We start from the raw sequence: 72,089 nt of genomic DNA on the forward strand, positions 1-72,089 counted from the left end.
CATGTGGCTTGTGCTACCAAATAAACCTGTTGGACTTTAACCTGGTGTTGTGAGACTTCTTACTGTGCTTACCCAAGTCCAACGCTGGCATCTCCACATCATATTCTCTCTCTGCAGATGCTGTCAGGCCTGCTGAGATTTTCCAGCATTTTCTGTTTTTGTTTCAGATTGGATGGCACGGTGGCACAGTGGTTAGCACTGCTGCCTCACAGCGCCAGGGACCCGGGTTCAATTCCCGGCTTGGGTCACTGTCTCTGCAGAATTTGCACATTCTCTGCTTGTCTGCGTGGGTTTCCCCCGGGTGCTCCGGTTTCCTCCCAAAGTCTGAAAGACGGGCTGGTTAGATGCATTGGCCGTGCTAAATTCTCCCTCAGTGTACCCGAACAGGCCCCGGAGTGTGGGGATTAGCGTCACAAGTAGGTTTCATTAACACTGCAATGGAAGTAACTTCCATTGCAGTGTTAATGAAACCTACTTGTGACACTAATAAATAAACGTTTGCCTTTATCTACGTTTTCCTATCTGCCACTGCCCCTCTTGTTTCAATAATTTTTGGGGGGTTACTGGGGGAACTGCGATTGCTGGAATGGGAGGAGGCTGGTGTGAGAGCAGGAGCGCTAGTAGCCACCAGTTGGGCCGAATGGCCGAGAGGTTCTATCAATGAGTGAGTTGGTGCAGGCCCCGCCCCCCACGTGACTGCATTGGCAACATTCGAAGATTGTAACAACTAGGCAACCAATGGGCGAGCGCCCGGTCACTATGGCAACGCGCCACAACAATGAGGGAGCGAGCCGGGGCTGTGCTCTGATACAGGCTTTATAAATACAGAGAAACCCGCAGACAACAGCCAGCCCAGACTATTTACTATTTATTTCATTAACTGTTATTATGAATGGAAGTTTACTCCTTCAGCCTGTGAAGATGTCTCTGCCGCAATAACCCACCGCAGGAGCCCCTCCCTGGCTCCAGGGACAAGACCACAGCCCGGCCACACAATGAGTGAGGAAGCTGAGGGCCAACCGGAGAACCATGGCAGCCAGGACCGGGAGAGCCCTGCCTCTGAGGACCTGGACGACTCAGGTAACAGGGCTGGCGAATTCATGCTTGATGCGCACCTTTTAAAACGCTGAAGCCTCTTTCCAAAATGGTATTTGCCCAGCCAGAGAGCAACAAGAGGAGGCCATTCAGCCCTCCCCTGAACCTGTCCCAGAGCAGGTATAAAAGGAAATAAAATATGATGGCATTGAATTTACATCACAGAACCAGTCCATCCTCCCACACAGCTTTCCCTCCCCCCAAGAAGACAGGAACATAGGAATAAGGAGCGGGAGTAGGCAATTCTGCCCTTCGAGCCTGCATGATCATGGCTGATCTTATCGTGGTCGCAACTCCACTTTCCTGCCTGCTCCTCATAGACCTTTGTCCCCCTTTTCATCAGAAACATATCTATCTCTTTCTTGAACCTGTTGATTGATTCTGCCTCCACTGCACTCTGGGGCAGTGAGTCCCACAGATTCACAACCCTCTGAGCGATATAGTTTCTCCTCATCTCAGTTTTGAATCTACCTCCTCTCACGCTATATCCAAGACCTCTTGTTCTAGACTGGTCCCAGAAGGGGGAACATCTAATCTATGCCCACTTTCTCAATCCCCTTTAGCATTTTATATACCTCAATCAGATCATAGAATCATAGAAATCATAGAAACCCTACAGTGCAGAAGGAGGCCATTCGGCCCATCGAGTCTGCACCGACCACAATCCCACCCAGGCCCTATCCCCACATATTTACCCGCTAATCCCTCTAACCTACGCATCCCAGGACTCTAAGGGGCAATTTTTAACCTGGCCAATCAACCTAACCCGCACATCTTTGGACTGTGGGAGGAAACCGGAGCACCCGGAGGAAACCCACGCAGACACGAGGAGAATGTGCAAACTCCACTCAGACAGTGACCCGAGCCGGGAATCGAACCCGGGACCCTGGAGCTGTGAAGCAGCAGTGCTAACCACTGTGCTACCGTGCCGCCCTACGGTGCAGAGGGAGGCCCTTCAGCCCATTGAGTCTACACCGACAACAATCCCACCCAGGCCCTTTCCCCATGTTTACCCTGCTAATCCCCCTGAACACTAAGGGTTAATTTAACATGGCCAATCAACCTAACCTGCACATCTTTGGACTGTGGGAGGAAATTGGAGCACCCGGAAGAAACCCACGCAGACACGGGGCAAATGTGCAAACTCCACACGCAGTCACTCGAGGCTAGAATTGAACCCAGTTCCCTGGCACTGTGAGGCAGCACTGCTAACCACTGTGCCACCATGCCGCCCCCCCCCCCCCCTTCATTCTTCTGAACTCCAGTGACGACAAGCCCAAGCTATTGGACCGTTCCTCAAACGACAGCCCTTTCATCCCTACTTCATCTCAGAGAAGACAATAGGATGGTTCAGTTGCTAGCATTCTGGCCTCTGAGGGTTGTTTCACAACAACACCTAAGGATGTAATCCCAAGAGTTCATTCACATTGTAACCTCAAAACAGTTTTAAGACCATAAGACATAGGAGCAGAAGTAGGCCATTCGGCCCAGTAAGTCTGTTCTGCTACCATTCAATGAGAACATGACTGATTTGATATGATAATCCTCAACTCCACTTCCCTGCCTTATCCCCATAACCTTTGATACCCTTACTGAGTAAAAATCTGTCTATCTCAGCCTTGAACATACTTAACAACCCAGCCCCTACAACCTTCTGCGATAAAGAATTCCACAGATTCACTACCCTCAGAGAAAAAATTCCTTCTCATCTGTTTTAAACGGGCGAGATTATGCCCTCTGGTCCTAGACTCTAGGACCAACTTCTCAGCTTCTACCTGTTCTTTTAGAACAAAGAGAACAAAGAAAATTACAGCACAAGAACAGGCCCTTCAGCTCTTCAAGCCTGCACCGACCATGCTGCCCGACTTAACTAAATCCCCCTACCCTTCCAGGGACCATATCCCTCCATTCCCATCCTATTCATGTATTTGTCAAGACTCCCCTTAAAAGTCGCTATCATATCTGCTTCCACTACCTCCCCGGCAGCGAGTTCCAGGCACCCACCACCCTCTGTGTAAAAAACCCACCTTGTACATCTCCTTTAAACCTTGCCCCTCGCACCTTAAACCTGTGCCCCCTAGTAATTGACTCTTCCACCCTGGGAAAAAGCTTTTAAGTTTAAGTTGCTTTATTAGTCTCACAAGTAGGCTTACATTAACACTGCAGTGAAGTTACTGTGAAAATCCCCAAGTCGCCACACTCCAGCGCCTGTTCGGGTACACTGAGGGAGAATTCAGAATGGCCAGTGCACCTAACCAGCATGACTCCTGGACTGTGGGAGTAAACCAAAGCACCCGGAGGAAACCCATGCAGACACAGGGAGAATGTGCAGACTCCACACAGACAGTGACCCAAGCCGGGAATCGAACCTTGGTACCCGGTGCTGTGAGGCAGCAGTGCTAACCTCTGTGCCACTGAGATGCCTTCAAGCCCTCAGAGAATCCATTGTGTCTCAATAAGGTCATCTCTCATTCTTTTAAACTGCAATGAGCGCAGGCCTAATAAGAAAATCCTTCCATACCAGGGATTAAGCCAGTGAACTTCCTTTTGTCTGAGTCTGGAGCCAGTGATCAGCTTTCTGCTGAAGTCGGTTGCCAACCCTCTTGTGGTCTTGGGCAGAGCAGGAGCCATACCAAGCTGTGATACAACCAGAAAGGATGCTTTCTATGGTGCATCTGTAAAAATTAATGTTACACCTCTTCTGCAGAAAGTGTAACATCTCCCCCTTTACCTCCTCCATCCTCACTGCCCAAAGCCAAAGACGCTCCTTCCAGGTGAAGCAGGGATTTATTTGGACTTCTTTCAATTTAGTATACCGTATTCGCTGTTCACATTGCGGCCTTCTCTACACTGGGGAAATAAATGCGGGACTGGGTGACCGCTTGAATGAAGGATGGGTCACCTACATTCAGTCTGCAAGCCCGACCTCAGCCGTCCAGTCACTTGTCATTTCCATCCATCTTCAACAGCTTCAGTTCCGAGAAAGAATCATATTGGAATTTTTCTTTGATTCATTCGTGGGACATGGGCGTCTCTGGCTGGCCAGCATTTATTGCCCATCCCTAGTTGCCTGAGGGCAGTTGAGAATCAACCACATTGCTGTGGCTCTGGAGTCACATGTAGGCCAGACCAGGCAAGGATGGCAGATTTCCTTCTTAAATGACTTTAGTGAACCAGATGGGTTTTTCCGACAACCGACAATGGTTTCACGGTCATCAGTAGATTCTTAATTCCAGATTTTGTTTATTGAATTCAAATTCCACCATCTGCCGTGGCGGGATTCGATCCTGGGCCCCCAGAACATTAACTGAGTTTCTGGATTAATAGTCTAGTGATATTACCACTAGGCCATCATCTCCCCTGTTCTTCTCCCATTAGCTCTGTTTCTCTCTCCACAGATGCTGCCAGACTTGCTGAGTTTTCCCAGCACTTTCTGTTTTTATTTCAGATTTCCAGCATCTGCAGTATTTTGCTTTGATCTCCTGGACCCAGTTGTGAGTAACCTGGGAGTTAAATCTTCAAAATTAAATTGTGCGCTGGTTTGTATTTTAGATTATTTTCTTTTTGAAGTTATAAAAATACCAGATGGGGAAAAGTCCTTTTGGCTCTGGTTGGAGGTGGGAGGTTATGTGACTAAACATCCAGGAATTCACAAAAGTGTAGTTGGGAACATCAACCTGTAGTGGGACTCATCTGAAGATTGGGGTGTTGGTTCTATCAGTCTCTGGAGACTTCTGGTGTCTCAAAGCCTCAAGTGGTTTTGAAATATACAAACAGGAGGAGGCCATTCAGCCCTTCAAGCCTGGTCTGCCATTCATTTTGATCATGGCTGATCATCAATTTCAATATCCTGATCCCGCCTTCCCCCAACATTCCTTGATCCCTTTAGCCCCAAGAGTTATATCTAATTTCCTCTTGAAATCACACAATGTTTTGGTCTCAACTACTTTCTGTGGTTGTGAATTCCACACATTCACCACCCTCTGGGTGAAGAAATTTCTCCCCACCTCAGTCCTAAATCGTTTACACCTTATCCTCAAACTATGACCCCTAATTACGGACTCCCCCACCATCGGGAACATTCTTTCTGAATCTACACTGTCTAATCCTGTTAGAATTTTGTAAGTTTCAATGAGATCCCCTCTCACTCTTCTAAACTGCAATGAATACAATCCTAACTACCTTTGTCTCTCCTCATATAACAGACCTGCCATCCCGGGAATCAGCTGGTAAACCTCCACTGCACTCCCTCTGTATCAAAGACATCCTTGCTCAGATAAGGAGACCAAAACTGCACACAATACTCCAGGTGTGGCCTCACCAACGTCCTATACATTTGCAGCAAAACATCCCTATTCCTATACTCAAATCCTCTTGCTATGAAGGCCAACATACCGTTTGTCTTCTTTATTGCTGCACCTGCTGTGACGTCACTGAAGAATCAGTCTGGCTGTAGGTTCGAAGACAGTGGGGGTCATTTTTAGCTATGCACAATAATATAAGAGGATGTTAATGGATAAAGCACTCAGCCGATTTCCGTTGACTTCCAAGCTGCTATTTTATTTTTCACAGTAAAACTAATTGTAACTTTAAAGGTTGCTCGAAGATTAATGTCTTGATTCCCAGTTTGGGCTCATCATTGTCAAGCTTCCCTGTGGTGTTAACATTAGGTTTAAATTGGTGATAACACTGACATAGGGGAAACTTAGCATCCCAGTGATCACCTGTTTTATGATCATTAAGATCTACCATCAGTGACCATATCTGACCACTTTAATCATAACCTTTTCCTTTGGTTTTTTTCAGATATCTCAAGATCCCAGGCAGAATCGCCAACTGATTGGCAAGAATACATAAGCAGGTGATACTGATAGTCATATCTTAAATTTTCTTTTATTCATTCGTGGGACATGGGCGTCGCTGGCTGGCCAGCATTTATTGCCCATCCCTAGTTGCCCTTGGAGGCAGTTGAGAGTCAACGACATTGCTGTGGCTCTGGGGTCACCTGACGAAGGAGCAGCGCTCCGAAAGCTAGTGGCGTTTGCTACCAAATAAACCTGTTGGACTTTAACCTGGTGTTGTGAGACTTCTTACTGTGTTTACCCCAGTCCAACGCCGGCATCGCCACATCGTCACATGTAGGCCAGACCAAATAAGGGCGATTTCCTTCCATAAAGGGCTTTTCCGACAATCGGCAATGGTTTCATGGTCATCAGTACATTCTTATTTCCGGATATTTTGTATTAATTGAATTCAAATTCCACCATCTGCCATGGCGGTATTCGAACCCAAGTCCCCGGGACATTAGCTGAGTTTCTGGATTAATAGACTAGCGATAATACCACTAGGCTATCGCCTCCCCCAAATACTATGAAGAAAATTCTGGAAATTCACAAGAGAATTTGAAAGGTAGAATGCGGATTATTTCTTGATCAGTCTCCCTGAAGCATTAACTTCTTTACCCCATTCAGATGCTAACTAAGGGACTTTTGTCTCTCTGTTTTTTTTTGGTTACTAATTTCAGACTTTCAATATTAGCAATTTTTTTTTGCTTGACTGTGTAGTTGATGAACATGAGGTTGGGACTGGTAATTAATAGCACAGGAAAACTGAAACTGCTTGAAATACACATCATGTCAGTTAACATTGGTAATGAAAAGACAGTTTAAATTGTATTAGTTGTGTCTCCTGTGCAAATTGGTTTTGAGACTAGGTAAATGATGACAGCTATGATAAACTCAAAAATAACTTTCATTTATATAGCACCTTGGGGGAAAACTCACCAAAGAGTTTCACAGAAACATAGAATAGCCTCAGCACAGATTTAGGCTATTTGGCCCATCATGTCTGCCCTGGCTCTCTGCAATAGCAACTTAACTAGGCTCACTGCCCTGCCATTTCCACATTGCACATTTTCTCTTTTTAGATAACTATCCAATTCTCTTTTACATAAGAACATAAGAAATAGGAGCAGGAGTAGGCCATCCAGCCCCTCGAGCCTGCCCCGCCACTCAACAAGATCATGGCTGATTTGACGTGGATCAGTACCACTTACCCGCCTGATCCCCATAACCCTTAATTCCCTTACCGATCAGGAATCCATCCATCCGCGCTTTAAACATATTCAGCGAGGTAGCCTCCACCACCTCAGTGGGCAGAGAATTCCAGAGATTCACCACCCTCTGGGAGAAGAAGTTCTTCCTCAACTCTGTCTTAAACCAACCCCCCTTTATTTTGAGGCTGTGTCCTCTAGTTTTAACTTCCTTACTAAGTGGAAAGAATCTCTCCGCCTCCACCCTATCCAGCCCCCGCATTATCTTATAAGTCTCCATAAGATCCCCCCTCATCCTTCTAAACTCCAACGAGTACAAACCCAATCTCCTCAGCCTCTCCTCATAATCCAAACCCCTCATCTCCGGTATCAACCTGGTGAACCTTCTCTGCACTCCCTCCAATGCCAATATATCCCTCCTCATATAAGGGGACCAATACTGCACACAGTATTCCAGCTGCGGCCTCACCAATGCCCTGTACAGGTGCATCAAGACATCCCTGCTTTTATATTCTATCCCCCTCGCGATATAGGCCAACATCCCATTTGCCTTCTTGATCACCTGTTGTACCTGAGGGTTTTCAAACCCTCAGTGAAACCTACCTCCACCGCACTCTCAGGCAATGCATAACCACCTCGCTACGTGAGAACATTTTCCTCATGTCTCACTTGGTTCTTTTGCCAATCACGTTGTATCAGTGTCCTGTGGTTCTTGACCCTTCTGCCAGTGGGAAACACGGAAACAAATCGGCACCAATACCAATCGGCAGTAGCAACTAAAAGCTTCATGAAGTAGATTGGGTTTTAGGAACAATCTTAAAGGAGGTGGGAAGGTTAGCGAGAAAATTCCAGGGCTTAGAGCCTAAGCATAGAAATTTACAGTATGGAAGGAGGCCATTTGGCCCATCCTGTCTGCACTGTCCACCAAGTAGCCATTCAGTCTAATCCTATGGATGGAGCCTTCCTATCGCCTCTATCTAAACCCCTCATCATTTTATATACTTCAAGCAGGTCTCCCTTCAGCCTCCTCCCTGCCAAAGAAAACAAGTCTAGCCTATTCAATCTCTCCTCAAAACTAAAGTTCTCCAGTCTAGGAATCATCCTTGCAAATTTCCTCTGGACTCTCTCCAGTGCAAGGACATGATGGGGCAACCACTTTTGAACAGACCGACCTTATATTAAGTTGATCTTTCTCTACACCCTAGCTATGACTGTAACACTACATTCTGCACCCTCTCCTTTCCTTCTCTACTATGTACTCTATGAACGGTATGCTTTGTCTGTATGGCGCGCAAGAAACATTACTTTTCACTGTATCCCAATACATGTGACAATAATAAATCAAATCAAATCAAAAAGAATTGCGCACAATGCTCTAGTTGTGGCCCAACTAGTATCTTATGCAGTTCCAGCCTAACCTTCCAGCTCTGATATTCTATGCTTTGGGTTAATAAAGGCTGACACAGGTCTTTTTGACCAGCTCAACTATTTGTCAAGTCTTCTGCAGCATTGTGTGGACATGCATCACAAGTCCCCTTTCTGGTAAAAACACAGCAACCCAAAATCTATAGATGCTGACTGAGTCACAATGTATTTCCATGTTTTCCATGTTCCGGTTTTGTTTTGGATCTCACGCATTTGCGATTTTCGATCCTTGCGTTGAATTTTCTGCACAATTAGTCTGTGCTCCTCTCTCCGCTCCTTCATCATAGAATTCCCATCACTGTAATTCCATAAATTAGAGTAAGCGATCGGAATTAAAGGAGTTGAGTAAACATGGTATCTGATGGTCTCTTAAACATTTCCTGTTATCTTACTCTTCACTAAGGACTACAAGAATCAATTTTATCTTCACTTACTCCCCCATTTGCCTGCACATGCTGAATCTCGCTGGGGTATGATGGTATTTTACCCTTTTACCTCCTTCCTTCTCACCATCTCACCGGCATGGTGGCACAGTGGTTAGCACTGCTGCCTCACAGAGCTAGGGACCTGGGTTCAATTCCCTCGCTTGGGTCACCATGAGACATAGGAGCAGAATTAGGCCACTCGGCCCATCGAATCTGCTCCGCCATTCAATTATGGCTGATATTTTTCTCATCCCCATTCTCCTGCCTTTTCCCCATAACAGCTGACTTCCTTGTTAATCAAGAACCTATCGATCTCTGTCTTAAAGACACTCAGTGACCTGGCCTCCACAGCCTTCTGCAGCAAAGGGTTCCACAGATTCACCACTCTCTGGCTGAAGAAATTCCTCCTCATCTCTGTTTTAAAGGATCGTCCCTTTAGCCTGAGGTTGTGCCCTCTGGGTCTAGTTTTTCCTACAAGTGGAAACATCCTCTCCATGTCCACTCTATCCAGGCCTCGCAGTATCCTGTAAGTTTCAATAAGATCCCCCCTCATCCTTCTAAACTCCAATGAGTGCAGACCCAGAGTCCTCAACCGTTCCTCATACGACAAGCTCTTCATTCCAGGGATCATTCTTGTGAACCTCCTCTGGACCCTTTCCAAGGCCAGCACATCCTTCCTTAGATACGGGACCCAAATGGGGTCTGGCCAGAGCCTTATACAGCCTCAGAATTACATCCCTGCTCTTGTATTCTAGCCCTCTCAACATGAATGCTAACATTGCATTTGCCTTCCTAACTGCCGACTGAATCTGCACGTTTACCTCAAGAGAATTTTGAACAATGACTCCCAAGTCCCTTTGTGTTTCTGATTTCCTAAGCATTTCCCCATTTAGAAAATAGTCTATGCCTCCATTCCTCCTTCCAAAGTGCATAACCTCTCACTTTTCCACATTGTATTCCATCTGCCATTCTTTGCCCACTCTCCTAACCTGTCCAAGTCTTTCTGCAGCCCCCCTGCTTCCTCAATATTACCTGTCCCTCTACATATTTTGTAACTGTCTGTGTGGAGTTTGCACGTTCTCCCCATGTCTGTGTGGGTTTCCTCCGGGTGCTCCGGTTTCCTCCCACAGTTCAAAGATGTGCGGGTTAGGTGGATTAGCTAGGGTAAATGCATGGGGTTATGGGGATAGGGCCTGGGCGGGATTGTGGTTGGTGCAGACTTGATGGGCTGAATGGCCTCCTTCTGCACTGTAGGATTCTATGATCCAATGTCCCAAACACTCCTTCCAGATTAAACAGTGATTCCGTTGCATTTCTTTCAATTCAGTTTATTGTTTTTGCCGTCCGTCACAGAGTCTGCTCCACACCAGAGATGCTGACTGCAGACAGGACGATCGATTTGCCTTTGTTCAGTTTGCGAGCGTGAAGGTGGCTTTCCGGGCACTTGTCGTTTTAATTCTCTGCTGCACTCCCCCTCTGACCTTTCTGCCCTCGGTCCCCTACACTGTGCCAATGAAGCTCAACGCAAGCGTGAGAAACAGCATCCCATCTTCTGCGTTACAGCCTCCAGCTCAACGCTGAGTTCAACAATTTCAGGCCATAGCTTATTTTCTTTATTCATTCGTGGGACACGGCAATCGCTGGCTGGCCAGCATTTATTACCCATCCTTAGTTGCCCTTGGAGGCAGTTGAGTCGAACACATTGCTGTGGCCCTGGAGTCACATGTAGGCCAGACCAGGTAAGGATGGCAGATTTCCTTCCCTAAAAGCCATTAGTGACCCAGATGGGTTTTTCTGATCATCAACAATGGTTTCATGGTCATCAGTAGATTCTTAATTCCAGATTTTTTTTATTGAATTCAAATTCCACCATCTGCCGTGGCGGGATTCGAACCCAGGTCCCCAGAACATTAGCTGAGTTTCTGGACTAATGGTCAAGCTATAATATCGCTAGGCCACTGTCTCCCCCCTTGCTCCTTCCCCTCTGCTTCTTTTTTGGGTTGGTGATTATATTGCTATTCCCATTTACTCCTCCCATAGACACAGCTTTTCTTCATTTACTTGCCCCCATCATGATCACCTTCTTGCATTTCACTGTCCGACCACTTATCATTCGATCTCACCTGCACTCCACCCTATCACGGACTTCCCCTTTTTTTAACCCTCTCCAAGCCTCACCCCACCCTAGCCCCGCTACTCTCCCCACCCACAACCCCCTGCTCAGAGTAAAACCTGTCACTAACTGTTCCCATTCCTGATGACAGGTTGCAGACCTGAAACATTTGCCAGAATTTTACCACCTCCCGAGGTTCAGAAGATCATTGGCCCTAGGCCAATGGAGAATGCGTTCTGTGAGCCTCACCTGCCCCGATTCCCCGGGGGCATGCCGGTAAAATAACTCTGTTCCTCTCTCCACAGGTGCTGCCAAACCTGCTGAGTATTCCCAGCATCATTTCTTTTATTATGAGTTAAAATAGGCCATGTCTTAGACCAATGACACCAGGCAGGGTTTGAACTTGGCTTCCTCAGAAAAGCAGTCAGCATAATCAAGGACCCCACTCACCCCAGACATTCTCTCTGTCACCTTCTTCCATCGGGAAAGGGATACAAAAGTCTGAGGTCACATACCAACCGACTGAAGAACAGCTTCTTCCCTGCTGCTGTCAGATTTTTGAATGGATCTGCCTTATATTGAATTGATCTTTCTTGACACCCTAGCTATGACTGTAACACTACATTCTTAGAATCATAGAGTCCTACAGTGCAGAAAGAGGCCATTCGGCCCATTGAGTCTGCACTGACCACAATCCCACCCAGGCCCTATCTCCATAATGCCATCTATTTACCCTGCTCGTCCCCCTGACACTAAGGGGCAATGGCCAATCAACCTAACCAGCGCATCTTTGGACTGTGGGAGGAAACCGGAGCACCCGGGGGAAACCCACGCAGACATGGGGAGAACGTGCAAACTCCACACAGACAGTGACCCAAGTCGGGCATCGAACCCGGGTCCCTGGTGCTATGAGGCAGCAGTGCTAACCACTGTGCTGCCCATTCTGCACCCTCTCCTTTCCTTCTCCCCTATGTACTCTACGTACGGTATGCTTTGCTTGTATATCGCGCAAGAGACAATACTTTTCACTGTGCACCAATACATGTGACAATAATAAATCAAATCAACATCAAAACACCCTACCCCCACCCCTGTCTGAAACCCACCCCCAATTAAAATTCCTCATGTCTGGCCCGCCCCCGGTGTTTTTGGAAGTTCTAATGGGAATGGATCAGTATTTGCAGCGTATTCCCAGGATTGTGTCAATGACAGGATCATAGAATCCCTACAATGCAGAAGGAGGCCATTCAGTCCATCAAGTCTGTACCGACCACAATCCCACCCAGACCTTATCCCTATAACGCCATGCATTCACCCTAGCTAGTCCCCCTGACACTAAGGGGCAATTTAGCTTGGCCAATCCACCTAACCCGCACATCTTTGGAGTGTGGGAGGAAACCGGAGCACCCGGAGGAAACCCACGCAGACACGGGGAGAATGCGCAGGCTCCACACAGACAGTGACCTGAGGCTGGAATCGAACCTGTGTCTCTGGCACTGTGAGTCAGCATTGCTGATCCCTGTGCCACCGTGCCGCCAAGGGTCAAAGAAATGTGTCAAATGTTGCTGTGGGTTTTTGAAAGTGTTTGCAGTTTCTGGGTTATTAAAATCGAGGAATATTTGCAGTGAAGCTGTCTGGGATATTCTAATATTTGCTTCACATCTCCAGGAGTTCAGCAGTGTTTCACAGACTTCCCCATGCAGACAGGTTTTAACACCCCCAACAGCACAGGGGTACTCGTCCGTCGATGCCACACAACAGAAGATTTGCTCTGTAACTGTCGAGTTCGTTTGAACTACAAAAGTGTTAACTTGTGTCTTCATCATCCAGGGCCAATGAAACCACTCCAAACCATTCGGACTCTTCTTCTACCACGAGCGCTGGTTTTTATGAGCACCCGCCCACTTCGGTTCTCACACAGACAGACTCCAGCTGGCTTCTCGCTCACAAACCTGGTAAGCTACCACACAGCCCGAAAGCAAAAGCTGGAAGGCAGCAGAGAGAAATGAAAGTAAAATCACTCCTCACCCGGATTGCTACACTATACTGAATGTAACGAAGAGGCAACGTTTCTCCCAAAAAATACCGCAACTAATTGACATTGAGAAAGCTTGTGAAGTAAACAGATTTCCCTCCTCTGTAACATTTGAGACAATGTGGCACTTCGAGTGAATACAGTCTTTTTGTTCTTGCCTGTCATTTTCCCACACGTCCCCTCCTATGTACTTGTAATGTATGCTGTAATCTAGAATTTCATAGAACAGCGGTTTTTCATAGAATTCCTACAGTACGGAAAGAGGCCATTCGGCCCATCGAGTCTATACTGACCACAATCCCACCCAGGCCCTGTTCCTGTAACCCCACACATTTACCCTGTTAATTCCTCCAACACTAGGGTCAATGTGTCATGGCCAATCCGCCTAACCCACACATTTTTGGACTGTGGGAGGAAACCCACACAGACACGGGGAGAACGTGCAAACTCCACACAGACAGTGACCCGAGGCCAGAATTGAACCTGGGACCCTGGCGCTGGGAGGCATCTACAATAACATCTACAATGTTATGACACATTTTCCTGTAAGCATTTCGGCAAGACATGGGTTGAACCTGATCTGCAGGAAACAGGTCCTGTTATAATATCCCCAATTACCTCTTTGTGCATCTGTTATAAATGTTTCTTCAGAAGGAACTCTTCAAAATGCAGCTAATGAAAATACAACAAAACTTACTCCAACTGATAAATCAAAGAAAGGGTTTAATAAAGAAACATCATTACTCCAAACTTGGGGCCTCACCCTGGGCCATTCCAAGCTACCCACAATTCTACATAGTTCCTTCTTTATAGTGAATCAGCTGGTCAGCTGACGATGACATCACTCTGTGATTGGTTCCATGGTTTACTGGGTCAGCTGACCCTTGCATCTTGTTCCCATCGGTCACATTACATCCAATACAAAGTTGTCACCGGTTACATTCTAACAATAAACCTGACAACATTTCCAATTAAGTCCCAACTAACTGTGTTGCTTAAACAACCACAACAACTGGCATTTATGTCATGTCTTTATGGTGGTAAAACATCCCAAGGTGTTTCACAGGAGCAGTCAGGAAACATTGGTGATCAAAAGCTTGGTGTCGAGGAAGGTTTTAAGAAACAACTTGAAGGAGGAAAGAGAGAGAGAGAGTGGGATAGAGGAAAGGAGAAATTTCAGGGAGGGAATTCCAGAACTTTGGGCAGCTGAAGGCGGACAATGGGAGGCTCCAGTGACCTCGGGTGGGATGTTACAGTTTCGGGATGAGTGAGGCCATAAAATAAATACATATCAATGTCAACTGGGCTACTCTGTAGAAATTATCATTTTAATGCCAAAAATGGACGAGCCACGAGGAATACCAGAGGAAACCAGCAGAGCTGTTATCTTTTTTTTTAAAAAGGCACTAATACCCCTTCCGGGATATGTGCAAAGCTTCTTTGCATTTCTAAAGAAGAACTGCGGTCACCAGAAACACTCTCCGAGGACAAAGGCAACTGTTTATGATTCCTAGTATCCAATGTTGTGTTAATGGTCTGACCATTACCTGCTCCAAAACACAATGACTGAGACTTGGGGTGTCTGAATTCCTTTAATTAGTAAGCTTTTGGGTCTCATCTTCAGTCACTGTTTGACCTCCAGAGTGAACAGGACTGCAGGCAGCAGTTTGGGTCTGGTTACCACCTTACCATTGAACAGGTAGCAGCAGGAGGAGCTTTACCCAGGTATAATTGCATGGCTGTTATCCACACTGTGCATTATTGGAACATTGGAACTGGTGCCTTAAAGACTGATTCTACTCTGCTTTCCTTCTCCCCCTCATTGAAGTCTCACTTCTGGAAAGACGGATCACCCTGTAACAGTCAACCAACCTACGCTCTGAAGAAACCCTCCATTGGCTGGACAGAACCCAAGAGTCCGGATAACTGAAAACCATCTCACCTCCCAGGTCCCGTTCTCTCAACTCTCGAATGGCCAATGGTCCAGGGGAGGACAAAGAAAATGCTTCAAAGACATCCTGAAACTCTCCTTGAAGCACAGCAGCATTGACATTAATGACTGGGAGGAGCTTGTTACCAGTCCTTCAAAATGGTGACAACCTGTCCATCCAGCTGCATCAAAGCTCCTTAATGATGAGGCAGAACAGCAGCAGGGAAGGAAATAGAAGAAAGCAAATCCCGCACTCTGGACCCCATTGACTCAGTCCTATGAAAACCCATGGCAAAAACTTGGGACCCTGAGTAAACGTCGAGTGACAGCCAATGATAACAAACATGTAAAGATCTGGGAAAAATGAACACGTCATTTATTTGTCCCCTTACAAAGGGTCCAGTTTATTTTTATTCATTCGAGAGACATGGGCGGCACCGGCTGGCCAGCATTTAGTTGCCCTTTAGAAGGTGGTGGTGAGCTGCCTTCTTGAGTCGCTGCAGTTGCTGTGCTGTGGGTTGACCCACAAACCGTTACAGAGGGAATTCCAGGATTTTGACCCAGCGACTGCGAATGAACGGTGATATATTTCCGAATCAGGATGGTAAGTGGCTTGGAGGGGAATATGTAGGTGGTGATGTTCCCATGTATCTGCTGCCCTTGTCCTCCTAGATGGAAGTGGTTGTGGGTTTGGAAGGTGCTGTTTAATGATCTTTGGTGAATTATTGCAGTGCATCTTGTAGATAGTACACACTGCTGCTACTGAGCGTCGGTGATGTAGGGAGTGGATATTTGTAGATGTGGTGTTAATCAACTGGGGCTGCTTTGTTCTGGATAGTGTCAAGCTTCTTGAGTGTTATTGGAGCTGCACCCATCCAGGCAAGTGGGGAGTATTCCATCACACTCCTGACTTGGGCCTTGTAGATGGTGGACAGGGTTTGGGGAGTTAAGAGGTGAGTTACTCGCCACTGTATTCATACCCCTGACCTGCTCTTGTAGCCACTAAGTTTACGTGGTGAGTCCAGTTGAGTTTCTGGTCAATGGTAACCCCAAGGATATTGGCAGTGGGGGAATTCAGTGATGGTAATACTGAATGTCAAGGGGCGGTTGAAGTGAATCTTATTGGTGATGGTCATTGCCTGGCATTTGTGGCATTTGGCCTTTCCAAGACTGAGCACACCATTCCTGGACTGGACCACAAGTGAATCTAGGTCTCTGCCAGGCGCTCTTAAACCAGATGTTCTCCTCCTAACCCCTTTGACGTGTACAAGGGTCAGCAGTGGCATTCAGTGGTGGATGGATCCTGGTTTTTATACTGGATCTGATGATCCAGGATCTTTTCAATCCACGAGCAAATATTCAAGCAACGAGCAATTTTCTGGAAAGTTCTTTTCAAATGAGAAGTTTATTTTTCATACTAAACTTCGCCTTATAGTCTGCTTAAAATATAAAATATGTATATTTGTAAGTTGCACATAGGTGCCAGATCCTTCAACCGTGTACTAGTTCCCGAACGGAACACAGCAGTTTAATGGAAGCAGAGTTTGAGTTACATGGAGAATTTGATGTGAATATAATTCCTTTCTACAAAATCTGCCTTTTAACATTTTTCACTCCGATTTTATCCATATTTTGTGGTAGCGCTTCCAAAGAAATCGAAACCTGTGGAAAATGGCGAATCAGAATTTTTCAGCCAACTATCGACATATTTTAGCTCTGGGAACGAAGGTACGTCTATAGATATAAATTAATATTTGCCACCAGTTGACCAATTTTAAGGGGCTATATTTCAGCTCTCCACACTCAACCACCCCAATTGCCACCCACAATCCCCCCCAAATGGCAATATCTAACATCCTCATCAACCAAGGTAGTCACAACCTATATGAAATGCTTGTCAGGCAGAGTAAGTGGAAGATAGAAGTGGAGCAAAAGGGCTCTGCCGCTCACCCTCAGCACTCCCACCAAACCAACCCTAGCACGACCCAATAAGGGAACAGGCCCAGCAATATCCTGTGCTGACAAGGACCTGTTGCTGCTGTACACTTCATCCCAGCCAATGTCCTTGTCCCTCAATGGGATTCACCTCAGTCCTGCCATCTTACGCTCTTGTGTAAGGAAGTATTCAACTTCCCAAGATCACAGCCTGTAACTCTGGTGAAATGTGTGGCACGTGCAGTGCAGAAGACTGCCATTCAGCCCATCGCATCTGCACCAACTCTGACCCAGACTTACCCCATAACCTCGCGTATTTACCCCGCTAATCCCCCTAACCTATATATCTTGGGATACTAAGGGGCAATTTAGCATGGCCAATCCACCTAACCTACATGTCTTTCGGACTGTGGGAGGAAACCGGAGCACCCGGAGGAAACTCACGCAGACACGGGGAGAGCATGCAAACTACACACAGACAGTGACCCGAGGCCGGGAATTGAACCCAGGTCCCTGGCCGCTGTGAGGCAGCAGTGCTAACCACTGTGCCACCATGCCACCACATGGTAGCAAGTTCCACATTTTAAATACTCTCTCGGTAGAGGACTTTCTCCTGAATATTTATGACCCCTAGTTCTGGATTCTCCCACAAGTGGAAATTTGATCTCCATGTATATCCACCTTCATAATTTTAACAATTTCTGTCTGTCCTTCAATCTTCTTTTTTCTTGAGAAAAGAGCTCCAGCCGTTTAATCGCTTATGACAGGAATAACCTCTCAGTTCCCATCTCATCATAAGACCATAAGATCAAAAGATATAGGAGCAGAATTAGGCCATTCAGCCCATCGAGTCTGCTCCACCATTCAATCATGGCTTCTCAACCCCATGTTCCCATCTATTCCCCATGACCTTTGATCCCCTTACTAATCAAGAACCTATCTATCTCGGTCTTAAATACCCTCAATGACCTGGCCTCCACAGCCTTCTGTGGCAATGAATTCCATAGATTCACCACTCTCTGGCTGAAGAAATTCCTCCTCATCTCAGTTCTAAAGGGTCATCCCTTTACTCTGAGGTTGTGCCCTCGGGTCCTAGTCTGTCCTATTACTGGAAACATCTTCCCCACTTCGACTCTAACCAGGCCTTTCAGTATTCTGTAAGCTTCAATGAGATCCCCCCTCATCCTTCTAAACTCCATCAGGTACAGACCCAGATCCTTCAAAATCATTTTTGCCTGTGCCTCTATATTATTTTGATCTGGAGACCAGAACTGATATGAGTGAGTGAGTGGGCGAGGATCTGGCAGATGGAGTATAACGTTGACAAATGCGAGGCTATTCACTTTGGAGGAAATAATAGCAAATTGGATTATTATCTAAATGGAAAAAAATTACAACATGCTACTGTGCAAAGGGGCCTGGGGGTCCTTGTGCATGAGACGCAACAACCCAGTCTGCAGGTGCAACAGGTGATCAAGAAGGCAAATGGGATGTTGGCCTATATCGCAAGGGGGATAGAATATAAAAGCAGAGATGTCTTGCTGCATCTGTACAGGGCATTGGTGAGGCTGCAGCTGGAATACTGTGTGCAGTATTGGTCCCCTTATTTGCGGAAGGATATATTGGCCTTGGAGGGAGTGCAGAGAAGGTTCACCAGGTTGATACCAGAGATGAGGGGTGCTGATTATGAGGAGAGACTGAGCAGATTGGGTTTGTACTCGTTGGAATTTAGAAGGCTGAGGGGGGATCTTATAGAGACCTATAAGATAATGAAGGGGCTGGATAGGGTAGAGGTGGAGAGATTCTTTCCGCTTAGAAAGGAAGCTAGAACTAGTGAGCACAACCTCAAAATAAAGGGGGGTCAGTTTAGGACAGAGTTGAGGAGGAACTTCTTCTCTCAGAGGGTGGTGAATCTCTGGAATTCTCTGCCCACTGAAGTGGTGGAGGCTACCTCGTTGAATATGTTTAAATCACGGATAGATGGATTCCTGATCGGTAAGGGAATTAGGGGTTATAGGGATCAGGCGGGTAAGTGGTACTGATCCACTTCAGATCAGCCATGATCTTGTTGAATGGCAGGGCAGGCTCGAGGGGCTAGATGGCCTACTCCTGCTCCTATTTCTTATGTTCTTACAATATATGTGGTACACATTTGGTCATCTCCATTCTGTGACACCATTGTCACACCCGCAGCTGCACACATCCAACACCAGAGGGAGTTTCACTTGCTGACAGAAGCTGCAGACCCATAGCTGAAGCATTACTCGCCCACTCTGAAGGAAAATAGATTTTTATCCTGAATTTCCATAGTTACATCCAATTTTCCCAACTGGCTCATGCCACAGGCACTGCAACAGCTACATCTTTGCTAATGAGTGCCATGCAAAAGCACAGACACGTTTTTCCAATAGCAAAATAGCGTTAAAGATATCTTGTACAGGCAGTTCAAATGAACACATACAGGCAAAGAACAAAGAAAAGTACAGCACAGGAACAGACCCTTCGGCCCTCCAAGCCCATGCCAAACACGATGCCCTAACTAAACTAAACAAAAACCCCCCCCCCCCCCACATCTCCCTTAAACTTTCCCCCTCTCACCTTGAACCTGTGCCCCTTGTAATTGGCACTTCCACCCTGGGGAAAAAGCCTCTGACTGTCCACCCTGTCTCTGCCTCTCATAATTTTGTAGACCTCTATCAGGTCTCCCCTCAGCCTCCGTCTTTCCAGTGAAAACAATCCTAGTTTATTCAACCTCTCCTCATAGCCAACACCCTCCAGACCAGGCAACACCCTGGTGAACCTTCACTCCAAGGCTTCCATACCTAAGCGTGTTCCCTCATTTCCACATCCTTCAGTAATTTCCACAAAGACCGGGAGAACATTTCCTGTTTTCCTGCATGGTGATTGCTGTGGTCACAAACAGATTTTGAATTAGGTTTGTTAAAAGGTCAATAAGTAGATTCACTGATGATCAAAGTGCAGCGGCGCAGTCTTGTTGAATGACCCAACTCAAGCTGTTGAATGTAAGTGTGTGTTGCCAGGGGTTGGGCCGCTTATTGTTCTGTATTGGTTTCAGATAGAGACGCCGAGTCAATCCGGGAAGATGACGTCAGTGACGCAACTTCAAAAGGAAGCCTTGATGAACAGATTGTTCATTCCGAGGTACGCAGTGTGACTGACTGCTGCTCAGAATTCCAGACAGCTCACATTAAACGCGGAATAAAGGGATGATAGATCTTCCTACCCTCCGTGTAGTCCAGACTCCACATATTATGTATGGCTTCAGACTGACGCATCTAACTTTAATATACCCGCAATGCACACCCCCTACTGTGCACTCCTTCTGATGGACGCACCGATCCTCAGTACAGTGCAGGTCTGACATGTTGTCCCCCCCCTCCCGCCCCTCCACAACATAGTGCAGGCTGTCAGTATGCATTGTGCCCCTCAAATCAACCCACCTAACATCAGCACACGGCAGGTTTCTCATACTGTGCACTCCTTCAGATCATTACCTCAATTCCCCGACAGACTGCAGGCTGCAAAAACCATGAACTCCCTCAGATTGATCATTACAGCTTAGGCTTTATGCACTATCAGCTGATTCAGATGCACTCATTCCTCATCATCTGCCGGCTGCAGTTCTACAATCTTTCTTCAGAATAGCATATCTATCCTCCAGTATCTGCAGACAACATGCTGCACGGGTGGCACGATGGCACAGTGGTTAGCACTGCTGCCTCACAGCTCCAAAGACACAGGTTTGATTCCCATCTTGGGTGGCTATGTGGAGTTTGCACATTCACCTCGTGTCTGCGTGGGCTTCCTCCCACAATCCAAAATATGTGCCAGTTAGGTGCATTGGCCATGCTAAATTCTCTCTCAGTGTAGGGTGGCACCGTGGTTAGCACTGCTGCCTCACAGTGCCAGGGACCAGGGTTCAATTCCTGGCTTAGATCACTGTCTGTGCAGAGTCTGCACGTTCTCCCCGTGTCTGTGTGGGTTTCCTCCGGGTGCTCCGGTTTCCACCCACATTCTGAAAGACGTGCTGGTTAGGTGCATTGACCCGAACAGGCGCTGGAGTGTGGCAACTAGGGGAATTTCACAGTAACTTCATTGTAGTGATAATGTAAGCCTTACTTGGGACTAATAAATAAACTTTAAAAGTTTAAAAACTTTATCTTACCACTGTTCACACCGGTGGGATTTTCCCATCCCGCCGCAGTGAACGGAGATTTGGCTGGGTGCAAAATTCTCCGACCTCGCTGCACCGGGAGCGTGGCGTGAATGGCCGGTAAGATGGCCTTTGTCTTTAACATACTAAAACATTCCAAGGCAGCATGAAAAAGGTCAAAACTAAGCACTGAGCCACGTTAGGAAGTATTAGGGCAGATGACCAAATGTTTGGTCAATGAGGTAGGTTTTAAGGAGTTTTTAAAAATTTATTCATGGGACATGGACGTCACTGCCCAGCATTTATTGCCCATCCCTAGTTGTCCTTGAAGGGCAGTTGAGAGTCCACCACATTGCTGTGACTCTGGAGTCACATGTAGGACAGACTGGGTAAGGACAACAGATTTCCTTCCCTAAAAGACATTAGTGAACCGGATGGGTTTTTCCGACAATTGTTTCATGGTCATCAGTAGATTCTTAATCCAATTTTTTTTTAAATTGAATTCAAATTCCACCATCTGCCGTGGTGGGATTCGAACCCGGGTCCTCCAGAACATTAGCTGTGATTGCTGGATTAATAGTCTGACAATAGTACCACTAGGCCATCGCCTCCCCTAAAGTGCCTTGAAGGAGGAAAACGTGATGTGGTGATGGGGAGATTAAAGGAGGGAATGCGAGGGTTAGGCTGCTGAAGGTGCGGCCGCCAGCGATTAATATCAGGGATGCTCAAGAGGCCAGAATTAGAGGAGTGCAGAAATCTCCAGGGGTTGGAGTGGATTACATGGGTAGGGAGGGGCAAGGCCCGGGTGGAATTTGAAAATAAGGACGAGAATTTTAAAATCAATGTTTGACCGGGAGCTGATAAATGTCAGCGGGCATGGGGGCGACAGGGAAATGGATTTAGTGCAAGTAAGGCAACAGAGTTTTGGATGACCTCAAATTTACAGAGGGAAAACCAGTCAGGAGTGCATTGATACAGCCAAATCTCCAAAATTGTAGGGAATTACGTTCCTAATCACAATCTGTGCTTACCTGTTGGAAGTGAATAATCTCTCTGGGCATCGGGTGAGGACAAGGATGAGTGTGGCCACCATGTTCTTGTGATCAGAACTCACTATCAAATCTCGTACATGAATAATGGACTCTTTTATAAGATACCAGACACGGTGGCACAGTGGGTTAGCACTGCTGCCTCATGGCGCCAGGGACCTGGGTTCAATTCCCGGCTTGGGTCACTGTCTGTGTGGAGTCTGTACGTTCTCCCTGTGTCTGTGTGGGTTTCCTCCGGGTGCTCCGGTTTCCTCCCACAGTCCGAAAGATCTGCTGGTTAGGTGTATTGGCCGTGCTAAATTCTCCCTCAGTGTACCCGAACAGGTTTTTTTTTATACTTTTCCAATTCAATCAAATCAAATCCAATTCAGAGTCTCAACAAGTTGAGACATTTCCGATCCAGGCTGACAAGACAGGGCGGGCGACTAAACCACCCTGTCCTGGGCCTGATCTACATGAGTCAAGCTGATTGGAGAAGGGGGAGGATCCTCCTCCAAGACTTGAGCTCATTTGCATCTTAGCCAAAAGGCCGAGATGCCGCTTTTAAAAATTGCTTCATATGAAACATATGAAGCCTCAGCATAACCTGATGATCTCAACCAAGTGCAGATCCGATACTACACTTGATCTTAGCCAAGTGTAGCGACTCGGGGATTTTCACAGTAACTTCATTGCAGCGTTAATGTAAGCCTGCTTGTGACACTAATAAATAGACTTTGAACAGTGACTGGTAGATTTGTGGGTGTATGAATCAGAATCACAGAATACTACAGTGCAGAAGAGGCCCTTCGGCCCATCAAGTCTGCACCGACGCATGAAATGCCCTGACCTGCCCACCTAACTGTCACCTATGAGTGACAAAACTGCTGGATTAGATTGTTGATTTGAATTCCTTGTCCAAAGTTTTACATACAAAGTTTGGGTGCGCGCCCAGCCCAGAAGCGTATAAAATGGTGTGAGAAGATACTGGGCATGGATCTCAACATCATCGCGCCCCCACGCGATATTTTGTTCACCGGACACTCACACAAGTCAGAAGCGTGCCCGCCAGCAAGCAAGAACCCAATTTGAATTAATTAAATTTCCATTGACCGAGACTTTACGTTGCCCGTCTGCCTTTACACTTGTGCTTGTGCTGCCCTGACACTTCAGGCATAGTTTTGGTGTCAATGTTTATTTTGTAGAGCTCGACAATTCCCTGAGAAAGCTTTGGAGGAGCCTGACCCCCTGAGGGAGCACAATGGAAGCCCCAACCCGCTCCCTCCCTGTTCTCGGAGCCCGCCCTCCCCAGCAGCGTTCCACCTTTCACAGCGCACATTTTACACTGGATGGCCATTTATTGGCCAGTCAACCTTTTTAATTTGATTTGATTTGATTTATTATTGTCACATGTATTGGGATACAGTAAAAAGTATTGTTTCTTGCGCGCTATACAGACAAAGCATACCGTTCATAGAGAAGGAAAGGAGAGAGTGCAGAATGTAGTGTTACAGTCATAGCTAGGGTGTGGAGAAAGATCAACTTAATGTAAGCTAGGTCCATTCAAAAGTCTGACAGCAGCAGGGAAGAAGCTGTTCTTGACTCGGTTGGTACGTGACCTCAGACTTTTGCATCTTTTTCCCAACAGAAGAAGGTGGAAGAGAGAATGTCTGGGGTGCGTGGGGTCCTTAATTATGCTGGCTGCTTTGCTGAGGCAGCGGGAAGTGTAGACAGAGTCAATGGATGGGAGGCTGATTTGCGTAATGGCTTTGGCTGCATTTGCGACCTTTTGTCGTTTCTTGCGGTCTTGGGCAGGGCAGGAGCCATACCAAGCTGTGATACAACCAGAAAGAATGGCTGCCTCACAGCTCACAATCTGCAAATCTCGTCTCACTGTGGGAGGGGGTCTCACTTTGGGAAGCTCTGGTCTGAGTCTTTCCCAGTAAGAAGTCTCACAACACCAGGCTGAAGTCCAACAGGTATATTTGGTAGCACAAGCCACTCGCTTTCGGAGCGCTGCTCCTTTGTCAGGTAAGTGGGAGTTCTGTTCACAAACAGGGCATATAAAGACACAAACTCAATTTACAAAATAATGGTTGGAATGCGAGTCTTTACAGGTCATCAAGTCTTAAAGGTACAGACAATGTGAGTGGAGAGAGGGTTAAACACAGGTTAAAGAGATGTGTATTGTCTACCAAATAAACCTGTTGGACTTTCACCTGGTGTTGTGAGACTTCTTACTGTGTTTACCCCAGTCCAACGCCGGCATCTCCACATCTGAGTCTTTCTGCCATGGAGAGGTGATGGCAAAGTGGAATTGTCAGTGGACTGGTAATCCAGAGGTCTGGGGTAATGTTTTGGGCACCCAGGTGCAAATCCCGCCACGGCAAATGGTAAAATTTGAAATCAATAAAAATTTGGAATTAAGAATCAACTGATGACCATGAAACCATTGTCGTAAAAACCTATGTAGTTCACCAATGTCCTTCAGGGAAGGAAATCTGCCATCCTTACCCAGTCTGACCTACATGTGACTCCAGACCCACAGCAATGTGGTTGATTCTCATCTGCCCTCAGGGATAGGCAATAAATACTGGTCCAGCCAGCGATGTCCACAAACCATGAACAAATAAATATTTAAGGGGCTGAATACTGTGTAGAACCTCTTGGGATATATGGTTGACATGTAATGAATATTGTAAATATTAACTAATTGTAAATGTCGTGAGTAACATACTGTATTGAAAGAAATAGACCTGTTTTACACATGATGTAATGGAAATTTTGAACAGTAATTTTATGAATAAAGTATAATTTTTGGAAAAAATACTTAAATACATTGAGGAGGAGTGCAAAGTCTACAGATACATTTCCTGTTCACACTGAAGCCAAAACATATACCTGTTTTATCTGAAATAACATGTTTGATCATTTTTAGCCTGAGCTTTATTCTAGAATCATAGAATCCTACAGTGCAGAAGGAGGCCGTTCGGCCCATCGAGTCTGCACTGACCACAATCCCACCCAGGCCCTATCCCCATAACCCTATGCATTTACCCTTGCTAGCCCCCCTGACACTAAGGGGTAATTTAGCAGAGCCAACTCATCTAACCCGCATTTCTTTGGACTGTGGGAGGAAACCGGAGCACCCGGAGGAAATCCACGCAGACACGGGGAGAATGTGCAAACTCCACACAGACAGTGACTCAAGCAGGGAATCGAACCTTGGTCGCTGGCGCTGTGAGGCAGCAGTGCTAACCACTGTGCCACCATGTCGCCCTAAAGTGGTAAAGTGTATATTCAATATGTCATTTGAAGACGAGAGGAATCACATTTTGTTATGTATTGTATTCCTGAAAGGTGGTGTATCGCGGTAATGGATCTTTGATTGATCAGTGGGTATCATAAATTCATCAGTTCATAAGATGTAGAAGCAGAATTAGGCCATTCAGCCCATCGAGTCCACTCCGCCATTCGATCATGGCTGATATGCTCCTCATCCCCATTTTCCTGCCTTCTCCCCATAACCCTTCAACCCATTACCAATTAAAAATCTGTCTAGCTCCTCCTTAAATTTACTCACTGTCCCAGCATCCACCGCACTTTGGGGGAGCGAATTCCACAGATTCACAACCCTTTGTGAGAAGTAGTTTCTCCTCAACTCTGTTTTAAATTTGCTACCCCTTACCTCTCGTCCTAGAATGCCCCACCAGCGGAAGTATCCGCTCCACGTCTACTTGATCCATACCTTTCATCAGCTTGAATACCTCAATTTGATCTCCCCTCATTCTTCTAAATTTCAGAGAGTGTAGACCTAAACTGTTCAATCTCTCTTCATACGATAAACCCCTCATCTCTGGAATCAATCTAGTGAACCTCATTATCATTAGCCAGATATTGGGCTGTTAGAGATACTCCTAATGGTACATTTATTGAGATTGTCATTGATGGTCAATATCTTGCATAATTCCCTAAGATAGAGCAGTGTGTGTTACAGAGGTAGGATGGCAGGAGATCCACAAGAATTGGGGTGGGAGGTCACAGTGACATATAATCATGCCTACTTATCATTACATATTCACCAAATACACTAATTGTTAATTTTTTTCACAGCCACTTTGCGTATTATTTTCTTGATGGTAACTATTGTCTCTTTATTGAAGTTTATTGATAAAGAATCTGAGAAGTTGTTTCAGCCTGCTGCCTACACTCTGCCAAATGTTGGACTACCGACTATCCTGGCTTATAAACAGGAATCCAAAGAGAAACCAATTGACTACAATGCTATACGGCCCAAGGTACTTTCAGTTCCATGTTCTTCCTGCATTGAATTATACCTCAGGATTGTGGTATGCCCTGGAGGTTGAGGCTATGATGTGGCGATGCCGGCGTTGGACTGGGGTAAACACAGTAAGAAGTTTAACAACACCAGGTTAAAGTCCAACAGGTTTATTTGGTAGCAAAAGCCACAAGCTTTCGGAGCTTTAAGCCCCTTCTTCAGGTGAGTGATACCTGAAGAAGGGGCTTAAGGCTCCGAAAGCTTGTGGCTTTTGCTACCAAATAAACCTGTTGGACTTTAACCTGGTGTTGTTAAACTTCTTACTGGGTTGAGGCTATACCAGATTAATAAAATATGAGAAATTATTTTCTTATATGTAAAAGAAAGACAGAGTTGAACTTTACAGTTTTTTTTGGTTTCCTTTGAACATGTTCCAAGGCACCTTACATCCAATTTCTATTGTAGGAACTGCAGCAGCCAGTGTCCCAGAAACAGAAACCAGAACATTACAAGCTCATTTGTTTTATTCAATGGTGCTGTTGATGGGATAAATGTTAGCCCAGGAGAATTCTTCAGCCGTGCATCAATTGGTGGCACTCTCAGCTCTGGGCCCAAAGGTTGTGAATTCAATCTCACTCTGGGGACTTAAGTACAAAAATCTAGGCTGATACTCCAGCGCAGTGCTGAGGCAGTGCGGTATTACTGGACTGTCTTCCGAATGAGACATTAGAACAAACGCCTTTCTTTCAGGCAAGTGTAAAAGACAGTGGACTGTAACCTCCTGGTTCCCCAGAGTCGGATTGGGTGGGGTACCCCAAAGGTGTGCTGGCGAATCCCTCTCCGATGTTCCCAGGTAAGCATTTACCTGGCAACTTCCCCTGGACAAATCCGACAAAGTGATTTAAATAGCTCACTTTGGATGGTTTCACCAAGGTTATGCTAATAGTAACTAAAGCAATTTCTAAAGTAGCTTCTGCATAAATATTTTAAATGCCTAGACCGATATCCACACAGGACTCGCCCCCCCGCCCCCCCCCCCCACCAACCCATAACCCTCAAGAGGACAGCCACCCTGTCCACACACCCCTCCCTCCATCAACTAACCACTTCCCCACAGGAAGTGGTGTCCAATCAGCCATGATTAGATTGAACGGCAGAGCAGGTTCAATGGGCTGAATGGCCTACTCTTGGTCCGATGTTCTTATGTTTCTATTCTCTCTCCCCAACCCCCCTCCCCCCCATATGATTCCCCCGACACCTCAACTCCCTCCACCTCACTGACGCTAGGCCCGACTCTCATCCCCAACCTGACCTGTCTACCTGGCTGGACATGCCTGCCCATCTCACCTGCCTCACACTCACCAACTCAACACCCTCACCCAACCCAATGCCCAGCCTGGCTGGATCCCAACCCTGGATCCAACCCTCAGACCCGACATGACCCAGCCGGATCCCTCTCTCTCTGATATCTGATCCTCACCCCTCCCCAATGTCCAGATCCACCACCCACCCCCCCCCCCCCCCCACCCCCCCACTCCGATGTCCAAGCCCCCAGCCACCCACCTAACCGACCTCCGACTCCCCTGACCTTCGACTCCCTGACCTCTAATCCCTCTCCCAACCTCTGAATGGGAACTGGGGCAGCCCGGTGGCACAGTGGTTAGCACTGCTGCCTCACAGCACCAGGGAACCGGGTTCGATTCCCGGCTTGAGTCACTGTCTGTGTGGAGTTTGCACATTCTCCCCGTGGTCTGCGTGGTTTCCTCCGGGTGCTCTGGTTTCCTCCCACAGTCCGAAAGACGTGCTGGTTAGGTGCATTGGCCGTGCTAAATTCTCCTTCAGTGTACCCGAGCAGGTGCTGGATTGTGGCAACTAGGGGATTTTCACAGTAACTTCATTGCAGTGTTAATGTAAGCCTACTTGTGACTAATAAATAATAAATAAACTTGGGGCACCCACAACTTTCTTACTCAAGTACTACAACTGAGCCATAACTGCATGTTCTGTTATAAAGCATCCAAAAACAGCAGATCTGCTGATTTCAATGCCATTGCTGTATCCACTCTCCCAAACCTTGTTTCTTCACCGTCTTGGTTATTTGCCTCTGAGGTTGTTGCTTCTCTGGCAGGGTAACACCCAACACCATTTCCCTCTTGCAAAGAATGCAGAAGGTGACAAAGTGTTCACGGATCCTATCCTTGGGACATAATAGAGCGGCAAGGTGGCACAGTGGTTAGCACTGCTGCCTCACAGCGCCAGGGACACGGGTTCGATTCCAACCTTGGGTAACTGTCAGTACGGAGTTTGCGCGTTCTCCCCGTGTCTGCGTGGGTTTCCTCCAGGTGCTCCGGTCCCCTCCCACAGTCCGGGTTAGGTTGATTGGCCATGCTAAATTGCCCCATAGTGTCAGGGGGATTAGCAGGGTAAAGAGGTTGGGTTACGGGGATAGGGCCTGGGTGGGATTGTTGTCGGTGCAGACTCGATGGGCCGAATGGCCTCCTTCTGCACTGTAAGGGTTCTATGATTCTATAATTGATGTAAGCCTGACACTTCACAAATCTCTTAACTCTTTGTGCAGTTGAAATCAGCATCAAGCAACGTTTTAGAATTAATTTAGAATGAAAATGCTGTTTTTAAAAAAAGAAAATAATTGAGTGGTAACTGAGTATCGTTTAATTCATGTAACTAATTAACACAAAGAAAGCTTTTAATCAGAATGTTTAATTCACTATCTGAGAGTAACTAGATTACAAATAATTGAAACTGACTTGAAAAATACCCACACTGTTCAGTTGCTGGTTATATTTGTATAAGTTTCTTAGTAATTTTAAAACAACTATTTTTGAATGCTTTAAAATGTTTCCATGTAGGACAATGTACCTCTCAAAAAAATCTTAACTTTAAGCACGTTTGCATAGACATTTGGGCGGCACGGTGGCACAGTGGTTAGCACTGCCGCCTCTCAGTGCCAGGGACCTGGGTTCAATTCCGGCCTCGGATGACTGTGGAGTTTTGCATGTTCTCTCTGTGTCTGCGTGGGTTTCCTCCGGGTGCTCCGGTTTCCTCCCACAGTCCAAAGATGTGCGGGTTAGGTTGATTGGCCATGCTAAAATTGCCCCTTAGTGTTCTGGGATGCGTAGATTAGAGGGATTAGTGGGTAAAATATGTAGGGATATGGGGGTAGGGCCTGGGTGGGATTGTGGTCGGTGCAGACTCGATGGGCCGAATGGCCTCTTTCTGTACTGTAGGGTTTCTATGATAATCACATGGCTGAGCAGGAATTTCTCCCACTCTTACTGCCTGCCATTGGTTTGTGTTAGAAAGATTTTGGTGGTTGAAGCTCAACCTGTTTGGCTTTGTTATGAACACAACTTCCTTGGCCATCAAATCCCGGGGTGGGACTTGAACGTGCAGCTTCTGGCTTAGAGCCAGGGAGACGACTCACTGCACCACAGGATCTCCATTCAAAGACCTGTAAACCGGCATCATTAACAGGAATGTTGCTTTATTTGATCTCGACTTGGGGCCAGTTTAGTGGTGGGGCCTGATTTCGCTGCATTGACTATTGAACCAGCATAAAAGATTGCAATAAAGATGCACATTAGTAGATTTGGGATTCACGCATTTACATCCGGAATTCCCTAATCATTTGCCATTAGGATTGCCAAATGTGATTAAATGTATTCCAGGAGGCTTCGTCACATGACTGGTTCCCATGCTCCATGATGTGGAGATGCCGGCATTGGACTGGGGTCCATTCCAATCATTATCTTGTAAATTGAGTTTGTGTCTGTATATGCCCTGTTTGTGAACACAAGTCCTCACTCACCTGGTGAAGGAGCGAGACTCCGAAAGCTTGCGCTGCCAAATAAACCTGTTGGACTTTAACCTGGTGTTGTGAGACTTCTTACTGTCCCATGCTCCAGCCATTAGTCGGCCAACACATCCGCCCTTGTGACATATGGGCTTCCTACACCAATGGGAAAGCAAAAAGACTCATTACCCAACTGGATGATGTTTGTCTGTCAGACAAACATTTTCCCCCTCCAATTTTCAATGTTTTTATATCTGGTAAAGAGAACTGGTCAAAGAAAATGCCAGAAGAGCCCTATATTTTTTAACGTCCCGGTGATTTTTCTCCAGGTTTGCACACAGCGTTGTCCTGGAGATTGATCTTCACCTCTTGAAAACTCCAGGCCAATCCCCGAGGATTGGCAAGACTGTTTCATAGCATCAGAGAATCCCTACAGTGAAAAAGGAGGCCATTCAGCCCGTCAACTCTGCACCAACTCTCTGAAAGATTATCTTTCCCAGGCCCCCTTCACCCACCCTATCCCCTTAACCCCATGCATTTACCATGGTCAATCCACCTAACCTGTGCATCTTTGGACTAGTTGCCCTGGTTTGGCTGATTCTGCCTGGTTTGCATTGATGTAACTAATGGAAATTCTGCCCTGAGGTGTATTTTCCAATCAATACAGTTTTGGCACAAATTTGCTGATGTGACGTTTCCCTCTTCGCATTAACGATGTTTTGTTCTGAGTTTGTTAAGTGATCAAATAGAAACCGTGCCTGTAAATATACCGGTTATTTGCTGTCTTATTTTGTGCGGGATTTTCTTATTGGCCACAGCAGTGATGCTTATCGAAGCCCATCTAACGCTTTATGTCACAAGGTTTGTCTGGAAGTTCCCATCCACTCGACACCATTCGTTGGGAGTTTTTTGGGATCAGAGGTTTCTCCTGATTGTTTATAGAATCATAGAATCCCTACAGTGCAGAAGGAAGCCATTTGGCCCATCGAGTCTGCACCGACCCACTTTTATAAAAAATCTTGCCGAGGCCCTATCCCCATAACCCCACATATTTGCCGTGGCTAATCCCCCTAGCCTACACACCTTAGGACACTAAGGGGAACGGTGGCACAGTGGTTAGCACTGCTGCCTCACAGCGCCAGGGACCCAAGTTCGATTCCTAGCTTGGGTCACTGTCTGTGTGGAGTTTGCACATTCTGCCTGTGTCTGTGTGGGTTTCCTCCAGGTGCTCTGGTTTCCTCTCACAGTCCAAAGATGTGCGGGTTAGGTGGATTGGTCATGCTAAATTGTTCCTTAGTGTCAGGGGGATTAGCTGGGGTAAATGCATAAGGTTATGGGGATAGGGCCTGGGTGGGATTGTGGTCGGTGCAGGTGCGATGGACCAAATGGCCTCCTTCTGCACTGTCGAGATTCTTTGACTCAATTTAGAATGACCAATCCACCTAACCTGCACTTCTTGAGATACTAAGGGGCAATTTAGCATGGCCAATCAACCTAACCTGAACAACTTTGGACTGTGGGAGGAAACCGGAGCACCCGGAGGAAACCCACACAGACACGGGGAGAATGCAAACTCTACACAGACAGTGACCCAAGACCGGAATTGAACTTGGGTCCCTGACGTTGTGAGGCAGCAATGCTAACCACTATGCCACCCATCTTGAGCCTGTGACTTAGGATTAGCAGAAATCCTGTCTCCTCAGTAATTCCGCCAATCCTCAGTGTGAGTGAGACAAATCCCTCCTCCTGCAGGAAATTCCCAGTGAAAATGTGTCTTTTTTAAAACATAATGGTGTAGTGTTTCAAATTGCATCATACTAAATAAGGTAATTGGCTAGATTCTCTATTAGAGCAAGACAATTGGTTATATGTGGCTCGAGGGCCACTACTCTGCAAGTGTGGGGTAAGGCAAGGAGGCAGGCCTCCATGAGAAGGTTCACTAGATGGATGTTATGGTTCAGGTTAGAAACTCCAAAGTGTTTTATGAAGCCCCCCCTGAATCATAAGTTTTGCATTTTGAATTTGGCTAGAATAAGCATGAGATGTTTCACTTCAGGTATGATCCAAGTGACCCACTAGGGAGCTTGTATCAAACAAAGTTTATTTAAAAATATAGTTAACATGTATAGTAAGAAAATTAGCAAGACTTTTTATTAATTACAAACAAGGAACAAACAATCATGATAATGTATAACCCTTAATGGATATATATTTTATATATATATATATATATAAGCTGTCCCAATCACAACCAACCTCCGTAGACAAAAGAACCTTTTGACAGGTTTAACACAGCACAGACTAATGCTCACGTGATACTGGGATTGAGGCCATTCATTGAATTCTGCTGTCAAATGCTCTTGAGACTCAGAACAGTTTGAAGACAAGACAGCTTCCCCAAAACACCGGACAGACTCTGGTCCAACCCTCAACAACAGCAGGTTTTCACCCTTCAGGAAAACAAGATCTTGTTTCCAGCTAACCAACAGAATTTTCAAAACAACAGGGAGAGAGAGGAAAAACACTTCTTTTTAGCTTGTTGACCCTTCTAAAACTCAAAATCCAACCTGCAGCTCCAAACTGAAACCAAAAATAAAATCCCTGTCACCTGAGCTTCACAAATTTTTTTTCTCCGCCCAACAACGTCATCACCTAAGGCTGTGAGCATGAATTTTTAAAAAACTCTTAAAGGTACATTAGCATCACAAGGGGTTGATGAGTGAGTTGAGATTAAACAGTTTTGGCTTATACTCGCTGGAGTTTAGAAGGATGAGAAGGGATCTGATCGAGGTATATAAAATTTTAAAAGAGATTGATAGAGTAAACATTGACCAAATGTTTCCTCTTATGGGGCAACCTAGAACAAGAGATCACAGGTATAGGTTGAGAGGCGGTAGATTTAAATCTGAGATGAGGAGGAACTACTTCTCGCAGAGGGTGGTGAATTTGTGGAACTCGCTGCCCCATAGCGCGGTGGAGTCTAAATCACTGAATGGTTTCAAGACATATTTCTAAGAAAAAAAGGGATAAGAGGATATGGGGAACAAGTGGGGAGGTGGATTTGAGACCAGGGAGAGATCAGCCATGATCTGATTGAGTGGAGGAGCTGGCTCAAAGGGTTGAATATGCCTCCTTCTGCTCCTAATTCCTATGTTCCTTTGTTCCTATGATCTACCACAGCCATCACAGGCATTGGACCCCTGATTTTGGTGTAATTCTGTATCACACTGTAGCCATCTGACCAACAGAGCTAAATGATCCCCATGCCATGAGGCAATTCCATGACCCCACATTCCCAGTGGGGGAAGGGAGCCATCCACACGTGGAGTGTGGGGCTGAAAGGAAGAACTACAGCAACACCCTGTTACCAATTTTCTCACCTGCATTCTATGCAAAGTTGGCTCCCTCCCGGGATTGTTGAACCGCCTCTGTGCAGTTATTCAACACTGGCTCATCTAAAATAAGCAAAATACTGCGGATGCTGGAATCTGAAACAAGAACAGAGGATGCTGGAAAAACTCAGGAGGTTTGGCAGCTTCTGTAGGGAGAGAAAGCAGAGTTAATGTTTCGAGTCTGTTTGGCTCTTCATTGGAACTAAAGAGAGGGAGAATTGTTTTGGATATTAAACTGTAGATCATATAGGTTTACAACATGGAAACAGGTCCTTCGGCCCAACTTGTCCATGCCGCTCAGGTTTTACCACTAAGCTAGTCTCAATTGTCCGCATTTGGCCCATATCTCCCTATGCCCATCTTACCCATGTAACTGTCTAAATGCTTTTTAAAAGACAAAATTACACCCGCCTCTAGTACTGCCTCTGGCAGCTCGTTCCAGACACTCAGCACCCTCAGTGTGAAAGAATTACCCCTCTGGACCCTTTGGTATCTCTCCCCTCTCACTTAAACCTGTGCCCTCTAGTTTTAGACTCCCCAACCTTTGTAGATGCGAGAGATTGCAACATTAAGAGCAAAAGACAAGTGGCTTGGTGTGGGAGGGGGAGGGGGGTTTGCATTGAGGTAATACATGAATGGGATATTTTAAAAAGGGGGGAGTTTAAGGTGGAGAAGAAAGTTCACAGTCTAATGTTGTTGGAGTCAATGTTGAGGCCTGAGGGCCATAAAGTGCTTCATCGGACGACTGGCTCATGGTTTCGCAGTCAAACAAGACCATAAGACCATAAGACATAGGAGCGGAAGTAAGGCCATTCGGCCCATCGAGTCCACTCCACCATTCAATCATGGTTGATTTCAACTCCATTTACCCGCTCTCTCCCCATAGCCCTTAATTCCTATAAGAGACCAACAAGGGACCAATCAAGGAGAGCATGTTGAAAAATAAGTTGCTGAGCCCACTTTACAATTCTGCGCCTCTTAGCAATGAGGGATAGAAGTCTAGGAAGGGCTAGTCCCCTCAATCCTGCAACAATGCCCTCATCCAAGCAGGAGGAGAAAGTAACACATACAGAAGTGGCATTTACACAAAAGCAATGTTTATTTAAATTCTTAATAATATAATTTTGCTGTCTTAAATTTAGGTCAAGAGTGATTGGTTGCACAAACAGAAGGAACTTCATGATGTGAAGGAGTATTGGCAATGGAAAAGGAACATGTTGGTAAGTATGATGGTCTCTGATGCTAACACTGAACGTAACTGTTTCACCAAAAGAGAAAATGCTGGAAAATCTCAGCAAGTCTGGCAGCATCTGTAAGGAGAGAAAAGAGCTGATGTTTCGAGTCCAGATGACACTTTGCCAAAGCTAAAAGACATAGAAAGTGGGAGATATTTATACTGCAGGGGGAGGGAATGAAAGATGAGTCATTGCCACAAAAACCAGGGAAAAGGCTGCTAATGGCAGCCCATAGAGAGAATAAAGGGTGTGAATGGCCAAACGGCAGAAAAGCTGAAATCAGAGGGTAAGCTGTGACAGATGAAGATTTGGGGGGAAGTGGGGGGGGGGGGCGGTGGGAGAGAGGTAAAATGGAGAAAAAGGGGGAAAGGGGAAGCAAAGGGGGAGAAAAGGTAAGGAAAGGGGGGATAAAATAAACTGTTTCATTATTAGTTGAGCTCTATACCAGCAAACCAATGCATTTAACAGCCAGGATGTGGAGATGCCGTGTTGGACTGGGGTAAGCACAGTAAGAAGTCTCACAACACCAGGTTAAAGTCCAACAGGTTTATTTGGTAGCACAAGTTGTGCTACCAAATAAACCTGTTGGACTTTAACCTGGTGTTGTGAGACTTCATACTTTAACAGCCAGTCCATTGTAATAATAATTCATTTCATTACCAACATACCTCAGCCCCACCGTATCACATTCCCAGCTTAAAACAGCACTGTCAAGAGTGGGTAGGAAAAACTATTATCCCACTGACTAAGGATGGGACTCTTAACGATTCCCACTTTTGACATTTTAACTCTGTGTTGGAGAAGGTATTGGAAAATGATAGCAGCCCTCACATTTCATGGCAGAGGACGCAGGGCGTTTGGTGTGAGAAATGGAAATATCACATTGTCTCCCAAAGGGTTTTCCTCTCCAATGAGGGTTGAGGAGGGGGTATTATGAAGAATGGATGTAAAAGCCTTGCGTTCTCCAGCAGTGATAATCTTCACAGTGAAATAAAATCCTCTGTCCCCCCTACCCCCCCAACTCCAGAATAAAGTGATTGAAATGGCACCGAGACTACTGTGCGTGGTTTTTTATTGTGTAACTGAGTTCATGCTCCTCATTTCCTTACATGGATCGATCCTCATCTTGGTCAAAGGGAGGTGTAAGCAGAGGCAGTCAGGGCAATTTTAACCTCACCCGCCCACCGGGGAATTGATGGGCAGATGGAAAACTGGCATTCCACCCAATCCTGTGGATATCTGATGGGAAGGGGGTTAAAGTTGTTTTCCTACGGTATGTTCTCATGTGCCTCCTACATAAGAACATAAGAAATAGGAGCAGGAGTAGGCCATCTAGCCCCTCAAGCCTGCTCCGCCATTCAATTAGATCATGGCTGATCTGATAGTGGGTTCAGTTCCACTTACCCGCCTGCTCACCATAATCCTCAATTCCCTTAATGGTTAAAAATCTATCTATCTGTGACTTAAACACATTTAACGAGGTAGCCTCTACTGCTTCATTGGGCAGAGAATTCCAAAGATTCACTACCCTCTGGGAGAAGAAGTTCCTCCTCAACTCTGTTCTAAATTGACTCCCTCGTATTTTGAGGCTATGCCCCCTAGTTCTTGTTTCCATTGTAAGTGGAAATAACCTTCTACCCTGTCTAGCCCCTTCATTATCTTATATGTCTCTATAAAATCTCCCCTCAACCTTCTAAACTCCAATGAGTACAGGCCCAGTCTACTCAATCTCTCCTCAGAAGCCAACCCCCTCATCTCTGGAATCAACCTGGTGAACCTTCTCTGTACCCCCTCCAAAGCTAATATATCCTTTCTTAAATAAGGGGACCAAAATTGTACAGTACTCTAGTTGCGGCCTCACCAGTACCCTGTACAGTTGCAGCATGACCTCCCTGCTTTTATACTCCATCCCTCTCGTGATAAAGGCCAACATTCCATTTGCCTTCTTGATTACCTGCTGCACCTGCAAACTGTGTTTTTGTGATTCATGCACAAGGACCCCCAGCCCCCTCTGCACAGTAGCATGTTGTAATTTTTCACCGTTTAAATAACAGTCCATTTTACTATTATTCCTTCCAAAGTGGATAACCTCACACTTACTAACGTTATACTCCATTTGCCAGATCCTTGCCCACTCACTTAGCCTATCCAAATCTCTCTGCAGACTCTCTGTGTCCTCCACGCAATTTGCTTTCCCACTCATCTTTGTGTCATCCGCAAACTTTGTTACCCTACACTCAGTCCCCTCCTCCAGATCGTCTATGTATATGGTAACTAGTTGAGGCCCCAGCACCGATCCCTGCGGCACGCCGCTAGTCACTGATTGCCAACCGGAAAAGCACCCATTTATTCCGACTCTCTGCTTCCTGTTAGATAGCCAATCCTCAATCCACGCTAACACTTTACCCCCAACTCCGTGTACCTTTATCTTTTGCAGCAACCTTTTGTGAGGCACCTTATCGAATGCCTTCTGGAAATCTAAATACCACCACATCCACCGGTTCCCCTCTGTCAACTGCCCTCCTTATATCCTCAAATAATTCCAGTAAATTAGTCAAATTAGTCCTGTGGGCTGCTTGCAGAAGTGGCAGACCACTCCGATGCCTTGATTAGACTGATGGGAGAATACTGGGGGCAATAGAATCATAGAGGTTTACAGCGTGGAAACAGGCCCTTCGGCCCAACTTGTCCATGCCGCCCTTTTTTTTAAACCACTAAGCTAGTCCCATATCCCTCTATACCCATCCTACCCATGTAACTGTCTAAATGCTTTTTAAAACAAAATTGTACCGGCCTCTGCTACTACCTCTGGCAGCTCGTTCCAGACACTCACCACCTTCTGTGTGAACAAATTGCCCCCTTTTGTATCTCTCCCCTCTCACCTTAAACCTATCCCCAATGGGGAGGAAATGATGACATTAAGGAAACTCTGGGAGGGGAGGGTAGGGGCTTGGTCAGAATGAAAGGCACACTGCCTGTTATGTTTCTGGGTTGATCAAGACCGTTATTATTCTGCATCGTTGATGTTGGGATTGAGTGAATGGTCGAGGCAGTTCAACGAAATCTTCCGGCAACCGTGGCTTCAACCCAAAAGGGGATGCATTCGGCTTATTGGACACTCAGTTTAGTCTTTGATATCAATGTCAACGTTCACACAGAGAAGTCGCAAATGTTAAGTTGATATATTGGTGGGGATTCTAATGCTGAGAGCGGTGTAGGAGGTTTTGTTTGTGGATGTAAGATGGAGAATGCGGAAAAATGTTGCACTTTCCAGCACTGCACAACAATGAGCACTGCCTAACTCAGCAGCCACCACTACCTAACTCCGCCCCAACCCCCAAGAGGAATGAGAAAATAAAAGTACGTGGATAACAGTTTTGTCATTCCAAGCTCCTGAGTCACGTGCCAAAGTGGATTCAATTCATGAGGGTGGCACAATGGTTAGCATGGCTGCCTCACAGCGCCAGGGACCTGGGTTCCATTCCAGGCTGGATCGCTGTCTGTGTGGAGTTCGCACCTTCTCCCCGTGTCTGCGTGGGTTTCCTCCGGGTGCTCCGGTTTCCTCCCACAGTCCAAAGATGTGCGAGTTAGGTGGATTGGCCATATTGAATTGCCCCTTAATGTCAGGGGGACTAGCAGGGTAAATGGGGATAGGGCCTGGGTGGAATTGTGGTTGGTGCTGACTCGATGGGCCAAATGGCCTCCTTCTGCACTGTAGGATTCTATGATCACACTTTTACCAGATTCTGGATTAGCTTCTCGCTAAATTGAGCCTTCTCTGTTTTGTAAACACGGAAGTGAGGAAGTTACTAAGTGTCCCCAGCTGATTGCTGTCTGTTCTCCATTAACTCACTGTTCTTTCCCCAATCAGTTAACTAACCTCAGGATACCTTATTGTTCTGTTCAATATTCACCTCAGTTTTGAAGATAGATTGGTGAAGTTCGGTCTGTTCTCCTGACAGAAAAGAAGGCTGAGAGGAGATTTGATTTGATGGAGTTATTCAAAATCATGAGGGCTCTGGACAGAGTAAATAGGAAGAAAGTTTTCACACCTGTGCAAGGACGGAGAACGAGAGGGCGCTGATTGAAAGTAAATAGTAAAAGAAGCAAACGTGATATGAGGAAGTTGTCTTGACACAGCGAGTGCTTCAGGTTTGGGATGCACTGCCCGAGAGAGTGGTGGAGGCAGATTCAATCAAAGCGTCACAAAGAGAATTAGACTATTACCTGAAAAGGGAGAATGTGCAGGGTTACGGGAGAAGGTGGTAGAATGGAACTCATTCGATGATCTGGTATAGACTAGATGGACCAAATGGCCTCCTTATGTGCCAGAACAATTCTGTGATACATTTTGACATTGCTCTTCATGCTCCTTTGATTCCCTTATCTCCGAATCTCCTTTCTTAGCTTGTTTGGTTCTCTTTCATTTTTTCTTTACAACCTATGGACCCCAAATGCTCTCCCTTTCAAATTTGGTTTGAAACAGAAGCAGGCCATTCAGCCTCTTGAGCCTGAAATCAGAACGTGACGGATCTTCACCTCAATGTTTTGTTTCATTCATTCATGGGACATGGGCATCGCTGGCTGGCCAGTATTCATTGCCCGTCCCTAGTTACCAGAAGGCTTTTGAGAGTCAACCACATTGCTGTGACTCTGGAGTCACATGTAGGCCAGACTGGGTAAGGATGGCAGATTTCCTTCATTAAAGGACATTAGTGAACCAGATGGGTTTTTCCAACAATCAGCAATCGTTTCATGGTCATCAGTAGATTCTTAGGTCCAGATATAATTTTTTTATTGAATTCAAATTCCACCATCTGCCATGGCGAGATTCGAACCCGGGTCCCCAGAACATTAGCTAAATTTCTCAATTAATAGCGGGGAGGCGATGGTTAGGTGGTATTATCTCTAGACTATCAATCCAGAAACTCAGCTAATGTTCTTGGGACCTGGGTTCGAATCCTGCCATGGCAGTTGGTAGAATTTGAATTCAATAAAAATATCTGGAATTAAAAATCTACTGATGACAATGAAACCATTGTTGGAAAAACTCATCTGGTTCACTAATGTCCTTGAGGGAAGGAAATTGGCCATCCTTACCTGGTCTGGCCTACATGTGACTCCAGTGCCACCGAAATGTGGTTGACTCTCAACTACCCTCCAAGGGTAAACTAGACATGGATAATAAATGCTGGCCAACCAGTGACACCCATGTTCCACAAATGAATTTTTTAAAAGTCTAGGTCATTGCCTCCCCACAACTCCATTGACCCCTTCTTTGCTCCCAATCCCTTGACACCCTTCCCTAATAAAAATCTATCCATCCCAGAGTTGAGCCTCACCATCCCCACAACTTTATGGGGGAAACTATTCTCTGTCCTTTGTGTGAAGAAGTGCCTCTTGATTGACCCTCAGCAGAATTAATTAGAGGAAAACTGGGCGCGGGGCTTTGTTCATGAGATACTTCCATCATTATTTATGAAAATATCTTGCTTCCCTAGGTTGAGGCAGTGAAACTTTCCACCAGGCAGCCTAAGTGGGACCAGTTTAGAAAGTCAGTGGTAAGTGCGATTTCTCACACCCAACAGGAACAGCACTGGTTAATAAAAATCTTGTTATGTAAATTCAGTGATTTCAAAACTGGGGTGGGAGCTAACTTCAGATATACCTCTCCGTCCAAGCTTTAGACTGAAGACAAGCATTTGTTTCAAACAAAGAACAAAGAAAATTACAACACAGGAACAGGCCCTTCGGCCCTCCAAAGCCTGCACCGACCATCTGAACTAAAACCCCCTACCCTTCCGGGGACCATATCCCTCTATTCCCATCCTATAAATGTATTTGTCAAGATGAAAGTCATTATCGTATCTGCTTCCACTACCCCCCCCCCCCCCCACCCCCCCCCCCCAACCCCCGCCCCGCCCGCCCCGGCAGCAAGTTCTAGGCACCCACCACCCTCTGTGTAAAAAAAACTTGCCTCGTACATCTCCTAATGTGTTAATCCTGGTGCATCAGCTCCCTCCCCATCAAGATATTCCTCATGGAAAAGCAAAATACTGCAGACACTGGAAATCTGAAATAAAATCAGCAAGTGTTGGAAATACTCAGCAGACTAGGCAGCGTCCGAGCAGTCCTGAGTGACGCTAAGACATTCCAAGAACCAGGTCCCTGCACTCAAATGACACAGAGCACTGCAGTATCCTAACACTGTGCTTCACTCTGTTACACACCTCAAAATGCTGTGAGAATTGCAACTGACCCATCTGATTTCTTCTGTAGGTATCAGTTGGATTTGACTTGTGCCAATTTTGTGGCAAAAACTTAAAGCCCTTACCTACCCCCAAACAACTGAGCACAGAGGTATATGAAAAGGTGAGTACATTAGTCTTATCTCCTTTTCCCATTTTTAGTTCGTTTCTCCATGTCTCTGTGACCTCTAGTCTGTGGAGGCTGTGGATTTTGAATGGTGTTTCTGAAGGAGCCTTTGCAAGTTGCTGCTGTGTATTGGACATTACACCCTGCTGCCAATGTGTGCGGGCCTTCAGGAGACTACTTCAATCTATCCCTGAAACCTAACCTTTCTCACAACCATAACTTCCAGCTCATCTGAAACTCTGATCAGTCCTATATTCCCAGAATTGAGAAGAATGAGGGATAATCTCACTGAAGTGTATACAATTCTGACGGAGCTTGACAGGGTAGATGGAAGGAGGATGTTTCCCTGGCTGGGGGACCTAGAACCAAGGTAATGTCACTAGACTTGTAATCCAGAGGCCCTGGGGGATACAGGTTCAAATCCCACTTATGGAAATTGGTTCAATTTAAATTCAGTTAATAAATCTTGAAATAAAAGTCTGGTCTTGGTAATGACCACGAAACTGTCATGAAAAGTTAACATTGATTAGTCGCAAGCAGTCTTACATTAACACTGCAATGAAGTTACTGTGAAAATCCCCTAGTTGCCACAGTCCAGCGTCTGTTCGAGTCAATGCACCCTAACCAGCACGTCTTTCAGAATAAGAATTCATGAAGGAAAATATATATTTCTGGATCAACCTGGCTACTTTATAAAGTTATCATTTATCTTAAAATGGACAATGGCTTTACTGTGACATACCTGACTCGGCATGACTCATGTCAGGGGGAGGAATTTTTAGCCTTTAGACAACAGGAGGGAGTTGTTGCATGGGATTTTCCAGCCGCGCTCCTCCCAAGACCGGAGAATCCGGTCCAAGGTCAATGGACCTTTGCATGGTCCGTGTCATAAGAACACGCTACTGTCCCGCCCGCTACTATTCCCGTGGTAGGCGGGATGGGAAAATTCCACCCATTATCTCTAAAAAGGTGCTAATGCCTGTTTCTAATGTTCTTTTCTCCTATCCCGACCTGTGAGGACCATTCTTGCTGTCCTACATCAGTTCCTGGTCTCTCAGTAAGTCGCATTTAAAAATCCCCACTTTTGCATTTAAATCCCTTTCAGGGTCCTTCCTTTCCCTATCTCTATAGCATTCCTGCCACTCTCTTAAACCCTCCATACCTCTTGTGCGTCCCTCTTCCAGCTTTAGCCCCACCACTAGTTCCCATTCTCCAGAATTCCCTCCCTAAACCCCTCCGCTTACCTCTCCACCTTGTGGACCCTTCTTAAATTCCACCTCTTTAAAGATTTTAAGTCGTTATTCGCTGCCATCCCTAGTCTCACATCCTTTCTCCTTCTACCTGTGTTAGATACTTAATCCATTCGTGCAGTTCTGGTCCCCACATTACAGGAAGGATGTGGAGGCTTTGGAGAGGGTGCAGAGGAGGTTTACCAGGATGTTGCCTGGTATGGAGGGGAGATCCTATGAGGAGAGGCTGAGGGATTTGGGATTGTTTTCGCTGGAAAGGCGGCGGCTAAGAGGGGATCTTATTGAAACATATAAGATGATTAGAGGTTTAGATAGGGTGGATAGTGATAGCCTTTTTCCTCTGATGGAGAAATCCAGCACGAGGGGGCATGGCTTTAAATTGAGGGGGGGTAGTTATAGAACCGATGTCAGGGGTAGGTTCTTTACCCAGAGGGTGGTGAGGGATTGGAATGCCCTGCCAGCATCAGTAGTAAATGCGCCTAGTTTGGGGGCGTTTAAGAGATCCGTAGATAGGTTCATGGACGAAAAGAAATTGGTTTAGGTTGGAGGGTCACAGTTTTTTTTTTTTTTAACTGGTCGGTGCAACATCGTGGGCCGAAGGGCCTGTTCTGCGCTGTAATGTTCTATGTTCTATGTTCTATTCAACTCAGCTTCAGAACAGACTGCATCCAGGCATCTCCCGACATCAATCCCAACCTAGCTCTCAGGAGAGATATAGAAGTTTCTCACTCCTGCGAGGTTTATTTTCCCCGTTGATGAAATATTTGCTGTTGCTTAGTGTCTCCCTGAATGAGACTCAGATCAAGAAAAAAAAACATGCGGAAACCCATGCATATGAATCCACGGTCCCTCCACTCCAACCTCACAATGCGTCGCAGAATAATGTGATGTTTTGGGTGGCACAGTGGTTAGCACTGCTGTCTCACAGCGCCAGGGACTCGGGTTCGATTCCCAGCTTGGATCAGTCTGTGTGGAGTTTGCACATTCTCCCCGTGTCTGCATGGGTTTCCTCCGGGTGCTCCAGTTTCCTCCCACAGTCTGAAAGACATGCTGGTTAGAGGTGCATTGACCCGAACAGGCACCAGAATGTGGTGACAAGGGGAATTTCACAGTAAGTTCATTGCAGTGTTAATGTAAGCCTTACTTTTGACTAATAAATAAACTTTAAGTAGCTAATCCTATCTGCCTGTGTCTGTGTGGGTTTCCTCCGGGTGCTCCGATTTCCTCCCAGTCCGAAAGACGAGCTGGTTAGGTGCATTGGCCGTGCTAAATTCTTCCTCAGTGTACCCAAACAGGCGCCGGAGTGTGGCGACCATGGGATTTTCACAGTAACTTCATTGCAGTGTTAATGTAAGCCTATTTGTGACACCAATAAATAAACTTTAAAACTGAAAAGGCTTTTCTGTTGGATATAAATAAATCACAGCAGCTAATGCTGTCTATGGTGAAACTTACAAACCTTTAACGAGTGTGCGATTTCTTTTGATTCCTTTGCAGCTCTTCTGCTGTAAACAATATCAGGACTTGTTTGAGTTCCTCATGAGGGAAGAAGAACTAACGAGATTGAAAACCAGTTTGGAAATGATTGATATCTCGCCTCACCTCCCGTTTAGCAGCCTAATCGAGAGGGAACAAGCCAAGGAGAAAGCAGCAATGAGGTCATTTACTCCCTCTCGTATCTGTTTATGTTTCGTTTCGAAACTCAACTTGGAGCAATATTCCTTATTGTCAATAAAACACAAAATAATCAGGCTGATCACATGATTCGCTGCAGCCAATTCAATTGTTGGAAAATGACACAACTAGATGACTACTGTTAGTGTTTTATTAATTTGTGGGTCACGTGCGTCGCTGACTGGCCAGCATTTATTGCCCATCCCTAGTTGTCCTTGCTCAGAGGGCAGTTGAGAGTCAACCACATTGCTGTGGCTCTAGAGTCACATGTAGACCAGGTAAGGGTGGAAGATTTCCTTCCCTAAAGGGCATTATTGAACCAGATGGATTTTTCCGACAATCGACAATGGTTTCATGGTCATCAATAGATTCTTAATTCCAGATATTTTTTGCGGAATTCAAATTCCACCATCTGCCATGGTGGGATTCGAACTCGGGTCTCCAGAACATTAGCTGAGTTTCTGGATTAATAATCTAGCAATAATACCTCTAGGCCATCATCTCTCCCATAGTGTCCTGGACAAAATCCTCAAGTACATTATGAAGCCAGACTAGACCCCAACAATTTTTCTATTTTGGTATAAATGTGAGGAAAGGATACTTCCTCCAGGAGTAATTCCACTGCCAAATTATGGATCTTTTATCAAAACAAGCTTTATTCATAACACAGCTTATATATAACTCTCGCAAAATGAAGCAGCTTAACTCTTAACAGTTGAACAATCTTTAACTATGAAAAGAAACAACTCTAATTTCTATCTTTCAGTTCCAAATAAGCAACATTCTTCTTACAGATTTAAAACCCACTTTGAATATAGTTAGCAATCACAAATATACTTACTATAATGAGCGTAGACAGCTGTTGCGTTTTCAGAGAGATATAAAGCGGAGTTTTACGGCCTCACTCATCCCGAAACTATAAAATCCTGCCCGAGGTCAATGGACCGTTCCATGGTCCACCCCTCATCCATTCCAATTCCCGTGGTGGGCAGGACCGTAAAATTCTGGTAATAGAGCTTTAAGAAGCCTGCAAAACTCTCTCCTAACTTCAACCCGAACAGCCAAACTCCAAAGCCTTTCTGCAAAAGCCTGTTTCTTTCCATTACAAATGCATGTTTGCACATTAACCAGAACATCACATGACCCTGTCAATCATTCTAATCTGAAATCCCAAGGAATTTAAGTAAACAAAAGTCCATTAACTCTACTTAAGGTTGCAGGATTGAAATGAGCAATTATTCTGCTCTCCCAGCATCTGAGCTGTATTCCTACCAGACATACTGACTACCTGTAGAAAAAAGCTGAACTTTGAAACATACTCCTAAAACATAAAAAAGACACACAATATACATACATATCATTTGCACACTTTCATAACACTGTGTGATCAATATTAGCTGATTAATTTGTTCACAAGTCTTTTAAAAGCATTATTTCTGTTTTGTTTGGAGGTAGATTAGTCCATTCCCCCATGGGTTTTTTATTCATATTAAGATTCGGGACCACGCGTAGTCCTAATGGTAGAGAGCAGGATAATACCTGGACTAGTGAATTAATTCAGTTCCCATTTTAACCTCACACACACTGATATTTGTACAATACTCTGATTTATTATTACTGATAACTAAATAGCAAAGCTGGCAGCAGCTGCGAAAGCCAATTTATTGGGAGCATTGAACTTTCTCTGGAGTGAAGCCAAGGAAATGTTGTGGTGGCCTCATTGGTGGTGATAATTACTGTGAAAATGGAGAAAAGTTGACACAACTGTATGACCAAAACTGGAAGTTAGATTTATACCGGGGTGGGATTTTCTGGCCATTCCCTGCGGTGAAGAGCGCGAACAGTAGGAACCCCGCTGACAGCAATGGAACTGAATATTCCCATTGTTGGCCAATGGTGGGCTGCTTCCACAGGGTGGTAGGAGGGGTGGGAATCCTGCCCCAGATGTATGTGGAGACTAGATTTTTAATTTTAAGATAATACCTCCTCAGGTACAAAAATGCTTTGCTTACAGATAACTTTCATCAATTTTACTGCTACCCTAAAGGCTTTGAGATCAGATCAGGAATATTGTGTATCTTTTTTTATTCATTCGTGGGACATGGGAGTCGCTGGCTGGGCCAGCATTTATTGCCCATCCCTAGGTCCCCTTGAGAAGGTGGTGGTGAGCTGCCTTCTTGAATCGCTGCAGTCCATGTGCTGTGGGTTGACCCACAATGCCGTTAGGGAGGGAATTCCAGGATTTTAACCCAGCGACTGTGAAGAAATGGCGATATATTTGCAAAATGGCCTCCCAACCATTGACTCTGTCTACACTTCCCGCTGCCTCGGCAAAACAACTCGCATAATTAAGGACCCCGGACATGCTCTCTTCCACCTTCTTCCGTCGGGATAAAGATACAAAAGTCTGAGGTCACGTACCAACCGACATAAGAACAGCTTCTTCCCTGCTGCTGTCAGACTTTTGAATGGACCTACCTTGCATTAAGTTGATCTTTCTCTACATCCTAGCTATGACTGTAACACTACATTCTCTCGTTTCCTTCTCTATGAACGGTATGCTTTGCCTGTACAGCGTGCAAGAAACAATACTTTTCACTGTATGTTAATACATGTGACAATAATAAATCAAATCAAATCAAAAAGTCAGGATGGTGAGTGGCTTGGAAGGGAACCTCCAGGTGGTGGTGTTCCCATGTATCTGCTGCCCTTGTCCTTCTAGATGGAAGTGGTCATGGGTTTGGAAGATGCTGTCTTAGGATCTTTGGTGAATTGCAGTACCGTATTGGCAGTTCAGAGAATACTAGACTAACACCAGGAATGGGCGGATTGTCTTCTGAGGAAAGGTTGGAGAGGTTAGGTCTGTATCCACTCGAGTTTAGAAGAGTAAGAGGCAACTTGATCGAGACCTTTAAGATCCTGAAGGGTATTGACAGGGTGGATGTGGAGAGGACGTTTCCCCTTGTCGGAGAGTCTAGAACTCGAGGGTCACGACTTAAAAATAAGGGGTTGCTCATTTAAGACGGAGATGAGGAGAAATGTTTTCTCTCAGAGGACGGTGAGTCTCTGGAACTCTCTTCCTCAAAAGGCAGTGGAAGCAGAGTCTTTGAATATGTTTAAAGCAGAGCAAGAGAGATTCTTGATGAACAAGGGGGTGAAAGGTTATCGGGGGTTGGCAGGAAGGTGGAGTTGTGGTTACAATCAGATCAGCCATGATTTTACTGAATGGCGGAGCAGGCTCAAAGAACCGAATAAGAACATAAGACCATTCAATATAGGAGCAGAATTAGGCCATTCATCTAGTCTGCTCCGTCATTCAATCATGGCTGATAAATTTCACACCCTATTCTCACGTTTTTTCTCCATAATCCTTGATCTCCTTAACAATCCAGAACCTATCGATCTCTGTCTTAAATATACTCAATGACTTGACCTCCACAGCCTTCTGTGACAATGAATTCCACAGATTCACCACCCTCTAGCTGAAGAAATTCCTCCTCATCTCAGTTCTAAAGGGTCATCCCTTTGCTCTGAGGCTGTGCCCTTGGGTCCTGGTCTCTCCGACTAGTGGAAACTCCTTCCCCTTGTCCTCTCTATCCAGGCCTTTCAGTATTCTGTAAGCTTCAATGAGATTCCCCCCTCCATCGATTATAGACCCAGAGTCCTCAAACACTCCTCAGATGCTCCTCATACCAATGGCCGACGCCTGCTCCTAATTCTTGTGTTCGTATGTTTGTATGTATCTTTTATGTTAGTTGGTCAAACTTCAATGTTTCTGTTTTGCTTTGCCAGGTTACGTGACAGAGAAATGGAAAAAATGATGAAAAAGACAAAAGAAAATCAACACCGACTTTCTGCTGGTAGGTTTCTCCTCACACGGTTCAGATTTTACTTTCCTTGTGGGTTTAAATGCTTCATTTTATTTGTATATTTTATATTTGTGACTCTGGTAAAGGTTCATAAAGTTGGGGATGATAGATTGAATTGGGGATTGGTTAATGGTTAGGAAGCACAGTTTAGAGGTAAACAGGACATTTTCAAGTTGCCAGGCTGTGACAAGTGAGGTGCCAAGGATCAGTGCTGAGGCCCCAGCTATTAACAATTTATATTAATGAGTTTGTTGAGAGTTCTAAGTTAGCTGAAAATACAAAGTTATGTGGAAGTTATGGGGTGACAAGGTGGCACAGCACCTCACAGCTCCAGGGACCCGGATTCAATTCCAGCCTTAGGTGACTGCGTGGAGTTTGCACGTTCTCCCCTTGCCTGTGTCGGTTTCCTCCAGGTGCTCAGGTTTCCTCCCATAGTCCAAAGATGTGCAAGTTAGGGGGATTGGCCATGCTGAATTGCCCCTTAGTGTCTCAAAATGTGTAAGTTAGATGCATTAACCGGGGTAAATGTGTGGGATTACGGGGATAGGGTGGGGGAGAGGGTCTGGGTAAGATACTCTGTCAGAGGATCAGTTCAGGCTCAATGGCCCAAATGGGCTCCCTCTGCACTGTAGGGATTCTATGATTCTATGAACATTAAACTATGAGCAGGACACAAAGAGGCTGTAATGGGATAGAGTGGGCAATCAGGTGGCAGATGGAGTATAACATGGTGAAATGTTTTTCTTGGCAGGAAGGATAGAAAAGCAGAACATTTTTTAGATGGTGATAAACCTTTAAATGTAGATTTTCAGAGAAACTTGGGTGTCTGCCTGTAAGCGACACAGTCAGTTAGCATGCAGTGCAGCAGTCAATTATCCAGTTGTCACATGCTTTATAATCGTTTGCAACAATTTCCCTACTGCTGGTGTCGGGTTAACAGGTCTGTGGTCCTCCTCTCTCCTCTCCTTTCTTCAATAATGTGGTTACATCTGCTACCTTCCAACAGGGGCACGGTGGCACAGTGGTTAGCACTGCTGCCTCACAATGCCAGCCAGCCGGGTTCGATTCCCAGCTCGGATCACTGTCTGTGCAGAGTCTGCGTGCCCTCCCCGTGTCTGCGTGGGTTTCCTCCGGGTGCTCCGGTTTCTTCCCGCAGTCTGAAAGACGTACTGGTTAGATGCATTGGCCATGCTAAATTCTCCCTCAGTGTATCCGAACAGACACCAGAGTATGGCAACTTGGGGATTTTCACAGTAACTTCATTGCAGTGTTAATGTAAGCCTACTCATGACACTCATGAATAAATAAACGGAGGTATACAGCATAGAAAAAGGTTTTTTTGGTCCATTGTGTCTACAATGGTCAAAGACAAACCACCCAACTATTCTAATCCCATTTTCCAGCACGTGGTCCATCTTCAGGAACTGTTTTGATTTGATTTGATTTATTATTGTCACATGTATTGGGATACAGTGAAAAGTATTGTTTCTTGCGCGCTATACAGACAGAGCATACTGTTCATAGAGTACATAGGGAAGTAGGAAAAGGAGAGGGTGCAGAATGTAGTGTTACAGTTACCGATAGGATGTGGAGAAAGATCGACTTAATATGTGATAGGACCATTCAAAAGTCTGAAGGCAGCAGGGAAGAAGCTGTTCCTGAGTAGGTTGGTACATGATCTCAGACTTGTATCTTTTTCCTGACAGAAGAAGGTGGAAGAGAGAATGTGCGTTGTGTTCTTAATTATGCTGGCTGCTTTTCCGAGGCAGTGGGAAGTGTGAACAGAGTCAATGGATGGGAAGCTGGTTTGCGTGATGGATTGGGCTACGTTCACAATCCTTTGTAGTTTTTTGCAGTCTTGGGCAGAGCAGGAGGCATACCAAGCTGTGGTACAACCAGAAAGAATGCTTTCTATGGTGCATCTGTAGAAATTGGTGAGAGTCGTAGCTGACATGCCAAATTTCCTTGGCCTCCTGGGAAAGTAGAGGCGTTGGTGTTTCAGAATCTACAGAAATTTGGAAGATAACCACCACTGCGTCACTATCCTTACAGTCATCTTGTTCAACATTCTGGGATGTAGATAATAAGGTCCAGGGGATTTATCAGTTTCCAGTCCCATTAATTTCTTGAGTGTCACACTTTACTAAAATTAATTTGTTCAGTTTCTCATTCTTGCCAGTCCTTTGATTCTTTAGTATTTCTGGGAGTTCTTTTTTGTATCTTCCTCCATAAAGACCAACACTCAGATTTGTTTGAGGCTTGACAGGATAGATGCCAAGAGATTGAATCCTCTGGTTGGAGTGTCTAGAACTAGGGACACAGTGTCAGGATAAAGAGTTGGGCCTTGATTGAGATGAGGATTTTTTTCACTCAAAAAGTTCCCAAACCCAAATGGCTCTGCTTTTCAGCTTCCAAGACTGAGGTCTTTGGACTTCAAGGGAGTCGTGGGATAGGGCAGGAAAGTAGAATTGATGACGGACAGCCATGATGTTATTGAATAATGGAATAGGCTCGAAGAATCTTCTGGTCTGCTCTGGCTCCTAGTCCTTCTGATCTTATGTGTCAAAAGGCAGGATCATTTATAGCTTGTGACTGAAATCACTCTGCGGTGTAAATGGGGTGGATTCCAGAGAACAGGTGGTTCCAAGACTCCGAGACCCAATTTCAATACAACCTTCAACCTAAAAGCACATGCCAAGAGACTGCAACTGAGACTTGCTACTTGGAAATGTGGACTGTAGACAGGAATGTCACGCTCCAGAGGCTCAGTCTGGCTGAATTTAACTTTCACCTTGCAAAAGGTGATTTGGCAGAAGAGAATCTCGAGGGAATCACAAACTTGCAGTTTTCCATCTAAGGTGATCAGGAGCTGTGTATCATGTTATGCTCTCTGCTGGACTAATAATCCCTGACCAGAAATGGGAGTCGGGATGGAGGTTTATGAAATCATGAGGGGTATGGAAAAGGTAAGTAGCCATGGTCTTTTCCCCACGGTACGGGAGTCCAAAACTAAAGGGGAAAGATCGGTTTAAGGTGAGGGGGGAAAGATTTGAAAGGGACCACTTTTTCACACAGAGGGTGGTGCGTGAATGGAATGAGCTGCCAGAGGAGGTGGTAGAGGTGGTTACAATTACTACATTTTAAAGGCATTCATAGAATTCCTACAGTGCAGAAGGCGGCCATGCGGCCCATCGAGCCTGCATTGACAACAATCCCACCCAAGCCCTATCCTTGTAACCCCGTGTAATCCCCCTGACACTAAGGGGCAATCCCACCCAGACCTGTTCCCCATAACCACAAGTATTTACCCCGCTAATCCCCCTAATTTACACATCTTGGGACACTAAGAGGCAATTTAACATGGCCAATCCACCTAACCTGCACATCTTTGGACTGTGGGAGGAAACTGGAGCACCCGGAGGAAACCGACACAGGCAAGGGGAGAATGTGCAGACTCCACACAGACAGTGACCCGAGGCCAGAATTGAACCTGGTCCCTGGCACTGTGAGACAGCAGTGCTAACCACTGTGCCACCATGCTGCCCTGGGCATTTGGACAGTTACCTGGATGGGAAAGGTTTAGAGGGATATGGGCAAAATGCAGGCAAATGGGACTAGTTCAGTTTAAGAAACCTGGTTGGCATGGACAAGTTGGGCCGAAGGAAGGGCCTGTTTCCGGGCTGTATATCTCTATGACTCAATGATAAGTTCCAGGTTGTAAGGAACGTTGGAACAGAGGAGCAGGAGTAGGCCAGGGGTATGCTGGGTATGTTGGCTGTTTTGAATTATCTCCAGTTTCTTTCCTCTGTTGCCTCACTCTCCACCATCTTGAATCAAGGACCAAAAAAGCTGACTACAATTACCTTTCACTTATCGACTTCATTGGATTTCGTGACCTTAAAAGAAACCCATGTGGACGATGGAGATTGGGATAATATTTTAACAGAAGCAGGGGATGATATATTCAGTTGGAACAAGGTATGCGTAGAGATGTTTAGTCACATATGAGTGTTTATTGAGAGAATTTTACATAATAGCACACATAATGTACCTTGCAGAAAGAGACCATTTGAACCAACTGTTCCATTCCAGTGTTCATGCTCCATTCAAGTCTCCTCTCCCCCCATTCTTCCTTTATCCTTCTCAGCGTATATTTATTATTTATTAGTCACAAGTAACACTTACATTAACACTGCAATGAGGTTACTGTGAAATTCTCCTAGTCGCCACACTCCGGCGCCTGTTTGGGTCAATGCACCCTAACCAGCACGTCTTTCAGACTGTGGGAGGAAACTGGAGCACCCGGAGGAAGCCCACGCAGACACGGGGAGAATGTGCAAACTCCACACAGACTGTGACCCAAGCCGGGAATCGAACCCAGGTCCCTAGCGCTGTGAGGCAGCAGTGCTAACCACTGTGCCACCGTGTCGCCCCCCCCCCATAAACCTTCAAAACCATTCTATGCTAAGAGCACTCCTTAGGAGGAACTCCTCTATATGATGCAACATGTGTAACTTAAGGAACTCCAGTCCCACAGCAAAGCAGTTGACTCCTTGGGTGGAATTTTATCGGCATGTCCGCCCGAGGTTCGTACGATCCCGCCCGAGGCCACTGGAGAATGCCGTTCTCCGAGCCTCGCCCGTCCCCAGAATCGGGGCAGACGTGCCGGTAAAATTCCGGCTTCTGTTGTCCTTGCCAGTGACGCCCACATTCCATGAAATAATTCTGAAAAATGCGAGTTTTCAGGGTGATAAATAAATCTATATTTCCATCACCTACAAATCTCCAAAATCAGAAAGCGTAGATAGAAGACAAAACTCCATAAATACACAAGTCAATACAGAATTTGTTTCACAAAGAGTGTGAGTGATCCCATGTGCAGAAACTCTCAGGGAGAACTCCAAGATTGAAATAGACAACCTCCTAAATCTCAAGAGATTTCCAATTATTAAATGTTGCAAGTTCTTTTGAAATGTCTCAGTAATGGTGGGAGATACTTATATTGGCAGGATGGTCTGAGGTGCCTCACTATATCAGTATTCACTAACTCCCGCTGCTGAGTTAAAGTGCGGCAGCAACAATTGTGTGTGTGCACTCCACTCACAATGTGGCCTCTGACGTCCTGATACTGGCGCAGGATTGAATTTTTCTACATCAGAGCTGAATCCATAGAGGGATCAATCCCCCAACTCCCCAGTCCACACACAGCACCAATTAGTTTACCACAATCTATTAAAAAATCAGACCACGAGAACAAACAAAATAAATAAGCTTATTTCCCCCAGCCTCTTAAGACCCTGTGTCCAGGTAGCTCAGTTGGATGAATATCAGACCCTTAATCCTAGGTTATTCATGAAAGCCCATTTTATCAACTTTGCCCCTTGCCTAAGGTGTGGTGATCCTCAGGTTAAATTACCACCAGTCAGCTATCCCCCTTAAAGGGGAGAGCAGCCTATGGTCATCTAAGACTATGGCGACTTTACCTTACCTTTAAACCTAGGGACATCGTTTTGAACCCTACAAGTGATAAGAAGTTTCATCTTGATTGTTTTGTTCAAAATAATCTTTGTTGATTTTTATTGAGAAGCATTACAATCAATTTTCCAAAGTCTATAAGGCATTGGAAGTTGGGAATCTAATTTACTAAAAATTTCCTGATTTATATCTTCATCTTTCACTTACTTGTTAGAGAAGCATCTTTTATAGTGGGAGCTGTTGGCAAATGATAGATAAAGTGGATACCAGAAGGTGCAATTGGTTCAGGACCACTCAGTGTTGTTAGTCTGTGTCGAGCCAACTTGTTAGTTTGAATGCAGCAGCTGACACTGAGATCAACACTGTGCACATGCAGGAAGTGCTCCCTCTGGTGTTGTGAGCCAGAAAGTATGCAACTGAACCAATTGAGCTCTCCCTCATTGATATGCCTCTGTGAAGCTTTGGGGTAAACGTAGATTAAAACTTTCACCTTTGTTGAATCTTTACCCTTTTGTAAAGGATCTTCCATCCTCGTTCATGGTGAAGTACTACAAGAACGGGAATAAGTTTCTTACGGCGTTTCCAGATGGAATGGCTCAGATATTGTATCCTTTGTGAAAGGTGCAGAGACTGAAGAGTATTTGGTGCTGGCTGTAATTCATTGAGAAAAATAGGATGTGCAATAGTCCCCTCAATCCAAAAGCTCTGGGTCTGTATTCGATGGAGTTTAGAAGGATGAAGGGGGATCTAATTGAAACTTACAGAATACTGAGAGGCCTGGATAGAGTGGACATGGACAGGATGTTCCCACTAGTGGGAGGGACTAGAACCAGAGGGCACATCCTCAGAGTGAAGGGACGCTCCTTTAAAACTGAGATGAGGAGAAATTTCTTCAGCCAGAGGGTGGTGAATCTGTGAAACTCATTGCCACAGAGGGCTGTGGAGGTCAGGTTATTGAGTGTATTTAATTCAGAGATAGATAGGTTCTTGATCAATAAGGGGATCAAGGGTTACGGGAAGAAGACAGGAGAATGGGAATGAGAATCATATCAGCCATGATTGAATGGCGGAGCAGACTCGATGGGCCGAGTGGCCTCATTCCGCTCCTATATCTTACGGTCTTATAAACACTTCAATCAAATCCTTTGTGTGCTATATTAACGCAATTGTTAATAAAAAATGAAAATGCTGGAAATACGCAGCCGGTTCAGCAGCATCTGTGGAGAGAGAAACAGAGTTAACAGCTCAATAATCTTTCATCAGAATGTGTGGAATTCACTATCACAGAATGTAGTTGGGGCCAAAACGTTGCCTGATTTCGAGGAGAAATTAGATAGAGCTCTTGGGGCTAAAGGGATCAAGGAATATGGGGGGAAGGGGGGGATCGGGATATTGAATTTGATGATCAGCCATGATCATAATGAATGGCTGAGCAGGCTCGGAGGGCCGAATGGCCTCCTCCTGCTTCTAGTTTCTATGTATCATAGAAATCATAGAAACCCTACAGTACAGAAAGAGGCCATTCGGCCCATCGAGTCTGCACCGACCACAATCCCACCCAGGCCCTACCTCCATATCCCTACATATTTTACCCACTAATCCCTCTAATCTACGCATCCCAGGACACTAAGGGGCAATTTTAGCATGGCCAGTCAACCTAACCCGCACATCTTTGGACTGTGGGAGGAAACCGGAGCACCCGGAGGAAACCCACGCAGACGCGGGGAGAATGTGCAAACTCCACACAGACAGTGACCCAAGCCGGGAATCGAACCCAGGTCCCTGGAGCTGTGAAGCAGCAGTGCTAACCACTGTGCTACCGTGCCACCCTGTATGCCGCTAATGTAGAACTGTAAAAAAACGGAAATGCAATTTGCGCACGTGGCAGTGTGGAAAGAAGAACAAGAGGGAAGACCTGTGATAGGAGGGACAGGAGGGGATTAATGACAAAATGTTTCATGATGCAAGAGCAAAGGGAATAGTATTAAAAGTAAAAGATGTATTTAGAGGAGGTGTGAATGGCAGGATCCAGTTGCCGTTGTCAAGCTGGTTATTTTAAATAGATATTTCTCCGCACCTCACTAAGGCCAAAGAGGGTGAAATTGGTCTACAGCTGTAGCACGAAACAGGCTCAACACAAACCTGCCTTTACACTATGTCCCATTTCTCTTAGCCAATGACATTGGTGGCAAGGAAATTTGGGCACAGTGTAATACTGGCTGACAATCCTCTGCTTCCCACTGCTGCCAATGACCAATTTCAACCCCAGTGACTCATGCAGGGGTTTGGGAGGGCAGAGGGGAGCAAGGTACTTTTCACAAGGATCTGCCCAAGTGCTATTTCCCACTGGGGGTGTGTGGATGCACAGAGCAGGCTGCTTGGGTATTCAAGGTGCACAGCAGGAATCTGCACTCAACCATCGCCCGCTGATTGTCCATTTCCCAGCGAGACTCACCAGACAGCAGGCAGAAAGAGCAAAGTAGTGCGGATGCTGGAAATCTGAAATTAAAGCAGAAATACTGGGAACACTCAGCATCTCTGGAGAGTGAAACAAGTTGTCAGGACGGGCGAAGGGTCATGACTCAGAGATAGTTGTTCCTTCCTGATGCTGGGTGTAGCAGTGCTATTGCTGCCCTGGCTCCGAGTAGCTAGCATACCCCAGGCTGAGGTCCAAACCGGGCCCAGGGAATGTATTTACGTTGTTAACCCTATCCCAGATCTTGTTTCAGGTCAAAAACCTCTAAGGTTTGATTGCCTTGTTTTCCTTAACAACAATAAGCTACCCCTCTGGAAATTTGGCCGTTCAGATTTTTACCGACCAACAGAAAAAGATTTGCTGTATCGTGCAGGAAGACAGAGCAGATGAACCAGCAATTCGAGCGGTCTTTACCTCCTATGGGAGGTGCACCTGCTATCACCCAAATGGGGTGGTCTGGTAGGTCATTTAAACTTCATGATTAAAACTCACTCAAACTCTTATCCACTTCAAAGATGAACAGAGTCTTTGATTAGTTGTTTATTCCATGAGCTGACAATCTGCTGAACCTACTCATAGAATCATAGAATCCCTACAGTGCAGAAGGAGGCCATTCAGCCCATCGAGTCTGTACCGACAACCATCCCACCCAGGCCCTATCCCCAAAAATCCCACATATTTCCCCTGCTAGTCCCGCCGACACTAGGGTCAATTTAGCATAGCCAATCAACCCAACACGCACATCTTTGGACTGTGGGAGGAAACCGGAGCATCCAGAGGAAACCCACACAGACATGGGGAGAACATGCAGACTCCACACAGACAGTGACCCGTGGCCGGAATTAAACCCGGGTCTCTGGCGCTGTGAGGCAGCAATGCTAACCGCTGTACCAGGGTGCTGTAAGTTGGGTGCCTACTCTGCTACAATCGTCAGTTCAACTGATTGTTGAGATATCAAACCATTTATGATTTATAATTCCAATTGTGGTTCTTTTTTGAAGAAAATACACTGGGAGGACTTTCCGGCCTCGCTCATCCCGAAACCGTAAAATCCCGCCCGAGGTCAACGGACCTTCCCATGGTCCGCCCCTCACCCGCTCCGATTCCCGCGGCAGGCAGGGCAGTAAGATACCGGCCATTATGTTTCCAAAGCAATTGATGGTCATGTGGATCCAGGTGCTTTTTCTCACAGTGAATATTCTTTCCTGTCCAAAGGGATTTTTCTTCCCTCTCGAGAGCTTGTTTTTAACCATTTCTGAGATGGTTGGTTTACATGTGGTTCACATGAAATCCCACAAGAAACTACACAGGGTTGTGAACGAAGCCCAGTCCATCACCCAAACCAGCCTCCCACCCATTGACTCTGTCTACACTTCCTGCTGCCTCGGAAAAGCAGCCAGCATAATCAAGGACCCCACGCAACCCGGACATTCTCTCTTTCACCTTCTTCCGTCGGGAAAAAGGTACAATGGTCTGAGGTCACGTACCAACTGACTCAAGAACAGCTTCTTCCCTGTTGCCATCAGGCTTTTGAATGGACCTACCTCGCACTAAGTTGATCTTTCTCTACACCCTAGCTATGACTATAACACTACATTCTGCACTCTCTCCTTTCCTTCTCTATGAACAGTATGCTTGTCTGTATAGCGCGCAAGAAACAATACTTTTCACTGTATACTAATACGTGTGACAATAATAAATCAAATCAAATCAAAATGTCTGAGGTCACGTACCAACCAACTCAAGAATAGCTTCTTCCCTGCTGCCATCAGACTTTTGAATGATCCTATTATATATTAAGCTGAACTTTCTCTTCACCCTAGCTGTAACTGCAACACTATAGTCTGCACCCTATCCTTGTCCTTTTTCTCCATGCACTTTATGAACGGTATGTATTGCCTGTATAGCGCGCAAGAAACGATACTTAGCTGTGTGCTTCTGACAGGTTCTCTTTGCCTGCTTCACATTTATTAAAAAGCAGTTGTAAAACTCGCCGACAAATGAGCGGGGTGAAAATGCCTGCTAATTACATTTAAATTTATTGAAACGAGGTTCCTGATCTTCCTGGGTGGGGGAGGGTGGCGATGGCCTAGTGGTGTTATTGCTAGACTATTAATTCAGAAACTCAGCTAATGCTCTGGGGACCCGGGTTCGAATGGCCACCATGGCAGCTGGTGGAATTTGAATTCAATGAAAAAAAAATCTGGAATTAAGAATCTACTGATGATCATGAAACCATTGCCGATTGTCGGAAAAAGCCATCTGGTTCACCAACATCCTTTAGGGAAGGAAATCTGCCATCCTTACCTGGTCTGGCCTACTCCAGAGCCACAGCAATTTGGTTGACTCTCAACTGCCCTCCAAGGGCAACCAGGGATGGGCAATAAATGCTGGCCAGCCAGTGACACCCATGTCCCACGAATGAATAAAATAAAACCTTGTTACATCACCTGCGGAGCACAGGGAGAATGAGAAAATGAGATCTTGCCGGTGAGATTCTCGTTTTCCGAATCTCACAATATTTTGTGCCCACATTGCCGTCTGCGCGAGGTTAGGTACAAGATTGGGGCCTTTGCTTTTAATAATGCTTCTTTGGGACATTTCCTGATGTTAACGCTGCCACATAAATATACACCATTCTTGCTCAAGCTTTAACACGTGACTGGTGAACATATTGTTAGGCAATGACTCCTATCCCTCTTGTTTCGTCCACAGGATAAACATGAATGCCATTGGCGGCCAGTATTTGAATAAGCAAGGCTCCCGAGTAAAGCGCTGGTGTTGGAGAGACCACCTAACCCCCCTTCTCTTTGCACCGTTTAAACCAATCTTCATATCGTTAAATGAAAACATTGGTGTCAGAATTCTACAGCAGGATCGGATTTTTATCAGTTTTCTCGCTATGGGGAAGCAAGCAAAATTCAAAGTGGGAACAAAACTGAAGGTAAACATAGGAATTGGGAATAAAGTCGTCAGCATGTTTAATTCTCCTGTATGATTTTCTCTGCCATGTTCATTCCTCCCAATTCTGATCCCTCCCATTCATTTGAAAATCACAGCAACAGTCCAGTGACTTGAAGATAAAGGTCAGAAAGAAAGAACTTTGCAATTTATTTAATTAACTCAAAGAGGTGATACTGCAAGCCATTGCTTCCCACTGGGGATAATCCGCTGGAGGCACATCATCAGGAAATCCTAGGTGCTCTCCACACGATTTTCCACGTGTTAAAATCTTGACAGTGGCACAGAGGTTAGCACTGCTGTCTCACAGCACCCAGACCCCAAGTTCAATTCTGGCCTTAGGTGACTGTCTGTGCATGTTTGCAGATTCTCTCTGTGGCCGTGTTGGTTTCCTCCGGGTGGTCCGGTTTCCTGCCACAGTCCAAAGATCTTCATAGAATTCCTACAGTGCAGAAGGAGACTATTCGGCCCATTGAGTCTGCACCGACCACAATCCCACCCAGCCCCTATTCCTGTAACCCCACATATGTACCCTGCTCATCCCCTGACACTTGGGTCAATTTAGCATGGCCAATTAACCTAACCCGCACATCTTTGGAATGTGGGAGGAAACCGGAGCACCCGGAGGAAACCCACGCAGATTTGGGAAGAATGTGCAATCTCCACATAGACAGTGACCCGAGGCCAGAATTGAACTTGGGTCCCTGGCGCTGTGAGGCAGCAGTGCTAACCACTGTGCCACCGTGCCACCCAAAGATGTGCACGTTAGGTGGATTGGCTATGCTAAATTGTCCATTAGTGTCCCAAGACGTATTGATTTGGGGAATTAGTGGGGTAAATATGGGGGAGAGGGCCTGGGTGAGATGCTCTGTCGAAGAGTCGGTGCAGCTTTGATGGGCCAAATGGACTCCTTCTGCACTGTAGGAATTCTATGATTCTATGGATTCTTGAACAGAAGAAAAATGACAGGTTTCCACTGTAATTTGCACTCCTTCTGTCTCAACACGGGTGTCGGATTATGGAATCATCCTATATCACTCCATCCCATGCTGCAATGTAGGTTTTTTTTTTGTAGGTCTAAGATGTCCAGTCTCAGGATGGAGGAGCTGAGAATCGCCACTGAACCAATTGGAAGACTTGTCACTCAGGGCTGCAACTTTGCACCTCCCTAACAAGTGCTTGGGTTCAATTTAAAATAGTTGGCAAAAAAAAATCCAGAGCTGGGATGAGGAGGGAGGTTTTCATGCAGCAAGTTGTTACGACCTGGGAATCATGATCTAACTGGGCACTGGAAGCAGATTCAACAGGAGCTTTGCAAAGGATGCAGGGTATACTATACGCAATATTTTTGAAAATAAAATATTTGTAGGGCTATGGGAAGGAAGTCGATGATTGAGGCTTATTGCATAGTTCTTCCAAAGAACCTGTGCAGATATGATGGGCTGAATGGCCTTCTGTGGATGAGGGGTTCCCACTATCCAGCCAAAAGGCTTATGGAATGTGAGCTGGTGGTTGAGGGGCAGCAGGATCAGTTTTGGTTGTGAACAAAACCTCCTGTACCTCCCCTCTACCACCACCACCTCCTGGGTTAAGGGCACAGTAAGAAGTCTCACAACAACAGGTTAAAGTGCAACAGGTTTATTTAGAATCACGAGCTTTTGGAGCGCAGCTCCCTCACTCACCTGATGAAGGAGCAGCACTCCGAAAGCTTGTGATTCCAAATAAATCTGTTGGACTTTAACCTGGTGTTGTGAGACTTCTTACTGTACCCACCCCAGTCCAACGCCGGCATCTCCACCTCCTGAGTTAAGGGTGCAACAGGAGTAGAACTCTGTATGCCATTCAGCCCTTCCAACCTGCACTGTCAATACAATCACAGCTAATAATCCACCTTAATTCCACCTTCCCATGCTACCTCCATATCCATCTATTCCCTTCGTGTGATGATGGATCTGGTTGTTTCCACTGGCGGGTGAAACTAGAACTAGGAGGCATGGCCTCAAAATAAGGAGGAGCATCTCAGTGAGAAACAGGTCCCATCTTGCATCCTGCTGAAGACATGGGAAAAAATAATCACAACAGGAGGAGAATACAGAAGCCAATAATTTTGCAGGTGGGGAGCCCACAAAATTCCACAGGTGGCCTTCCTGTCCCACCTCCAAGCTGTCTGAAATTTTACATTGGAGGGGCTGAAGGTGAGGCGGGTCATTAATTAATGGCCATCCAAGGGCCACTTTCTGCATGGCCACAATTTTGAGGGCCAGCGGGAAGGATACAAAAGTTTGAGGTCACGTATCAACCGACTCAAGAACAACTTCTTCCCTGCTGCTGTCAGACTTTTGAATGAACTACCTTGCATTAAGTTGATCTTTCTCTACACCCTAGCTATGACTGTAACACTACATTCTGCACTCTCTCCTTTCCTTCTCTATGAACGCTTTGCTTTGTCTGTATAACACGCGAGAAACAATACTTTTCACTGTATGTTAATACATGTAATAATAAATCAAATCAAAATTTTTTAAAAAGATCAAGGGCGGAAGGGAAGCCCAGTAAGTTATCCATCTCATGCCTTGGGTGAGAAACTCGGTGGGGCGGGGGGGGTGGTTCCTTCATCACTGGCCCCTTCTCCAATGGGGCCAGCCCCCAATGTCTTCCATTTGCCTGGGTTCTCTCTCCCACCCACCCCCAGTCTCTCCATCAAGATCCCCAACCCCTTCTACTCCCCACCCTGGAGCCTCTCCTTTGTTCCCTGCCGCAAGACCCCCGCACCTACCTCATCCTGAGCTCCCAGCACTTAGAATCTGAGCACTGCAGAGTGTTGACTGGCTACAGGGTAACCGATATTGGTGGGAATGCGTGGCCCATCATCCAGAAAATCCTACCCATGGTAGATTTCTCTTAGTAAGAAGTTTAACAACACCAGGTTAAAGTCCAACAGGTTTATTTGGTAGCAAAAGCCACACAAGCTTTCGGAGCTCTAAGCCCCTTCTTCAGGTGAGTGGGAATTCTGTCTCTTATGCAGCCCAGGTGTAAATCTAGTGGAGTGGATTGGCTGCCCATCATTTCAATGGATAGAAATATTGGGCAGTTTTTCTAACAGGTTGGCCAATCCACCTCTTCATTATAGACTGGATAAAAGCAAATTACTGCGGATGCTGGAATCTGAAACCAAAAGAGAAAATGCTGGAAAATTTCAGCAGGTCTGGCAGCATCTGTAAGGAGAGAAAAGAGCTGACGTTTTGAGTCCAGGTGACCCTCTGTCAAAGCTAAAAGGCACAGAAAGTGGGAGATATTTATACTGTAGGGGGAGGGAATGAAAGATGAGTCATAGCCACAAAACAAGGGGAAAGGCTGCTAATGGCAGCCCAATGAGAGAATAGAAGGTGTGAATGGCCAAACGGCAGAGAAGATGAAATCAGAGGGTAAGCTGTGACAGATGAAGATGTGGGGGCAGGTGGGAGATGGGTGGAAGAGAGGTAAAATTGAGAAAAAAGGGAAGCAAAGGGGGAGAAAAGGTATGGAAAAGGGGGATAAAATAGGGGGAAGAGTGGGAGGGGGAAAGAAAAATAAAGAAAGACAATAAAGAAATAAAAGGTTGGGAACAGTTAAAATCCACCTCTTGAGTTATAAATCCTGGCAACAAATTGAAAATCTATTCCTTACTTCAAGCAAAATGCAACGTCATCAACATTTCACAATCATCCGAGTCTACCCGTTCCATTAAGTTTAATCTCGCTGCTTTCTTTTGTTCGCCCAGTTTAAAAAACTCTCAAAGGAATTCCTCTCAAAATCTTGGATAACCGAAGATGAGCTTCTCCTGCAGGCCAGCCAGCTAAAGGTCCGAACAGCAATCAACAAATTGTGCATTGCCCTGAACTTTCCCAACAACCCAAAGGAAATTCCACTTCCACTTCACCTTGTGTCCCAAAAGCAGAAGCTCTCCCAACTCTATGCAAATATTAAAATGGAAAAAAGCACCAAGGAGGAAAAAGTCACGTGAGGAGTACAGATGAAAAGATGCTACAGCTGGCTGAGTATAATTTGTGTGTGGGGTTGGGGGGGATTTATTTATGTGTGAAATAAGCTCTTGAATTTTGACTTGAACTAAAGAATTATTAAAATGAAAATATCTCCAACCAGTATTACACCTTTGGGAGTAATGTTGGCTCAAGCAAGTAGGCTGGCTTTGAGGATCCTAAACCGCCTTTCCCAATTAGATCCACAAAAGTTTTGGTTTTACCAAAGTGGATCGATAATTGTGTGAATGTATAGAGTGAAAGGATGGGACTGTATTGTCCTCCTTTCCAACTTTTAGATATTGTCTTATAACATATCGTCCCAATGTGTGTGCCGTTAATCTTTAGTCTATTAAGTGAAAATCTTTCTCATTACAATAATGCCAATTTATTTTTCAAAAGATTTTTGGATGTGTTAATCTAACGCTAATGTCTGTTCATTGGTTTAAAACAAAATTTAATAAAACTCAGCATCTTTCTAAAGTTGATTATGGAAGAAAATTCTATTTCTTTCTGAGTTTTAGGGTATCAGGGGAAGGCACTGAGAGAAGGGAAGAGTTTCCTAAAGTGCAGGAGAAAAGTGCAAGAGGAAAATTGCAGTTGCATTTCATTCTGGCCATTTACTGGATTAATACTAACACCAGTAGAAGAGGGTGGGTCAGTTACAATGGGGAAATACACATTTCTAATGAAATGAAAATGAAAAGGGAGCTGAATTAGAATGCATAAAGTGCCAAGCTCATAATAACCATTATTTCAATTTCAGTAAGTTAAGTATTTCAATTATTTATACATTTTCCATTGTAAATGCTATCAGAGTGCTGCATCAGTGTGTCTTGGAACTTACATTAAATATTGGTTGCTCCTGACTTCCATCTCAAATGTTCAAGTATTGATACAAACTAGGATATAGGCATGTGTCAAATTTCATCAGTTTAATCAAGGCAATGGATGTCACTGGAGATCATGGCTAACCAACCTCAGTGTCCAGACTCCATCCTCATTGAGAGCAGCTAACTTGGCATGCTGGACAGTGCATTTACCAAATAAGACAATACTGCAGCCTCTTAAAGTGTAAGCGGTTATATTTGTTCATAATGTGTTTTATTAAGCAGGGCAAGAGTTTATTTGCTTATTGAACACTTTGATAAGAAGAGCTGCTATATCGTACCATCAACTTCTATATCAGATGCCTAATTTTATGAATGAGTTTTGGCTGTTTCAAAGTTGCAAGATTAGGGCGACATGGTGGCACAATGATTAATACTGATGTCTCACAGTGCCAGGAACCTGGGTTCAATTCCAGCCTTGGGTCACTGTCTATGTGGAGTTTGCACATTCTCCCTGTGTCTGCGTGGGTTTCCTCCGGGTACTCCAGTTTCCTCCCACGGTCCAAAGATGTGCGGGTTAGGTTGATTGGCTATGCTAAATAGCTCCTTAGTATCAGGAGGATTATTAGGGTAAAATTGGGTTCGAGGGATAAGATCTGGGTGGGATTGCTATCGGTGCAGGCTTGATGGGCCGAATGGCCTCCTTCTGCACTGTAAGGATTCCTCGTGGAGGAATTATTTTCCCAAACCCCTTTGAGGGAATTCATTTTTGCTTTCAGATGCAATTTGATGCTGCCATTAATGTAAGCCTACTTGTGACCAATAAACTTTATTCTCTTTAAATCAGGATATTTACTCTGATGCAGCTTAACCTCACCTCTTTTATCATGTGATGCCCACCTACTCAATCTTGGTCAGAGAACAATACAGCACTGACACGAGCCCTTCGGCCCAACCAGTCTATGCCGACCATGGTGCTCTCCCAACTGGTCCCAACTGCCCGTGTTTGGCCCATTTCCCTCTAATCCTTTCCCATCCTTGTCCCTGAAATTTTATCTAATATGAAGTATTGTGGAAAATTGGAATTAGATGATGACCAGGCTAGAATTAAAGTGCCATTAAAAGCGAACAGGCCAAATAATCGATAGGGAAGCCAACTTACAGCCAACATTGCAAGTACGTGCCTGCTCTGTAATTGACGTGTTGGAATCATGTTTTCTTTTGTTTACTTGTATAGAATTGTTCTTCTATTTGTAGCGTCTCTATATGTAATGTAATTCTCAAGTTGCTGTGTGCAGTAATGACATAATAAATACATTTCTGGGATTTGTGCTTTTGTAGTTTAGCCAGATTATTGACCTTACTAAATATATTTATACGATTTCACTACAAACATCTACCAGGAAATATTAACAAATGCATGATTACTTATTAGTACAGCTAGAAAATCTATCAGGACAGAACATTACCAACTTTGAGCAAGTGACCATCACTGCATTGACCAGACAGCACATGGATAAGTCTGAATGTCCATTTCCTCCAAGTGTCTTTTAGACTGTATAAAAAAAATACATTCTGAAGAAATTATTTTAAACCATTGTGGAGTTACTAAAGCTTTGTTCTAATTATTTCTACCATCAATAATTTGTATTTCTTGCCCTCTGTGGAATCATTAACTGTAAATAAATCTTATTTTAGCCTTAACATAATAACTGGGCAGCGTATTATTTAACCACCACTCAGGAGAAGACCCAGAACATGGTCTTTGAATCAAACAGCCTGTTAACTCATGAATAATATATATTTGTACGAGACACTTCAGGGTACCCTGGTGCTTCTGGGTGCATTTGGACAGCACAGTGGCAAGCGCTGCTGCCTCGCAGCACCAGGGTCCCGGGTTCAATTCCAGCCTCGGGTGACTGTGTGGAGTTTGCACATTCTCCCCGTGTCTGTGTGGGTTTCCTCTCACAGGCTAAAGATGTGTGGGTTAGGTTGATTGGCCATCCTAAATTGCCCCTTACTGCCAGGAGATTGAGGGTAAATGAGGGTTACAGGAATAGGACCTGGGCGGGATTGTGGTCGGTACAGACTCGATAGGCTGAATGGCCTCCTTTTGTACTGTAGGGATTCTATGATACCCAACATCAATGTAGCCATATTCCAGTAAGGTGTACACACTTCAGCAAAGAACAAAGATGGACATCTTTTTAATGAAATAATTGTAGTTAAAGACATGCTTCGCTATTTACTTGGCACTTGAGATATTGACTCATAGGTCTGTTTATTTAAACAACCTTTTCTGCTGATTAAGAATGTTTAGGAGAAAGCCCAGCTCATGGGTGCCTACTCTGCTACAATCGTCAGTTCAACTGATTGTTGAGATATCAAACCATTTATGATTTATAATTCCAATTGTGGTTCTTTTTTGAAGAAAATACACTGGGAGGACTTTCCGGCCTCGCTCATCCCGAAACCGTAAAATCCCGCCCGAGGTCAACGGACCTTCCCATGGTCCGCCCCTCACCCGCTCCGATTCCCGCGGCAGGCAGGGCAGTAAGATACCGGCCATTATGTTTCCAAAGCAATTGATGGTCATGTGGATCCAGGTGCTTTTTCTCACAGTGAATATTCTTTCCTGTCCAAAGGGATTTTTCTTCCCTCTCGAGAGCTTGTTTTTAACCATTTCTGAGATGGTTGGTTTACATGTGGTTCACATGAAATCCCACAAGAAACTACACAGGGTTGTGAACGAAGCCCAGTCCATCACCCAAACCAGCCTCCCACCCATTGACTGTCTACACTTCCTGCTGCCTCGGAAAAGCAGCCAGCATAATCAAGGACCCCACGCAACCCGGACATTCTCTCTTTCACCTTCTTCCGTCGGGAAAAAGGTACAAAGGTCTGAGGTCACGTACCAACTGACTCAAGAACAGCTTCTTCCCTGTTGCCATCAGGCTTTTGAATGGACCTACCTCGCACTAAGTTGATCTTTCTCTACACCCTAGCTATGACTATAACACTACATTCTGCACTCTCTCCTTTCCTTCTCTATGAACAGTATGCTTGTCTGTATAGCGCGCAAGAAACAATACTTTTCACTGTATACTAATACGTGTGACAATAATAAATCAAATCAAATCAAAATGTCTGAGGTCACGTACCAACCAACTCAAGAATAGCTTCTTCCCTGCTGCCATCAGACTTTTGAATGATCCTATTATATATTAAGCTGAACTTTCTCTTCACCCTAGCTGTAACTGCAACACTATAGTCTGCACCCTATCCTTGTCCTTTTTCTCCATGCACTTTATGAACGGTATGTATTGCCTGTATAGCGCGCAAGAAACGATACTTAGCTGTGTGCTTCTGACAGGTTCTCTTTGCCTGCTTCACATTTATTAAAAAGCAGTTGTAAAACTCGCCGACAAATGAGCGGGGTGAAAATGCCTGCTAATTACATTTAAATTTATTGAAACGAGGTTCCTGATCTTCCTGGGTGGGGGAGGGTGGCGATGGCCTAGTAGTGTTATTGCTAGACTATTAATTCAGAAACTCAGCTAATGCTCTGGGGACCCGGGTTCGAATGGCCACCATGGCAGCTGGTGGAATTTGAATTCAATGAAAAAAAAATCTGGAATTAAGAATCTACTGATGATCATGAAACCATTGCCGATTGTCGGAAAAAGCCATCTGGTTCACCAACATCCTTTAGGGAAGGAAATCTGCCATCCTTACCTGGTCTGGCCTACTCCAGAGCCACAGCAATTTGGTTGACTCTCAACTGCCCTCCAAGGGCAACCAGGGATGGGCAATAAATGCTGGCCAGCCAGTGACACCCATGTCCCACGAATGAATAAAATAAAACCTTGTTACATCACCTGCGGAGCACAGGGAGAATGAGAAAATGAGATCTTGCCGGTGAGATTCTCGTTTTCCGAATCTCACAATATTTTGTGCCCACATTGCCGTCTGCGCGAGGTTAGGTACAAGATTGGGGCCTTTGCTTTTAATAATGCTTCTTTGGGACATTTCCTGATGTTAACGCTGCCACATAAATATACACCATTCTTGCTCAAGCTTTAACACGTGACTGGTGAACATATTGTTAGGCAATGACTCCTATCCCTCTTGTTTCGTCCACAGGATAAACATGAATGCCATTGGCGGCCAGTATTTGAATAAGCAAGGCTCCCGAGTAAAGCGCTGGTGTTGGAGAGACCACCTAACCCCCCTTCTCTTTGCACCGTTTAAACCAATCTTCATATCGTTAAATGAAAACATTGGTGTCAGAATTCTACAGCAGGATCGGATTTTTATCAGTTTTCTCGCTATGGGGAAGCAAGCAAAATTCAAAGTGGGAACAAAACTGAAGGTAAACATAGGAATTGGGAATAAAGTCGTCAGCATGTTTAATTCTCCTGTATGATTTTCTCTGCCATGTTCATTCCTCCCAATTCTGATCCCTCCCATCCTCCCAATCATTTGAAAATCACAGCAACAGTCCAGTGACTTGAAGATAAAGGTCAGAAAGAAAGAACTTTGCAATTTATTTAATTAACTCAAAGAGGTGATACTGCAAGCCATTGCTTCCCACTGGGGATAATCCGCTGGAGGCACATCATCAGGAAATCCTAGGTGCTCTCCACACGATTTTCCACGTGTTAAAATCTTGACAGTGGCACAGAGGTTAGCACTGCTGTCTCACAGCACCCAGACCCCAAGTTCAATTCTGGCCTTAGGTGACTGTCTGTGCATGTTTGCAGATTCTCTCTGTGGCCGTGTTGGTTTCCTCCGGGTGGTCCGGTTTCCTGCCACAGTCCAAAGATCTTCATAGAATTCCTACAGTGCAGAAGGAGACTATTCGGCCCATTGAGTCTGCACCGACCACAATCCCACCCAGCCCCTATTCCTGTAACCCCACATATGTACCCTGCTCATCCCCTGACACTTGGGTCAATTTAGCATGGCCAATTAACCTAACCCGCACATCTTTGGAATGTGGGAGGAAACCGGAGCACCCGGAGGAAACCCACGCAGATTTGGGAAGAATGTGCAATCTCCACATAGACAGTGACCCGAGGCCAGAATTGAACTTGGGTCCCTGGCGCTGTGAGGCAGCAGTGCTAACCACTGTGCCACCGTGCCACCCAAAGATGTGCACGTTCGGTGGATTGGCTATGCTAAATTGTCCATTAGTGTCCCAAGACGTATTGATTTGGGGAATTAGTGGGGTAAATATGGGGGAGAGGGCCTGGGTGAGATGCTCTGTCGAAGAGTCGGTGCAGCTTTGATGGGCCAAATGGACTCCTTCTGCACTGTAGGAATTCTATGATTCTATGGATTCTTGAACAGAAGAAAAATGACAGGTTTCCACTGTAATTTGCACTCCTTCTGTCTCAACACGGGTGTCGGATTATGGAATCATCCTATATCACTCCATCCCATACTGCAATGTAGGTTTTTTTTTTGTAGGTCTAAGATGTCCAGTCTCAGGATGGAGGAGCTGAGAATCGCCACTGAACCAATTGGAAGACTTGTCACTCAGGGCTGCAACTTTGCACCTCCCTAACAAGTGCTTGGGTTCAATTTAAAATAGTTGGCAAAAAAAAATCCAGAGCTGGGATGAGGAGGGAGGTTTTCATGCAGCAAGTTGTTACGACCTGGGAATCATGATCTAACTGGGCACTGGAAGCAGATTCAACAGGAGCTTTGCAAAGGATGCAGGGTATACTATACGCAATATTTTTGAAAATAAAATATTTGTAGGGCTATGGGAAGGAAGTCGATGATTGAGGCTTATTGCATAGTTCTTCCAAAGAACCTGTGCAGATATGATGGGCTGAATGGCCTTCTGTGGATGAGGGGTTCCCACTATCCAGCCAAAAGGCTTATGGAATGTGAGCTGGTGGTTGAGGGGCAGCAGGATCAGTTTTGGTTGTGAACAAAACCTCCTGTACCTCCCCTCTACCACCACCACCTCCTGGGTTAAGGGCACAGTAAGAAGTCTCACAACAACAGGTTAAAGTGCAACAGGTTTATTTAGAATCACGAGCTTTTGGAGCGCAGCTCCCTCACTCACCTGATGAAGGAGCAGCACTCCGAAAGCTTGTGATTCCAAATAAATCTGTTGGACTTTAACCTGGTGTTGTGAGACTTCTTACTGTACCCACCCCAGTCCAACGCCGGCATCTCCACCTCCTGAGTTAAGGGTGCAACAGGAGTAGAACTCTGTATGCCATTCAGCCCTTCCAACCTGCACTGTCAATACAATCACAGCTAATAATCCACCTTAATTCCACCTTCCCATGCTACCTCCATATCCATCTATTCCCTTCGTGTGATGATGGATCTGGTTGTTTCCACTGGCGGGTGAAACTAGAACTAGGAGGCATGGCCTCAAAATAAGGAGGAGCATCTCAGTGAGAAACAGGTCCCATCTTGCATCCTGCTGAAGACATGGGAAAAAATAATCACAACAGGAGGAGAATACAGAAGCCAATAATTTTGCAGGTGGGGAGCCCACAAAATTCCACAGGTGGCCTTCCTGTCCCACCTCCAAGCTGTCTGAAATTTTACATTGGAGGGGCTGAAGGTGAGGCGGGTCATTAATTAATGGCCATCTAAGGGCCACTTTCTGCATGGCCACAATTTTGAGGGCCAGCGGGAAGGATACAAAAGTTTGAGGTCACGTATCAACCGACTCAAGAACAACTTCTTCCCTGCTGCTGTCAGACTTTTGAATGAACTACCTTGCATTAAGTTGATCTTTCTCTACACCCTAGCTATGACTGTAACACTACATTCTGCACTCTCTCCTTTCCTTCTCTATGAACGCTTTGCTTTGTCTGTATAACACGCGAGAAACAATACTTTTCACTGTATGTTAATACATGTAATAATAAATCAAATCAAAATTTTTTAAAAAGATCAAGGGCGGAAGGGAAGCCCAGTAAGTTATCCATCTCATGCCTTGGGTGAGAAACTCGGTGGGGCGGGGGGGGGGGGGGGGGGGGTGGTTCCTTCATCACTGGCCCCTTCTCCAATGGGGCCAGCCCCCAATGTCTTCCATTTGCCTGGGTTCTCTCTCCCACCCACCCCCAGTCTCTCCATCAAGATCCCCAACCCCTTCTACTCCCCACCCTGGAGCCTCTCCTTTGTTCCCTGCCGCAAGACCCCCGCACCTACCTCATCCTGAGCTCCCAGCACTTAGAATCTGAGCACTGCAGAGTGTTGACTGGCTACAGGGTAACCGATATTGGTGGGAATGCGTGGCCCATCATCCAGAAAATCCTACCCATGGTAGATTTCTCTTAGTAAGAAGTTTAACAACACCAGGTTAAAGTCCAACAGGTTTATTTGGTAGCAAAAGCCACACAAGCTTTCGGAGCTCTAAGCCCCTTCTTCAGGTGAGTGGGAATTCTGTCTCTTATGCAGCCCAGGTGTAAATCTAGTGGAGTGGATTGGCTGCCCATCATTTCAATGGATAGAAATATTGGGCAGTTTTTCTAACAGGTTGGCCAATCCACCTCTTCATTATAGACTGGATAAAAGCAAATTACTGCGGATGCTGGAATCTGAAACCAAAAGAGAAAATGCTGGAAAATTTCAGCAGGTCTGGCAGCATCTGTAAGGAGAGAAAAGAGCTGACGTTTTGAGTCCAGGTGACCCTCTGTCAAAGCTAAAAGGCACAGAAAGTGGGAGATATTTATACTGTAGGGGGAGGGAATGAAAGATGAGTCATAGCCACAAAACAAGGGGAAAGGCTGCTAATGGCAGCCCAATGAGAGAATAGAAGGTGTGAATGGCCAAACGGCAGAGAAGATGAAATCAGAGGGTAAGCTGTGACAGATGAAGATGTGGGGGCAGGTGGGAGATGGGTGGAAGAGAGGTAAAATTGAGAAAAAAGGGAAGCAAAGGGGGAGAAAAGGTATGGAAAAGGGGGATAAAATAGGGGGAAGAGTGGGAGGGGGAAAGAAAAATAAAGAAAGACAATAAAGAAATAAAAGGTTGGGAACAGTTAAAATCCACCTCTTGAGTTATAAATCCTGGCAACAAATTGAAAATCTATTCCTTACTTCAAGCAAAATGCAACGTCATCAACATTTCACAATCATCCGAGTCTACCCGTTCCATTAAGTTTAATCTCGCTGCTTTCTTTTGTTCGCCCAGTTTAAAAAACTCTCAAAGGAATTCCTCTCAAAATCTTGGATAACCGAAGATGAGCTTCT

The 72,089-nt window shown here is 45.4% G+C and overlaps 1 protein-coding gene across 1 annotated transcript; it reads left to right on the forward strand.

Moving 5' to 3' along the window:
- The first annotated feature begins 951 nt into the window (after positions 1-951).
- LOC144485918 (glutamate-rich protein 6) lies at positions 952-56,514 on the forward strand. Its single transcript, XM_078203985.1, has 14 exons — positions 952-1,080; positions 5,902-5,956; positions 12,941-13,065; positions 16,717-16,803; positions 20,087-20,172; positions 26,376-26,510; positions 34,840-34,917; positions 40,434-40,493; positions 41,212-41,304; positions 44,055-44,215; positions 48,024-48,091; positions 51,939-52,078; positions 54,095-54,180; positions 56,355-56,514. Exons 1-14 carry the CDS (start codon positions 996-998, stop codon positions 56,512-56,514), a joined length of 1,419 nt encoding a protein of 472 aa, XP_078060111.1. The 5' UTR covers positions 952-995.
- Positions 56,515-72,089: the final 15,575 nt, after the last annotated feature.

This window comes from Mustelus asterias, chromosome 3 (assembly GCF_964213995.1).
Source record: "Mustelus asterias chromosome 3, sMusAst1.hap1.1, whole genome shotgun sequence".
NCBI lineage: Eukaryota > Metazoa > Chordata > Chondrichthyes > Carcharhiniformes > Triakidae > Mustelus > Mustelus asterias.

Coding starts and splice junctions, on each gene's coding strand:
- LOC144485918 (XM_078203985.1), top strand. CDS start 996: ATGAGTGAGGAAGCTGAGGGCCAACCGGAGAACCATGGCAGCCAGGAC. Junction 16,804..20,086: donor TTTTAGCTCTGGGAACGAAG/GTACGTCTATAG, acceptor TATTGGTTTCAG/ATAGAGACGCCGAGTCAATC. Junction 44,216..48,023: donor AAGGAGAAAGCAGCAATGAG/GTCATTTACTCC, acceptor TTGCTTTGCCAG/GTTACGTGACAGAGAAATGG.